At 36.8% G+C, this 72,089-nt stretch overlaps 1 protein-coding gene across 1 annotated transcript; it reads right to left on the bottom strand.

Moving 5' to 3' along the window:
- Positions 1–30,981: 30,981 nt before the first annotated feature.
- Positions 30,982–65,401, bottom strand: PWWP3B (PWWP domain containing 3B). Its single transcript, XM_066356555.1, has 4 exons — positions 65,278–65,401; positions 37,025–37,130; positions 34,746–34,820; positions 30,982–33,300 (listed from the first exon to the last, which is right to left on the bottom strand). The coding sequence occupies exon 4, from the start codon at positions 33,080–33,082 to the stop codon at positions 31,007–31,009; it is 2,076 nt and encodes a 691-aa protein (XP_066212652.1). The 5' UTR covers positions 33,083–33,300; positions 34,746–34,820; positions 37,025–37,130; positions 65,278–65,401; the 3' UTR covers positions 30,982–31,006.
- Between the last annotated feature and the right edge of the window lie 6,688 nt (positions 65,402–72,089).

Genomic DNA, 72,089 nt, shown 5'->3' with positions numbered 1-72,089 from the left:
ACTGTGCAAAGCATTTAAAAGTCATGCACAATAGACAAAAATCATTCAGACAAATGTATGCAGTATTCAATGCAGTGTGCATCAGGAGTTTGGAGATCAAAGACCAGCTTGTACCGTGTTGCACTGTTATGCGTGGTAAGATAAAACTTTATTTATTGCATGTTTCTGTTCTCAGCTAGCTAGGTCACTGGTTCCCAAGTATTAAACGGTTGAAAACCACTGGTATAAATATGGAGCCAAGAGCCTTTTATATCCTTTACTTAGCACCTGCTTCTTCTTAAAGTACATATCCTAACAAAGAATGCAACAACTCTTTTAGATGTTATGCATTTCATTTGAAACATAAGAAATAAAGAAATAACTACAATTTAAACAAAATTAATTTTCTAAAATTCAAGCCCATAATGAACACAATATCATAAGTGCCGCTTGCTGACCATAGTGGTGGGTTTTAATATTCATGCAGAGAAATAAAAAGAGGAAAAACAGTTCTGGTGATAAATTCTCTTAAAATGTGAATACTTCTCTAGCCTGACCTGTGGTGGCACAGTGAATAGAGTGTTGATTTGGAATGCTGAGGTCACTGGTTTGAAACCCGGGGCTTGCCCAGTCAAGCTGCATATGAAAAGCAATCAATCAATGAACAACTAAAATGAAGCAACCATAGATTGATACTTCTCAATTCCTGTCCCTCTCTCTCTGTAAAACCAATAAATAAAATCTTGAAAAAAGAAATCAAGCCTGACCTGTGTTGATGTAGTGGATAGAAAGTTGGGCTGGAATGCTGAGGTTGCTGATTCGAAATCCTGGGTTTGCCGGGTCAAGGCATATATGAAGCATAAGCATTGGTGGTGCAGTGGATAGAGCGTCGATCTGAGACATTGAGGCTCCAGGTTCAAAATCCTGAGGTTGCTAGCTTGAGTGTGGGATCATTAGCATGATCTTATGGTCTCTGGCTTGAGACCAAATGGTCTCTGGCTTGAGCTCAAAGGTCACTAGCTTGAGCAAGAAGGGCTCACTAGTTCAGATGGAGCTCCCCTGTCAAGGCACATATGAGAAGCAATCAATGAACAACTGAAGTGTGGCAACTAAAAGTTGATGCTGCTCATCTCTCTTCCTTCCTGTCCCTGTCTCTTTCTTTTTCTTGCAAAATAAATAAATAAATAAATAAATAAATAAATAAATAAATAAATAAATAAAATGTGGACACTTCTCTTATTATCACCCTACCTAGGCTAAAAAATAAGCCCACAAAATTACTGGTGCTTTACAGTGGAACTTTGGGCATTGGTTAATGGACCCTCCAGGGAATAGCTCATTCTACAGAGTTATAGCTTTTTCACTGTCTTTGATGGCTGATTAGACTACTTTACCAACCTTTAGGCAATAGTAGCTAGCATGTAGAAAAGTGACAATAATGTGGTTCTTTCCTGGGCATTGGTTAATGGACCCTCCAGGGAATAGCTAATTCTATAGATTTATGGCTTTTTCACTTTCTTTGATGACTGATTAGACTACTTTACCAATCTTTAAGCAATAGTAGCTGGCATGTAGAAAAGTGACAATAATGTGGTTCTTTTCTCTTCATAGCAATGCAAATGATTCTTATTCCTGGCAATGCATATATAAATTGTCTTATGAAAATATTAAGACCTAAAATTCTTATTTAAAATGTATGTCCAGTAGTTTATTGGTTCCCTTATTAATTATTAAGATAAATAATAACTTGGATAAGAGTTCATTTAATGATAGCATGAGAATCTCAGCATTTCAAAGCTATATATAAGATTTGGTACCAAGAGAGAGAGATTTAGATATGCTTTACCTTGTATCTACTTCTTTCTATAACACATGGGCTGATGACAAATGCAACACTAAGTTTTTTAAATGCTATGACTTTATTTTGAAACCTAATAAATACAGAAATAATATAATAGCAAGAACACCTATTTTCTAAACCACAGAAACAAGAATCTGAACCTTTGTTAAGGAGCTCATACCTTAATCTTATATGCTAAATGGGCAGCCATTTACAATTTTTTTTCATTTACAAATTTTAATAATGGTGTAATAACAGTAAATTTGTCTTTTAAAGAGATCTTCCTTAATACATATGTCAGCTACTCAAAGTGAGCACCATATCAACCCCAAGCTCACAAAAAACACATTAGAGCTTCCATTCTTACTCATTTTATTTCATGTTAACTTCAAATTTTCTCTCCCATATTGTACACATTGTAATTTCTTACTAGAAGTAGACATAAAATAAGTCAAGTACATTTTTAGCATAGAACCAAAAATATTTTTTTAAACAGAAGTGTAAGGTCAGAAATATTTGGAGACTTCTGCTTTAAATAACTCAGAACACAATGCCCCACAGGACAGGTGTCATTTTAGAACACAGAAACACAGAAATGTGAATCATTACTATGGAGTCTCTTCAGAAAGAACTTGCAGCTTCTCCAATGAAACAGGAGGGTTTATAATCCCTAATCTCCTACTAAATACTTCACCTTTCTAAAACACACATATAGAAACACACACACATAGAGCATCTCACAGTGATGGCAGACACCTACTAGGCTGCATATTTTGTCTGCAGCTCCATCCTTACAGCCTGGAAATATCCTTGTTAAATGTTAAGCCCTCTGGACAAAATGACACATCTCAGTTGCCATAGAAACCAGAATGTCATCAAAACATTCTTATTAATGTTAGCTTTCTAAGGAAACCAAGAAATGTACATATATCCTCAGAAGGCAAATGTTTTTATCTCAGTCACTTATACCATGCCCAATCTAAAGAATGAATGGAAGAAATATTAGAATTATTGGAGAGAATCACTTTGTAAATTATATAAATATCTAACCACTATGCTGTACACCTGAATCTAATAAAAACTAATATTGAAAGTCAACTGTAATTGAAAAATTTAAAAAAAAATTAAAGACAATACCTGAAGTTCTCCACATAATATGTATGTATTTATTTATTTATTTATTTATTTATTTTTAATTTATTTATTTTTATTTAGACAAATTTAACAGGGTGACATTGGTCAACTAGAGTACATAGGTTCAGAGAAAACATCTCCACATCGTTTGGACAGTCAATAATGTTGTATACCTATCACCCAGAGTCAAATCATCCTTTGTCAAGTTATATTTATTTCTCTTTATGCTCCTACCTCTACCCTTACCCTCATCCCTTTCTTCTCTTTCCTCCCTCTTAACAGGCATTTAGAAAAAGGGAGCTTTTTCATCTAGCCAGGTGGTGGCACAGTGGCTAGAGTATTGACCTGGGATGCTGAGGACCCAGGTTTGAAACCCTGACATTCATCCAGCTTGAATGCAGGTTTAGGAGCTTGAGCACTGGGTTATTGGGCTTGAGTGTGGGATCAGAGCAAGGGGTCACTGGCTCTCTGAAGCCCTCCCCCCACCTCATCAAGGCAGATATAGAAGCAATCAGTGAACAACTAATAGTGCTGCAACTATGAGATGATGTTTCTCATTTTTGTCCCTTCTTATCTGTCTGTCTCTCTCTCTCACACACACACACACACACAAGCGAGCTTTTTACATAACAGGTTAAACAGGGAGTAAGCAAGGTGGTTCCCCTCTCAGAGACACAGGTCATATTCCTGTTTCCATGACAAACTACCTTTCAACCTGCAGTAACATGTAAAGCAGGTGCATTTGTGCAAGTGGAAGCCCGTTGACTGCTGGTCACTTTAAAATGACCTGCAAATGATAAAGCATCTGTGTATCATAGGAAAGCAAACTAGAAAATCAGGTTTTTCCAGGATCAAAGAAAAGTGGGCCTACATTTAGACAAATGTGCATTATTAAAATTGTAAGGAGAAAATGGTTCCTGAGTAGAGAAACAATTCCTACAAAGTATCCCGTGGCAACAGGGCAATAAAGCTATGTATTTCACATATGGGAATCTGCTCTACCCAGGTAATGCTGAAGCCACACTGCCACTGAATATTATGCTAAAGAGTAGATTGCTTACAATCATATTAAGATTTTAAAAAAAATTCAATGAGGTTAATAAGTAGTGCCCAAAGTTATCATCAGGGTCACATAAGCATACACAAGTTCTATCACATACTGTCATTCACATTAGAGAGATGGAGCTGCACTGTGATGCAGCACTTTGTCCTATAATAAGTTTAGAGGTGATGCCTGTGCGGTCAGTTTGAGGTAGTAACATGCATGAAATAAGCTATCAGGTAAGGATGCTTGCAATTTTGCTTTCCAGTGTTTCCAGATCCCTTGGTTTAACTACACACCACACCATGGCCTACATTTTTAGCTATCAAGATGGTATACATGAACGCTGAATTGGCAAATGATGCAGAGAATCAAGCTTTCATATTCTGTCCAAGCTAAGTTTGACACATCGCTGTATCTGTGCACTCTAGAGCAAAGCAAAGCCACCTCACTCTAAGTGGGATCCACAAGAGAAACACCATGTTGGATTAGAGATAACACCAGTGTGCAAAATATATGAAAAATCTCAACAGACTCTTAAGGCACAGGAAATGGAGATAGTTGTGAAAACCTACAATCTAGCTTATCTAGTTTCTCAGGGAAGGCAAATATTGGGGTGTTTTCATAGTCACCAGTTTTAAATAAGAGACTTTCAGAAAGATGGATGAGGGTTTGAGTCTTAGCTTTGTCACTCATCAACCATGTGACTTCCAGCATGCTACTTAAGTATTCTAACGTCTAAGATCCATTGTGAAATAAAGTAATGTCTCTACCTTCAAAAAGTTGATCAAAGGTCACTAAAGAAAATGGAAGCTTTTGTTTTCAAAATATAGTTATTTTTCATAAAACGTGTCTTTTTATTTAAGCATGAAATAGGTTTAACATTGTTATTTAAATGAATAAATAAACACATTTAAAAGTGCATAGCATTATTTTTTAATTTTCAAATACTGATAGACATAAAACTTTTAAAGAAAAGCTTTTGGGAGGTCTTCAGAACAAAGTGTATGAGAACAACTGTTATTATAAAATTCAGGAATATGGACATAATTCTGCTTCATACAGCCTCATGAGCTGACTTTCAAAACATAAGCTCTCTCTCACCATTTATCTCCAAAGGGTCCTGCCTAGTAATGGGTCAGAATGCAAAATTTCACCTGCAATGCAAGGTGGTGAGAAATCAGAAGGTTCAGAACGTCTACTACATTCTTATATCTTATGTCTCTGTTCAACCTACATGAATGATTAGAGGATCCATCCTCCTCAATTAATGAGGAGGTGTGTGTGTGTATGTATCCTATTTCAGTGGTATTCCCCTCCAATTTTGTCATTCAATGCATGTCATTTTAGAATTTGTTTTCACACAACTTAACATTATCCATATCATCATCCCATAGCGTTCTTTCTCACTTTGTATAAAGTGTGTGATAATTCCATTGTGTTTATGAATTTGTGTATGTTTGTGCTGTATTGTATCATAAGCATACTTTTCAAAAACTAATTTTAATATCTTTCTGCTCTGATGAATCATAGGAACACAGATAAGTGTCACCTGCTGACCAGAACCAGTATTCTGCACCTGAAGAGGGGACAAAAGGGAAACACACCCAAGACACTAGGGTAACCTAGAGACAAGTTTTACAAGCAAGACTCTCCAGCCCATGGGATATTATTCTACCATTACCTAATGACAAGGCTAGCCTGTATTTCTGTGTATCTTCTACTCAAAAGGGTGTGCTGTGTAACACAATGGCATATATTATTTCCACCTTTTATTCTTCATCATAAGAATGTTCATTGAAGATTTTAATAATTGGTTAAATGATTCAGTGTAAACGTGTGTTTATTCCTCCAGTCTTTATTATTCTAATTGCACATACATTTTTATAAACTCCCTGAATAGCATGTTAAAATAATTCTATAGCATATTTTCACATTCCTCAGAACTCTCACTGGTTTACTTCGTAAAATGAATCACTTTGATAGGTTATGTTCTATCGATCTTAGAGATATTTTGAGTTATTTTTTCTACTAAAAAAGAAATATATTATTAGATAAACAGAAAAATTTCTTTCTTTTTTTTAATAATTTTATTTTTAATGGGGTGACACCAATAAATCAGGATACATATATTCAAAGATAACAACTCCAGGTTATCTTGTCGTTCACTTATGTTGCATACCCATCACCCAGAGTCAGATTGTCCTCTGTCACCTTCTATCTAGTTTTCTTTGTGCCCCTCCCCCTCCCCCTTTCCTCTCCCCCCTCCCCCCCATAACGACCACACTCTTATCAATGTCTCTTAGTTTCACTTTTATGTCCCACCTACGTATGGAATAATGCAGTTCCTGGTTTTTTCTGATTTACTTATTTCGCTTCGTATCATGTTATCAAGATCCCACCATTTTGCTGTAAATGATCCGATGTCATCATTTCTTATGGCTGAGTAGTATTCCATAGTGTATATGTGCCATATCTTCTTTATCCAGTCATCTATTGATGGGCTTTTTGGTTGTTTCCATGTCCTGGCCACTGTGAACAATGCTGCAATGAACATGGGGCTGCATGTGTCTTTACGTATCAATGTTTCTGAGGTTTGGGGGTATATACCCAGTAGAGGGATTGCTGGGTCATAAGGTAATTCTATTTTCAGTTTTTTGAGGAACCATCATACTTTCTTCCATAATGGTTGTACTACTTTACATTCCCACCAACAGTGTATGAGGGTTCCTTTTTCTCCACAGCCTCTCCAACATTTGTTATTACCTGTCTTGTTAATAATAGCTAATCTAACAGGTGTGAGGTGGTATCTCATTGCAGTTTTGATTTGCATTTCTCTAATAACTAACGAAGATGAGCATCTTTTCATATATCTGTTGGCCATTTGTATTTCTTCCTGGGAGAAGTGTCTGTTCATGTCCTCTTCCCATTTTTTTATTGGATTGTTTGTTTGTTGTTGAGTCTTATGAGTTCTTTGTATATTTTGGATATTAGGCCCTTATCTGAGGTGTTGTTTGAAAATATCATTTCCCATTTACTTGGCTCTCTGTTTATTTTGTTATCAGTTTCTCTTGCTGAGCAAAAACTTCTTAGTCTGATGTAGTCCCATTCATTAATTTTTGCCTTCACTTCTCTTGCCATTGGAGTCAAATTCATAAAATGCTCTTTAAAACCCAGGTCCATGAGTTTAGTACCTATGTCTTCTTCTATGCACTTAATTGCTTCAGGTCTTATGTTTAGATCTTTGATCCATTTTGAGTTAATTTTAGTACAGGGGGACAGACTGTAGTCCAGTTTCATTCTTTTCCATGTGGCTTTCCAGTTTTCCCAGCACCAGGAAAATTTCTTAAGTAAACCAATGTCACCTCAATAAATTCAATAATTAAGAAAATAAAACAATTAAACTGCCTTGTCATCTCATTCTTTGTGTCTATCCCAATATATCCTCTATTGGTAGATTCATACACCTTTAGAACAATGTGATCATTTCAGCATACTGAACATTACCCAACTAGTTTCAATGTATCCTCAATTTATCCTGGAATAAAATATGTAAGCCTACCAGGTGAGAATTTATAATTAAATCAACTTAAGGGGCAAATATTACTACTAGAAATCCACTATTCACTAACTTAACAATCTGTTGAGGATGTTTAAGCAATAAGGTTCCCAAATGTGTACTTTATATTTTCTAATGTATTTTATAACATTAAATTTTGCTATCCTGCTTTTTGGTTGAAAATTAAATTTTTATATAATAAATTAGGCTTTCATCTATGCAAGCATCTGTACCTTATCAGTATATTAATTTGGAAATTAGATTATGATAACCCTTTTCTTAAGCACTGGCTTTGTATATTTATACAGTGGACGGGGGGAAATCTAGGTCAGATCACTAGGTCTTAACTAATGGCAAGTCTGTTTACATAAGCATGTCTATAAAACATGCCAAAGAGTAGTAATGGGCTCAAGATTCCTTGGGGCACTTTCCATGGAATGCTGACCATTGGATAGTGGCCAGTACAGGGATTATCTCATCATATATAGGTAAGTCTATTTCACTTTCTTTGATTGATTAGGCTACTTTATCACTCCATAAGAAACAATTTAAATTGTAAAAAACTGATAATAATGTAGTTTCCTGTCTATTCCAATATAAATTATTCTTATTCTTAACAATACACATATATTTTGTCCTACAGAAAATAATGTCAGTAACTCAAATTCTGATTTGAAAAGTTTTTCATAGTTTATTATTAATTATTGAATTAAAGAAGTGGAACAAACATATATCCTTGTAATTTTTTTTGAACTTAGGAGGAAAGTTTTCAGTGTGTCACTATTAAGTCTAGTAATAGCTGTGGACTTGTCTTAGATGCTTCTATTACATTGAGAAATTTTCCTTTTATTCTTAGGTTTCTTTTTCTTTTTATCATAAAATGGCACTGAATTTTGTCAAATACTTTTTCTGCATCAACTGAGACAATCATGTGGCTTTTCCTTTATTTTATTAATAAATTATATTGATTATCATTTGTTATGTCATTCTTGCATTCCTGGGGAAAATTATAACTTAAAATGGTGTATAATCCTTTTACTAACCCCTGGATTGGCTTTCCTAGTATTTTGTAGAGTGTTTTTGCATCTACATTCTTGTAGGTTTTTGGTCTGGAGTTTTTTCTTTTTTTCTTGTGATATCTTTGTCAGGCTTTGATATGAGGGTAATTACAGTATGAATTAGGAAGTGTTTTTTCCTCTTCTTATTTTTAGAGGTGTTTGAGAAAAACTGGTGTTAATTTTTCAGATATGTTCAATGGAACTCACCAGCTAGTCCTCCGATTTGAGCTTTCTGTTGGAATTTTTTAAATTACTAATTAAATCCCCTTACACTTTAGTACTATTCAGATTTTCTGTTTGTTCTTAAATCAGTTTTATTTGTTTGTGAGTTTCTAGGAATGTTTCTATTTCATAGGTTATCTAATTTGTTGGAATACAGTTGTTCATAGTATTCACCAATAGACTGGGGAACAATTTTTTTTTATTTTCTGTTGCATGAGGTTTTAGGACTTTTTCTATGTATTTCTGCATTGCTGATTCCAAATCTAAAATCCATTTTATGGTGCATGCTCTAGTTTTTATGCAATTTTAATTTCTTTTTGTTATAGTTAATTACATTCATTGGTTTTTAAATTGGAGTTAAAGGGCAATGACTCTTGGATTGAACATAACCACAAGGCAATTAATGTTTTACAAACATTACTTTTACATCATTTTAGTTGTTTTTAAATGTAAAGAATTATTATCTGATAAAAACACCCTCTTATTTTGTTTTAAGATTGAATCATGGCTCCTTCAAATAGGCATAAATATAAGAATAGTCCTGACACCTTCTGTTATATATGTGGCTATTACACACTTCAACATCAAAGGCACAATATTTCATCATTTGTGACACAAGCATATATTGCCTATTTCAAGTTCCCCTTGGCGATCAAGACAAGAATTGGGATCCTCATATTGTGTGTCATAATTGTGAGGAAATGCTTCATGACTGGACAAAAGGAAAACGCAAAGGAATACCTTTTGGTATTCCCATGGTTTGGCGTGAATCTAAGGACCACAACAGTGACTGTTATTTCTGTCTGATTCATACAAAGAGCATCGGCAAGAAAAAACGGCATATGATCACATATCCTAATAATCCTTCTGCAATACGACCTATCGCACATTCTGAGACACTCCTGGTTCCAGTTTTCAATGGTTTTATTTCTTCTAAGGACGAAGAAAGTGAACATGGTGGTCAAGTGTATTTTGATAAGATGCATGAGGAAATGATTGTAGAATCTGAAGGGTCTTCTTCTGATGCCAAGCAGTCATTAACCCCTCAGCAGTTTAGCCAACCCAAATTGAATGACTTAGTAAGAGATTTGGGCCTATCAAAGAAAGCAGCTGAGTTATTGGCCTCCAGGCTTCAAGAAAAGAATCCACTTCACCAGTCAGCTAAAGTATCCCATTTAAGAAAGCGTGAACAAATTTTTCTGGACTTTTTTTCTGAAGACAAACACTTTGTTTACTGTCATGATATCAGTAGTCTTCTCAGCCAGCTAGGTGTTACCACTTACAGTCTATCAGAATGGCGGCTATTTCTTGAAAGCTCTAAATAGAGTCTGAAATGTGTTCTCCTACACAACAACGGTAATGTTTATGCAGCTGTTCCAACTGGTTATTCAATCACATGTGAGAAGATTATAATGACATAAAAATTGTCTTCGACTTACTGAAGTATGAGGAGCATAACTGAACCATTTGTGTGGATCTTAAAATGGTAAATTTCCTGCTAGGACAACAGAGAGGTTTCACAAAGTATCCTTGCTTTCTGTGTTTGTGGGACAGCTGAATTCGGGAGAAACACTGGACACAGAAGGAGTGGCTGAAACATGAAGCTCTGCAAGTAGGGATGCACAATATTGTGAATGAAACTGTAGTTAATCGAGACAGGATCATTTTTCTCCCACTTCACATCAAACTTGGCTTAATGAAGCAGTTTGTTCAGGCTTTGAATAGAGAAAGTGAATGCTTTCAATATATTATTTCTGCTTTTTTGACTTGTCTTTTAAGAAGATAAAAGCAGGTGTATTCCATGGACCTCAAATTCAAACCCTCATACGTGACGAAGAATTTGCCAGGAAGATGAATAAGGAGGAGAAAGCAGCATGGCAGTCTTTTGTGGCAGTTACAAAGAACTTTCTTGGCAACAAAAAAGCAGAAAACTATGAACTTCTGGTTCAGAGGATGCTGTTGGCTTTCCGTGACATTGGATGTAACATGAGCATTAAGATTCACTTCCTGAACAGTCACCTTGATAAGTTTCCCGAAAATCTTGGAATTGTTAGTGATGAGCAGGAAGAACACTTTCATCAAGATCTGAAGACGATGGAAGAGTGTTATCAGGGGCGATTGGACAAAAATATGAAGGCAGACTACTGCTGGAGCATCAAACGAGATTGTCCTCAACAAGTACACAAACGCAAGAGCTACAAACGCAAATTTTTGCCTGAATAGAATTTAAAGAAGTTTTGTGCAAATTTTATGATTAAAATAAGTGTTTTAAAATGTTCTATTTCAAAATTGTAGACAGATTCTGATGCAATCATATATTTTAGTTTATTAGTGTATTTACTGCATTATATAAATTATTATATTTTCACAAAGATGATGCCCAAGAACACATTCTACTTCATTATGTTAAACTAAATTTTGAAAATTTTACAATAAAATGAAGGCGTAAAATCTTGAATTGCAAAAAAACTGTAGCTTACAGAGAAAAACTAATGTCATATTTGAGATCATCACACTCAAGTTAGGTAAGAACAAGTGTTTTTGTGGATGCAACAAAAATTTTGTTCCTCAGTGTAATCCTTTTTCTTTTCTGTTAGGTTGGTGACAATGCTACATTTTCACTCCTAAATTTATTATTTTCAATCTAATCTCTTCTGTAAACATTAAAGTTAACAGTTTGTTAATATTTTAAAAGTACAATATTGGTTGTATTGATTCTATTTTTTTCTCTACTCTATTTTATAAAATTCCATTTAAATTTTTACTGTTTGTTTACTTTTGCTTGGTTTCAGTTTAATTTTCCTTTCTCTTTCTAGTTCTTTAATGTTGAAATTCAGGATAACTATTTGAGTTCTTTCTATTTTGTTTTTGTTTTTAGTATATGTACTTATGGGTATTATTATCTCCCTAAGCACTGCTTTAATTGCATCCCATGTTTTCATTTTCACTTGTCTCAAAGTATTTTCTAATATCCCTTTGATTTCTTTTTGATTCATTATTTTTAAGAGTGTGTTCTGTAAATCCTGCATATTTTTGAATTAACATGATTTCTTTCTGTTATTAATTTTCAATTTCCCCTTTGTGGTCAGAGTATATACACTGAATGATTTTAATCTTTCTAAATGTATTGAAAGTTATTTTATGGCCTAACATATAGTATATTCTGAAGACTGTTTTGTAAGATCGGGGGATAATGGGGGATGGTCATGTGGGGAACCCAGGCCCGGGAACTTTGGCTAGGACCGCCCACAATCAAGCCCGCCAAAGGAAGCTTCCCAGGAACCATTTGGAAGGAAGTGATCATTTGCCAGCCAGTGAAATTTCACCACGTCATAGTAGCTCCACTTCCCTAGAGGGACCCTTTAAATATCTCCCACGTGGCTTAATCTTTGCAATTTCCCTGGCCTCCATCTTTCTTTCCTCGGGGCCAGGGAACCTTGCTGGGCGGGATGCGCGCTCTGTACCGAATAAAGCCTTTTGGTTATTCCACACTTGGTGGCTCCAAGCCCCGTTCCTTCCTTCTTGGTGGGGAAAAATACCTTACATTTTGGTGCCGAAAACCCGGAAGGAGTTAGAAGTCTGTAAGGACCGCTCCTTTCCCCTCCCCTCCGAGAAAGAACCAGGATCTCCGACTTCCACCCACTTCGGCGCACGGTGCGGTAAGTCCCCTGCCTCCAGCCTTCCTCTCAGTTCTTTCCTCCAAGACTCCCTGTCCTAAACCGTAGCTACATCAAGGAAGTCTTTTCCATCTGTCCGAGTGCATGTGCTTGTGGAGACCTCCCCAAGCACATCCACTTTCATCCGTGGCTGGACCTTGAGTTTTTAGGATGCTAATACTCAAGTCTGACCACTCTGAGAACTGAGGGCAGCTGTTGGGGCACAGGAATCTCCCTCCCTAAAGAAGAAGAAACTGTTCTTCTCCACTGTGGCCAGGCCACAGAACCCACTGAATTAGCCTCTTGAAGGGACTTTCGGTGTTAACACCCTCACCAATTTAACTATCACCAAAAAAGCTGGGAACTGAATGGAGATCTCTTATATTCAGGCTTCTAATTATTTGCGCATCTGTCCTTAATCTCTGTGCCGCCTGTTCCACCGCGCAGGCCTTTTTCTGGCCAGAGAAACCTCACCTAAAACCTCCACTCCTAATCTTTCCTTCTCTGCGGACCTCTTTTGTGCTCGGGTTCTCTTCCTCTGAGAGTCCTCCCCTCCCTTTTCAAAAACCTGTTCCCTATTCACTACTACCATCTCTCTTTCTACTCCCCTGCTGGCCAGGGGCCCCTCCCTTCACTGTGTTCTCTAGTCCCTCCTCTGTCAGGCCTTTCTCAGCCTGGCATTGGCTCTTACACTGGTTTTCGGGACGTTCAAACCCAATTTTCTTACAGGAAGTTCTGGCCCTGTCTTGCCTTTGGCTACAGCGTTTCCTGCAAGATCTGGATGCCGGGCTCCCCACGAGCCCCCCTCCTCTTATTCCCAATCCCCCAAACCCTTATCTGGAACCTGTGAACATGCAATTTAAAGTTTTTAACGGTCCCAACTAATACAGGCTAAGGCCGTTCCGCCAGGCCCCGCATGCAGCGGATAGTAACGCTCCAAACCCCGACTCTTGTGGCAACCCTGAGACCAGCAGAGCCACCAGCAGCTTGCTTTAAGTGTGGCAAGCAGGACCACTGGTCCCGACAGGGCCCCTGCCCGCGGCTGCCCACTGAGCCCTGCCCTGACTGCAAGCAGCCCAGTCACTGGCAAAGTGATTGCCCCTTTGGGCAACAGGTTTTTCCTCAGCGCCTCTACATGGAGGACAAGCCGCCCGAATAGGAGGCCAATCCAGCCAGGTGGGTGCACCACTCGAACTCCTAGGACACGGCCTGGACACAGAGAACCCAGGGTATGCTACAACTAGTGAGTAAGTCTATCTCATTTCTTGTGGACATGGGGGCAGCCTTCTCTGTTTTTGGCCTTCATACTCTGGACCTCTAGTTCCCTCACAGGTTTAGGTTATGGGAATGGATGGGATCCTCTTCCTTTCCCCTTTTTACGCCACTCCTGACATGCAGTTCTGCCTCAAGCTTGCCTCCTTACAGGACCACTGGCAGTCGGAACCACTGGATTCCATCCATCTCCAGCTTACCAAAAGGCTGGACCCTGCAAATTCCCCTATTACTCCTCTTTTTTTTTTAACCCTTACAGGACTGCATCTGCGAAGTTTCTCAACTCACAGACACACAGATGATCCTCCTGACACCCCTCAAAGCCACCATCTTCTGATCTCCCCTCCCCACAACGCCCCTATTCAGCAGGAAGTAGCCAGACGAATAAACGGCGCCCCTTTTTCTATTTAACACAAAAGGTCAGAATGTAAGGTCGGTGGATATAGGGGATGGTCACGTGGGGAACCCAGGCCCGGGAACTTTGGCTAGGACCACCCACAATCAAGCCCGCCAAAGGAAGCTTCCCAGGAACCATTTGGAAGGAAGCGATCGTCTGCCAGCCAGTGAGATTTCATCATGTCATAGTAGCTCCACTTCCCTAGAGGGACCCTTTAAATATCTCCCACGTGGATTAATCTTTGCAACTTCCCTGACCTCTATCTGGCCTCCATCTTTCTTTCTTCGGGGCCAGGGAACCTTTCCGGGCGGGATGCACGCTCTGTACCCAATAAAGCCGTTTATTATTCCACACTTGGTGGCTCCAAGCCCCGTTCCTTCCTTCTCGGCGGGGAAAAATACCTTACATGTTTCATGCTCACTTGAGAAGAATGTGTACTCTGTTTTTGGTAGGTGAAATGTTGTACATATGTTTCTTGGTCTGGTGGTTTATAGAGCTGTTTGTCTTCTATCTCATTATTTATCTTCCATCAAGTGGTTCTATCCATTACCAATAATGGGATGTTAATGTTTAATATTATAAAAATGTTTCTTCAATTTTGTCATTTTTTTCTTCACATATGCTTGAGCTCACTGGTTAGGTTAAAATACATTTATAATTTTTACATCTTTTGATGAATTAATATTTTTATCATTATATGATATCTATCTTTGCCTCTAGTAAGGCTTTTTGTTTTAAAATGTATTTTTATGATATTATTATAGTAAATTATACTTTTCTTTGGTTGTTATTTTAATGAAGTATCTTTTTCTATCAGTTCACTTTCAACTATTTGTCTTGGATCCTTAGTAGGTTACATGTAGACAGCATACAGTTAGATCATAGCTTTTCAAAACAAAATCCATTTTTACATTTTTTCCTTTTACTTAGAGTTCAATCAATTTATATTTAATATATTTGTTGATACTGGAGGACACCTCCTATGTTGTTATTTGTTTTCTTTATGTTTTCATTTGTTCTTCAATTCTCCTATTACTATTTTTCTTTGTTTTTGATAGATATATTGTAGAATATTTATTTGATTCTTTCTCATTTAATATACATATATATTTTAGTTAATTTCTTAGGGATTATAGGTAACAATTTATAACAATCTAGTTCAATTAATACCCATGTAGTTTCAGTAGTATACAAGATAATTTGCTCCCATATACCTCTGCCAATATACAATTTATGCTGTAATTATCACAAATATTAAGATTATAGATTCTTAGAAGGATAGTCTATTAGAAAAAAAAATTTCCTCCATTTTTACCTGAAAATATCTTATTTTCTGCTTTGTTTTTGAAGGACAATTTTGACAGATATAGAAATACTGAATGACAACATTTTTCCATTTAGTATTTTAAATATCTAATCTCATTGCTTTATGGCCTTTATGATTGCTGATGAGAAATTAATTTTATATCTTATTGAGAATTTCTTGCACTAGAAAAGTCACTTCTCATTTACTGCTTTCAGTATTCTATCTTTGTTTTCAAATTTCAATGGTTTGATTATAATATATGTTTATGTGGATCTCTTTGAATTTATCTTAAGTGGGTTCATTAAGCTTCTTGGATGTGTAGATTTTATGTCTTCCCATAAACTGAAGTTTCTTTACTGAAATTTTCAGTCATATTTTTATTTCTTTATTTTATTTTATTTTATTTCATTTTTTACTGAGACAGAGAGAGAATCAGAGAGAGGAATATATAGGGACAGACAGACAGGAATGGAGAGAGACGAGAAGCATCAATCATCAATTTTTCTTTGTGACACCTTAGTTGTTCATGGATTGCTTTCTCATGTGTACCTTGGCCGTGGGGCTACAGCAGACCATGTAACCCCTTGCTTGAGCCAGCGACCTTGGGTCCAAGCTGGTGAGCTTTGCTCAAACCAGATGAGTCCACACTCAAGCTGGCGACCTTGCGGTCTCAAACCTGGGTCCTCCACATCCCAGTCCAATGCTCTATCCACTGAGCCACCACCTGATCAGGCCATATTTTTTATTTCCATTCCTTGAATTTTCTCCTCTCGTTCTGAGTTTTTCATTATAAATGTTGATTTGCTTGATGGTATCTTACAGATCTCTTAGGCTCTGTTAATATTTCTTCTTTCTTTCATCTTTCTCCTCATATTGGATAATTCAATATACCTATCTTTTAATCTTTATTCTGCCTACTAAAATTTGCTGTTTAACTATGCTAGCACATTTTTATTTCAGTCCTTATACCTTTCAACTTTAAAGTTTCCATTTGGATCCTTTCTATATTTTTTTATCTGTATATTGACATTTACTATTTGCTGAGACATCATTATTAAGATTTCTGTCAGTTGATTGCACATGGTTTGTTTGAGTTCTGAGACTATATTAAAGAAACATGACTTCACAAATTTTTTTTTATTATATCCAAACTTTGGACTTCTTCAGGAAGCTTATAATAATAAGGCCATGGTAAGTTAAAATGCTATAAGGATATCTCACTGATTTTGTTTTTATCAAGAGAGACAGAGAGAGGCAGAGAGAGGGAAAGGCAAGAAAAGGCAAGGATAGACAGGTAGGAAGGGAGAAAATGATACACTTTAGTTGTTCATTGATTGCTTTCTCATATGTGACAAAACTAGGGAGCTACAGAAGGGCTAGTGACCCCTTGCTCAAGGCAGCAACCACTGGATTCAATCCAGTGACCATGGGGTCATATCTATGATCCCACACTCAAGCCAGCAACCCTGCCCTCAAGCTGGTGAGCCTGCACTCAAGCCAGATGAGCCCACACTCAAGCTAACAACCTTGGAGTTTTGAACCTGGGTCCTCTGCATCCCAGTCTGATGCTCTATTCACTGCGCCACCATCTGGTCAGGATCTTACTGATATTTTATTGTTTTTTTCCCCCCTAGGTTAAATATTTCCCTGCTTTCTGGAAGCTATTTTGACTTTCCAGAACTCCCATAAGGGTAATTGATTTTTTTCACTGATTCATTGCTTTTCTGGATCTATGAGCTTTGACGATTCTCACTTTGTCATTTTCACTAACATAATGTCCCTCCATTTGCTTTTTAGTTTCATCTTGAATTCTGCTGCTTTCATTGTCTACTCCTTAAGAAAAATTGTCTTGCTTCTGCTTTTGAAGGCCAATAACATTTTAAAGAAGCTATTTTGCCTTATATATCTTGTGAACAAATCAATGGTGAGATTTCCAAATTCTTCACTCTTATAAATAAATTATTCATTAAGTTTGGGTTACAAAACCAATCCTAACTTCCTCTATTTTTAAAGCTAAGAACTCCAAAATTTCAAAATTTCAAGAAAGACCTTTACTTAGATAATTCAATATTTCTGTTGCACTAATTGGTAAGTAAATAGTGACCATTTTCAAAGTATTATTAATTGACTATTATTCTGTCATAAAACCATGATAAAAAGAGCAAGGTGTGATGAGATATGTTTTTATTTCTTCTTATTGTATCAGAATAAATTAGAAAATTGTGTAGCTATTTAAAAAGTTAGACAAATTAAAAATATTAATATAGAAAGTATTAAGAAAAAATCAAGTTGCAGACCAATATACCCAATATTGTATAATTTAGTAAATCACACCATATGCTTAGAATACCATTCTACATAGTTTTTCCTGGAACAAAAAACTATGTGAGCTATTAGGAAAAAATGTCTTAGATACTATTTTGAAAACTGGTAATGTGAACTTTATTTGAAAAGAGGAAACAGGAACATCACTCTAGAAAATGATGATTTTCAAATTTAGTATTCCAATACAGTGGTACCTTGATATGTGAACAAACCAACATACAAAAAAAAATTTTTTTGAGATATGAGCTGTGACTTGGTCTGTATTTTTTGTTCAAGATCCGAGCCAAATTCTGAGATAAGAGTTGTGATTCAGAAAGCTGCCACTAGTTGGCACGTTGGCACATGGGTCCAGTATCAGCAGTTTGATATATTGAGTTGACTGACTTACGAGCTCAGTTACAGAATGAATTAAATTTGTATCTCAAGGTAGCACTCTACTTTATATTGTTCATTATATTTTCATAAGAAAGTACAACTATGTTCCTAAATATTACTTTTCAAAAACATGATGTGATATATAAAAATAATAATTAGTCCTAATTAAAAGCAAAAACAAACAATATAAGTGGAGCTACAATAATAGCAGACAAGTTAAAAATCAAGGGAAAGCTTTGGAAAGCATTTGTAGAGGTATTTCATATGGGTCAAAATTTGTGTTCTTCATAAAAATTTATATGAAAATTCACCAAAGATATTTTAAAAACTCAAAATGAAAAATTTGAAAGTCCAAGTTCCTCTTGAAAATTGCTGAAATTGGAGGTCAGAATAATGGTGACATGAGAGATACCCTTGAGCTCTCCCTTTGAAATTTCAACAAATATTACACCTATAATGTAGATTAACAACTCCACTGTCTCACAGGCTTGCTTAAAAGAACCATGCACTGAATGGTCTAAAACTACTTTTTTGTTAGAGTTTTTAACAATATCACTCTCAAATGGCATCAAGAAATTGAATACCATGGCTACAGAAGACAGAGATGTAGTTCAGAAAGAAAATGAAAAATCTCCAGAAAGCAATCTCAAACACATGGAAACCTTGGAGTTTAACCATAAAGAATTCAAAATTGATGTTCTGAAAGTACTCAATAAGATATGAGAAAACACTGATAGGCAATTTAATGAACTCTAAAACCAAATTAATGAACAAAAAGAATACCTTACCAAAAAGATTAAAACTTTACAAAAGAACCAAAAAGAAATGAAGAACTCAATACATGAACTGAAAAATGAGGTAGCAAGTTTAGCTAATAGAACAAGGCTGATAGAAGAGAGAATCAGTGACATTGGGGACAGGTAACTGATGACTTTACAAAGAGAAGATAGAGACTTAGGAATTTAAAAAAATGAGAGAGTTCTGCAAGAATTGTCTAACTCCATCAGAAAAAAAAGCAATTTAAGAATAATGTGTATAACAGAAGAATAAGAGAGAGAGAAAGGAAGGGAGAGGTTATTCAAAAATAATTGATGAGAACTTCCCAAGTTATGAAAAGAGTTAGACACTTGAATCCAAGAGGCAAACAGAATGTTGAATTACCTCAGCCCAAACAGACCTTATGCAAGGCACATCATAATAAAATTTTCAAAAATCAATGACAGAGAAAAAATCCTCAAGATAAGTATAGAAAAGGAGACCATAACATATAAAGAAAGGCCCATTAGTAATCATAAGACTTCTGAGTGGAAACTTTACAAGCCAGAAGAGAGTGAACCCAAACATTCAAAGCACTGAAAGAAAGAAATTACCAGCCAAAAATTCTCCATCCATCAGTTTCATTTCAGATATGAAGTGGAAATAACAAATTCTGTAGACATATAGAAGCTGAGGGAATTTATCATCAGAAAACCCACAATGCAGGAAATACTCAAGGGGATTATTCAACCAGATACATAAAACAAAACAATTAAAAATTGCAGCCTGATCAAGCAGTGGCACAGTGGACAGAACATTGACCTGGGATGCTGAGGACTCAGGTTCAAAACCCTAAGGTCACTGGCTTGAGCTGGTCACTCATCCAGCTTGAACATGGGCTCACCAGCTTGAGTGCTGGGTCACCAGCTTAAGTGTGGGATCATAGACATGATATCATGGTTGCTGGCTTTAGCCCAAAGGTAGCTGGCTTGAAACCCAAGGTCACTGGTTTAAACTCAAAGGTTGGTGGTTTAAACAAAGGGTCACTGTCTCAGCTGGAGTCCTCTGGTCAAGTCACATATGAAAAGCAATCAGTGAGCAACTAAGGTGCCACAACAACAAAAGTTGATGCTTCTTATCTCTCTCCCTTCCTATCTGTTTCTGTCTTTCCTTCTCTTCTTCACACACATTCTCTCCTCTCACAAAAAGAAACAAACAAAATGAAACAAGAAACCCCCCAAAATTACAAGTAAAATCTTCAACAAAGATATAGTGAAAACAAGGATAATCTATAACAACAATAACATAAAAGGGAGGAGGATAAATATCTACAGTATCAATGGAGGATGGAGTGCAGAAGCGTTCATAAGACAGAGGACTATTGTACATATAAAAATTTTTCTCTTAATAACCTAATGATAACCACCCACAAAAAAGCCACAACTGAAATACATAGCTTAAAAAAAAGAAGAAACAGGGCTACCATTAAACAAAACATAAAATTGCTATAGAAAATCCTCAAGAGTCAATAATTACTCTAAATATAAATGAACTGAACTCATTAATAAAGAGGCACAGAGTAGCAGGTGGATCAAAAAGCAAAACCCAACTGTATACTGTCTTTGGGAAATGCGCCTAAGCTGCAAGGACAAAAGTAGTTTAAGGGAAAGGTTGGAAAACAATTCTCCAAACAAATAATACCCAAAGAAAAGCAAGTGTAGCCATAGTCATATCTGACAAAGCTGACATCAAGACAACAAAGGTAAGAAAAGACAAAGATGGACATTTCATAATGATAAAGGGGACATTGTGTTAAGAAGATATAATACTTTTTAATATATATGCACCAAATCAAGGAACACCAAAATATATAAGATATCTGCTATAGGATCTTAAAATACAAGCCAACAAAAACACAACCATACTTGGGGATCTCAACACACCACTGACGGGTGTAGACAGATCATCCAAACAGAAAATCAATAAAGACATATCAGTTTTAAATGACACAGTAGATCAAATGGCCATAATAAACATATATAGGACATTTTACCATTAGAACATCAGATTACATATTCTTTTTCAGGGTGCATAAAACATTCTCAAGAATAGACCATATGTTGGGCTACAAAAATAATATCAACAAATTCAAGATTGACATTATATCAAGCATATTTTCTGACCATAAATCTTAGAAATTAAAATTAAACTTCAAATAAAAGTAAAGAAACCCACAAAAATGTGGAAATTGCACAACCCACTTCTAATAAATGACTGGATCAAAGAACAAATAAAAGTAGAGGTCAAAAGATATATACAGATAAATGAGAATGACAACATGACATATCAAAATTTCTTGGATGGAGTGAAGACAGTAATAAGTGGAGAGTTTATAAAATTATAGGCTTATATCACCAAACAAGAGATATCCCAAGTAAACAACCTAACATCACATCTAAAAAACTGAAAAAAGAAGAACAAAGGCAACCTGAAGTCAGCAGAGGAAAAAAAATGGTAAAAATTAGAGCATAACAACATGAAATAGAGAAAAACAACACAACAACAACAAAAACTATAGAAAAAATTAAAACAACAAAGAGCTGGTTCTTTCAAAAGATCAATAAAATTGACAAACCCCTGACTAGACTCACTAAGGAAAATAAAGAAAAGTGTCATATAAACAAAATCCAAAACAAAAAAGGAGAAATTACCACAGACATGGATATATCATACAAAGGATCATACTGGAATACCATGAAAGAATATATGATATCAAATTCAACAATCCAGAAAGGAACAAAGTGACACATGCTACAACATGTTTAAACCTTAAAAAACCTATTTAATGTATAGTGTTTAACTGCATTTGACTTTCTAATATCTTTTTTATCTAAGTTTTAAATAATTGCGCTACCTGTGGTGACACTTTGGATAAAGCATTGATCTGGAATGCTGAGGTCGCTGCTTCAAGACTTCTGGCTTGCCCGGTCAAGGCACAGATGAGTTGATGCTTCCCGCTCCCCCTTCACTTGAATTCCTCTCTCTCTTTCTCTTTTTCTCTCTCTCCTTCTTCCTATCTCCCTAGAAATTACTACGATCTAAAAAATGAAAAGTAATGTACCAAAACAATAACAACAACAAAAAAGAAAAATTGTTGCGCTGACTATTGGCTCACCCGACCTGCTGAAACTGCGCAGGGATCACAGGTCGTCAACCACAGACCCCGCTGTAGAGTACGGGCAGTGGCAACTGGACACCAACTACCAGGCCACTCTCCTGAGCATGCTCAGTGTGCCCTAGGCGCACAACAACCTACTTCTCTGCAGAGCATGTGCAACAACCACTGGACCCCGACCACCCAAACCCAGCGAACAAGCTCAGTGGCCAGCGGACACCGAACAACCCGTCCTGCTTACAGAGCAGACGCAGTGTCCTCCGTCGGCCAACCTGCTGGCCACGCAATGGAGCATGCTCAATGTGCTATAGCCGTGAATCACCCGACCCGGCATTCGAACATGTGCCTTGACCACAGGCTGGCACTGTCTGGCCCCGCTGCTTAGCACGCACAGTGTGCCAGAGCTAAAGACCGCCGCACCCCCTGATGAGCATGAAGGAATAAACAAAAGGTCATATAGCTGTACAATAAAAAAAAAAATCTACACATATAAAGGAACAAACTGATACATGCTACAACATGGTAAGACCTTAAAAATGTCTTCATTTAATGTATATTTTTCAGGTACAGTTGAGATTTAACATTATATCAGTTAGAGGTGTGTAGCATAAAAGTTAAGTTTTATATAAGATTTAAATCATTTTCCTACCTGTGGTGGTGCAGTCCATAAAGCATCAACTAGGAACACTGAGATTGCCCTTTCAAATCTTCTGGCTTGCCGGGTCAAGGCACATATGGGAGTTGATGCTTCCTGCTCCTCCATCCCTTCTCTTTCTCTTTCTCTCTCTCGTCTTCTCTCTTCCCCCTTCCTATGTCTCCAGAAATAAATAAGTTCTAAAACATGAATATTAATACAAAAAACCCCAATAATATATAATTTCTTGTGCTGACCATTGACCTACCCGACCTCGCCAATGAGCATGAGCAGAAGCAACGCGGCCATCGACCACTTACCTTACTGTTGACCATGCGCTGTGTTTAGGAGCTAACAATGAGCTGGCCAGGCTTCTGTGTATGAGCACTTGTCAAGGAGCTCCCACCAGGAGGCCACTTTCTTGATCATGCTCAGAGTGCTCTAGCCGCGGATCAAGGTACCCTGCAGTTGAATAAGTTCATCCACCAGTGGCGGGCCATCACTTTGTCCTGCTGCTGAGCATGCTCACTGTGCCCCAGCCGAGGACCACCTTACCCCCTGATGAGCAGGGACTAATAAACAATATGTGATATATCTGCACAATAAAATAACATTTTGACATATAAAGCAGGGGTAGTCAACCTTTTTATACCTGTTAGTATAAAATTTTCTAACCACCCACCGGTTCCACAATAATGGTGATTTATAAAGTAGGGAAGTAACTTTACTTTGTAAAATTTATAAAGCAGAGTTACTGCAATTTCAAGCATATGATAATAATTACCAAGTACTTTATGTCGGATTTTTGCTAATTTTGGCAGAATAAATTTTTATAAGACAACTTACTATAGTTTAATTTATCTTTTTAATTATATATTGTTTACTCTGCTACCACCCACCATGAAAGCTGGAATGCCCACTAGTGGGCGGTAGGGACCATGTTGACTACCACTGACCTAGAAGAAATAGATAAGTTCCTAGAAATATACAATCTTTCTAGACTGAGTCACAAAGAAGAGGAAAATCTAAATAGTCCCATAAGCAGAAAAGAAATAAAAACAACTATTAAAAAACCTTCTTGAAAATAAAAGTCTAGGACCAGGTGGCTACATTAGCAAATTCTACCAAACATTCAAAGAAGATTTGGTACCTATCCTTCTCAAAGTCTTCCAAAAAGTAAAAGAAGAAACAATACTCCCTAACACATTTTATGAAGCCAACATAACCTTCATATGAAAACATGCGAAGAACAACACAAAAAACAAAAACTACAGACCAATGTCTCTAATGAATACAGATTCAAAAATTGTGAACAAAATACTAGTAAATCATATACAACAATACATTAAAAAATAATACATCATGATCAAGTGGGATTCATTCTAGGAGCAGAAGGGTTGTTCAACATATCTAAATTGAACAACATAATACACACAACAACAAAACAAAGAACAAAAATTATATGATCTTACCAATAGATGCAGAAAAAGCATTGATAAGATACAACATCCATTTATGTTTAAAACACTCAATTAAATGGTTATACAACAATAATACCTCAACATAATACAGGTCGTATATGACAAACCATCAGCTAATATACCAAGAGGAGAAAAAATGAAGGTTTTTCCTCTAAAATGAGGAAAAAGACAAGGCTGTCCACTCTTTCCACTCTTATTCAACATAATACTGGAAGTTTCAGCCAAAGCAATCAGGCAAGAAAAATAAATAAAAGGCATTTATATCAGGAAAGAGGTAAAGGTACCATTTTTTGCAGAAGACATGAGCCTGTGTTTAGAAAACCCCAAATACTTCCTCGAAAAACTATTAGAAACAATAAACAAATAACCACTCTCAAGATAATAGAATTTCAGTTGTTCTTAAAAACTTCCTTTTTTTCCCCTTGAAATCACTCTCTGTTTCCACTCCTTGAAATGCCTCTCTTGGACCAAAGGCATCCATAAGCTTTACATTTCTTATGATTTCATATTAATATAATGAAGCAATATATATTTTCTTTGCTTGGGTTCTTCTTCTCCTATAATTATTTTGATATTTATCTATTTTGTTCCATGTATAAAAATTCATTTTCATCAATAAAGTATATCTATAAATAGGTAAGTATACAAACAGATGTAGATGAAGGTGTAGGTATTGGTATAGATGTAAATATATCACAGTTTGTGGTTTATCCATTTACTTCTTCATAGACATTTGGATTGCTCACATTTACAGTTTGTCCTAAATTTAAATACAATTTCTGTAAACATTTGTGTACAAATCTTTCTATGGACATATGTTTCATTCCTCTTGGGTAAATATCTAATAGTGGAATGTCTAGATCGTATGGTAGGTATGTGTTTAACTTTTAAAGATACAGTCAAACTTTATTTCAATGTGTCTCTACCATGTTATATTCCTATCAGAAGTTTGTGACAGTTCCAGTTTCTACATATTCTCACTAGTATATGATATGATTAATATTTTTAATTTTAGCCATTCTGATAGGTATGTGGTGGTAAGTTATTGTTTTATGTTTTTCTAATTAATGATGTTAAACATGTTTTTTATGCACAGATTTGCTAGTTGTATATCTTCTTTAAGAAAATGTCTACTGAAATATTTTTCCTATCTTATGTTGTTTTTTATATTATTATTGAGTTTTGTGATTTCATTTTATGTTGAATAGTTTATTTTCTTATTGTGTTCAAAGATTTTTGTATAATTTTATTTATTTATTTATTTATTTATTTATTTATTTATTTATTTATTTATTTATAGGGTGACACTAGTTAATGTAATTATACAGGTTTCATGATTGTTGCATTAGGGCAGCTGAGGCTGTGAATTTAACGTTAGTGGGAGCCCCAACTTCAGGTGTCTCTTGGTTAGGAACTCAGTCTGGGGAATGTGGTCCCAACTCTAGAGTTTAATCCCTCAACCCCTGCTAGATAATCAAATTTTTATTATCCCCAACAAGGTTAGTATCAGGTTCAGACCGAGTGTGGCCAACAGTTCCCTTTTCAGAAGTTCTTACAGCTGCTGAGACCTTGGTCTCAGGGAGGAAGACTGTGCCCCCATGAAGGTGGCTAAGCCCCTCGGCAAGATCCAATAATAGACTCACAGGGTCCCACATGTTAAATGTCCATGCTGCAAGCATCCCTCCCTTCCCCCTGTGGAATCTAACCCAGCAGGGCAGGATGTCCAGCACCCAGGCTGGCTGACTGTGAAGCTCCACCCTCTCCAATGCACATGAGCTGCTGTTCTGTTGCTGATTACAGAGAGTGGACTTGCTTCGGCTAGGCCAGGTGTAAGGAGCCTTTCCTTAGGACACAACTCTAACAAGGATTATTAGGTCCTGAACCGGTCTTTCTGCGTCTGATACCTGGATGTGCCAGCCCTGGGCCTCCCTGGAAGGAACCTGGTGCAGAACAGTGGGAGACACTGCCTGTGACTGGCACTCAGCAACCCTCTTGGAATTACAAGCAATCCAGAGTTCGTGGCTGCCTCTGCTGGGCTCAGATGCACATGGAAATACCAGCTGTACACTTAGGCTGGCTTTTACCCACTCTGGACCTGGGAAAATGTGTGATTAAAAGGCCAAGGTTCCCTGAGTCCCACCTCCTGCAGCTTCTGTCTGCTGGCTGCTTGTTGGACTCAGCCACTGAATAAACCTCTAGTAAAGTCTAAAGTCTGTGGCAATTCAGGTATTAGGAAGGGTGGTGGGTATGGCTCCGCCCTTTGGTCCCAGGTTTCAGTTAGTCCAGACTTTTTTCACAGACTTCAGTAAGATGTGGCCCTATGATTCTGGTGTGTGTGGCCTCTGAGACCAAGAGATGTGGTCTGCCTGCAGTCTGGACAGTTTCTACTGAGTCTCCCATGAGATGGAAGCGGCAATCTTAGAGTCAGAAGCTTGTGGTGGAAAACTTTGGCCTCAACACCAGAAAACTGAGTCACTGATGTGCTCCCTTCTTCATGGCCTCCCAGAATGACCCATCACTATGACTGAGGTAGGAGAGACTCCTGAGAGAGGAGCAGTTGCTTTTCCCTTGCTGATGCCACTCAGAGGGGACTGCTCTACCCAAGAAAGATGGCCACTGCAGTATTAAAGAATGACTCAGCACAGTTCTGGTGGCCATCCTCCACAGTGGGCCTCCAACTTTATTCTCTTATCATGTAACTCTATTCCTCTCAGCTCTCCCTCCACTGGAGCCCCAGGTAAGTGGCTATGAATAAGATATTTTGCCTTGGCCCTTTTAGATGGAGCTTGCATCCCCAAGAGCTTTCTCTCAGAAAGAAACCCGGCTCTTTTCACTGCCAAATGCTGTGTGGGCACCTCTTCTAAGCTCTGGGGCTCTAGACTGTGGCTCCTGGCCTGGGGCTTAGGACCCACACCTCTCAAGGCGACCTTCCCAATACTGAGTGTACCTCCGGACCCTAAGCTGCCACTTGCTCCTGGGAGCGAGGCAGCCCTGTCTGCATCTCTGCCCTTCCTACCAGTCTTGGTGTGGCTTCTTCTGTGATCCTTGATTCTAGACTCCTCTTCGTTCAGTCCAAAGTCGGTTTTTCAAAATTATTTTTCTCAAATTAAGTTGTGATCTAATTTTGTCCTGGGAAGTGGCAGTTGTAACATCCACCACCTACTCTGTCACCATCTTGGAATCCTCTGAATGATCTTTTTAAAATTCAGATTGCATCATTACCATACTGGAATCCCTCTAATAGCACAGTGTATGCAGTAGCTAAGAGCATGGAATCTAAACAACTTTGGCTCAAATCCCAGCTCCTCTACTGTGCTACCACTCCACTACTCAGGAGTCTCACCCCTGACATCCAACACCTCACTAAGTCCTTTCCTTTCCAATTTGACCCTGTGGTTTTGTGTTGCCACTTGGGCCCTGCCATTCTGGAATCTTATCATTTTTTTCTATTAAACAGTTTATTTCCTATTATGGTTTGTAAAATAGGAGAGATAACACTGAGCTTCTCAAAAGCTCACTATTATAGTAGTATTTTCTCTGCCTCCTAAGAGAAAGTAGTTTAGAGATAGGTTCTCTTGTCTCATGCAATAAATCATTTCTAATATCTTCATTCATTTGACTTCCTCACCAATTCCTAAGTACTCTGGCAAAGATGTTCCAGCGTCTTCATCTCATTTACTATAGGCTGTTGTTCAAGCTTAAAGATGCCACCTAACAGAATATTAAGGTAGCCCCAGGTCATGGAACCCTCAGTTATAGGTATGTACACCCATGTAACTTCTTCCCTATGTTCACTTATAATCTGTCCCCTTCTTTTGTTAATTTCACATCCTCAAAATATATTCCAAAATATATTATCCCAGTTCATGCTAGTACATTTTACCTAGTTCTTATAGTTCCTTCTGGATTTTCCACCTAAACAGAGAATATATTTTGTTTTTTGGGATGTGATGATACTTTATCCTTCTCATGAGTTGAGATCAATGAAAAATGTGTTAGATGTTGAGTATGACAATGTCCTTTGAAGTAGTAGCTGCCTTAGATGAATTCATTACCTGATATATAGGAACAAGGAGATTGCTCTCCAAGAGCAAGGGTTAGGTGAGTGCTTTTGGCTGGTTGATGAGTCAGAGGATTGTAGGCATTCAAGATTTTCACACTCATCATTATTATAGGTCTCAGAGTTCTACTATTTCCTTATTAGGTCACGTATCTTGATATAGATGACTCTAAATGTGGTAAATAGTTTCCATGCATTTCTGCCAACCTTACATTTAGAATTTGACCCTGCTATCTAGCAGTCTGCCTTATGATTGGAAAAGATGATCTCTTTAGTTCAGTGAGCTAGGCGGGCATTTCCATCAGACACACAAACTTAGGTTAGAGATCCAGATTAAGGCAGTCTTAGAGCCAGCCTCAGCTGCTCAGGATGAAAGGTATTTCAGAATCCATACTGAGTTGGAAGCCAAACTCATCCACTCCTACACCAGAAGTGCAAAGTCATGAAAAGTGGAGAATAGATGCACGTCTGAGACATATCCCCTCATTTCAATATATGCCATGATATAAATGACAACCCAGGAGAAATTAAGTGTCCTCTTTTACCCCAAACCAGACACCTGATAACTCACAAATATGGGAAAGCCTGGTGTTCTGGTTTTAAAATATAAGCAGTTAGTCCATGGGATTAATAACTATTTCTCACTATTATGATAAAGTAGTATACCCTAGTCTTTTCAGAAATTAAGATTGTCATCTGGTTCACTTTAAATCTGACCATGTCATTTGACTCGTCTTAAATCTGGCATATTAAATTTCAGAGCTTTAAACCACACACATTTCTTGTTCTCCTGACTAACAAATGTATGAATGAGTGAATATACAAATAAGGTAGTAAAAAAAAAAAATGAGAACCAAGGACAGAAATGGCTCCACTGAGAAAGCTGAAGGTGGGCAATATATTACTATCAAGGGGACACAAAGTTATTGAGTAAATGCAGTTTTTTGCCCAGGGTATGAGTTCCACATATAGTGGGGTGACGTTCTGTTGTCAGTACCGCACAGGATCATGAGGAAGCTCTGTGGATTAATATAGGATGTATGCAAAAGGAGTCTTGATCTTTGTCAGGCAGACCAAGAGAAAGTTCTGTGGAATCTAAAGCTTATACAATTTGGAAGCCTTTTTAAAAAAAAATACAAAATCAACCATGAAAGTGAATATTTATTTAGAATAATCAGATAACGTATAACAAGCATTAAAATGATGACAAGTACAAGCAAAATTTCCAATCAGAGAAACGCCAGTTATGTTACAAATAGTCACACTGGTCCGCAGCAAACATCCAAAATGAAAGATATAATCATTTTGTTACAAATCAAAACATCAAACTTACAAATTTTACACAAACATGTGGCCATGTGAACATATAACAAAAGCGCTAGAGTAACAGGTGTCTCACTCTAAGTGTAAAGATGCAGGCAGGTTCATGTTAAAGCCTTTACTGTTTATTTTTATATCAAGTTTCTAAAATAAAGTAGCCCTTATAACACATATTTTCCTTAAAGTCTTGTTTCAAGTTAGAATAAACTTTCATTGGTTTCAGACTTTAATTTTTAACTATGTACTTTTAAACATATCTGAATAATTGTCATATTCAGCCAAATGGTGGCTTTTTCGATGACTCATTTCCAAATTCACAAATTCTGGTCCATTTATTTTTTGTTTTAGCCTGGAATGACACCAGTAAGCATTTATATTATTGGAACCAACTGGAACTATTCTACTAATAAGCCATATGAGACAGACTGCTTGGTTTGAAACAAATGACTGTATTTAAAGATACAATACTCAGAACAAAGTGCTTGCATTTTATACAGTTTATATCAAACTAGATGGACTCTTAAGCAGTCAGCCTGGATTCATACTCTAGAGTAGCCAGGCTATGAATACAATGACTCTAGCTGCCTTCCACATGTGGTCAGACAGCTATATTAAGATACAGTTACTGTTAGTTATGAAGACAGTCAAAACCTGGTCTGTTTGAGAAAGTGTTCAGTTATTGAATAATAGACACTCCATAAATGGAATTTCAGGGAAGTGCACAATGAACAATCCTGTTCCAGACTGCTAAAATTATTCTCTGCATGCTGAGATGTTATTCTCACACATATAGACTGCATGCAGGTAACCCATTTACTTTATTTTTGAATTCCAGATTGTTTTATTGCAAAAGCAATTAATGTTAATTATAATATATAGCAAAGCATCTCTATCTTTGGTTCTATATCTCAGAAATATTTTTTCCAAAAATAAATAGGCGTGGCAGGAAAAATAATCCAATTATCTTAAAAGAAACTCAATACTTTATAAAAACTAAGCAAAAATATATAATCAACATTTCTTAGACTTTTTTTCTAATCATCTTGCTTCATATCTAATACTAGTGCAATTTTAATATATAAATGATTGTGCACACTGTATTTAACTATACAGCATAGAAACAAAATTATGTCATAAAACAAAATAATACTTTCCCTTATTTAGGAATTATGCATTCTAGAAATGTACGAGAAAGTAAAACTGCTAAAATATGTTAATAAAATTGACTTTGAAGAAGCATAAGAGAGAAAACGTGGATGTAATAATATTCACAGATCATAGAGATTGCAAAAAGAAAATAGAAAAAGTGAACATATTACTTAAAAGTATCCCATTTCTGGAAAATATGTTAGATTTTTTTTTAAACTAAAATCTATGAAAGTTCCCTGTATGGTTTGGACACTTGGGTGATTTAGTTAGTGTTCTTCGTTTGTTAATGGTCTCCGTCTCTTCTCATATAAGATTTTTGCATCAAATAACTCTCTTTCCCTGTATCCTAAAGATGGTCCTTTTAGGTACTTTGCTTCCGCTGCCTTGTAATCTAATCCATCAACAGCAGAAATTGAACAAATGATTGCTTCTGGCAGAAGAACTTCTAGGATAAATTTAATTTTATCATGATTTACCAGAGACAACATTTTTGCATCTGTTTGTTTATAAATTTCTTGTAAATATTTCACCACCTCATCCAACTGATCTTCATCCTCAAGGTATGTTTCAATACAGGGACTGAACCATTTTGCTTTCAAATATGATTTCAGCCACTTGGACCGTTTTGTGCCATTTAAAATGGAGAGAAGATGGCTCTCCGTTCCTTTTGCATTCACAATGAAGTCCACTAGGTTCTTGTTGGCTCGGTCCCGAGCTGCCTTCATTCGGTCAGGGAGAAAGTTTTGGAAGGACATTCTCTTGGTCTGGGAAGTCATGGCCAAAGGTACCATAGAATCTTCATTCTCCAACTTTGGAAATAAGTTCCTGAAGGTATCCTTTCTGATTACTTTCCTGACTGGATAACTAATGTCAGCAGCATAGTACTCAAGGAAAGACCCTGTAAAAGAACCACAACCTATTCTAACTCTGTAATCACAAATCAGTGAAATGCACCAGTCGATACCCTCACTGTAATCCTCTCTGGCTTTATCCACTAGTGCTTGTTTCTCTTTACAATCATATTTCTTTAATCTTCTCAAAGGCACTCTAATGCCTTTCTTTTCAGAATTCATGTTTGCCTCAACAAAAAGCACACTTGCTTTTTTCTCTTTTCGCCTAATACTTTTCACCACTGCTGGCCAAAATGGATATTTTTTATATTTAAACCAGACTATCATTCCTGTTTCAAATGGTGGTGGCTCAAAATGGAAAAGAATGCGTGGGAGTACTTCATCTTCCTCATCGTCATCTAATGCTGAAATATCAATAGAATTTAGAGGCACAGACTTGTCAGAAGCTTGAAGTTCTTCATATTCTTCAAAATCCAGATCCTGAAGGCTTCTTTCATTATTTGCAAGAAGTGAATTGTCCATGACATGGTTAGAAGCATTAAATGAAACTTGACTTTCCCATGAACAGAGCCTGGAGGATGTTGTAGTACCCATCTCTGATTCTACATGTTGATTCTGGTTGGAATATAAGCATGAATTTGAGGGACCCTCTCCAGGATCCTCAATATTCTCTGCAAAAGTAGAGCATGCAGAGGAAATAGCCAAGGTCTCTGGGTAGGTGTCCTCTGCTTCCTCTTTCAAAGTTTTGAGCACAAGTAAGTTAGCTGATGTCCAAGTTGCAGTGAACTTCTCTTCTTTAACATCAACATCTTCCTCTTTGATTGTGGAATGCAAAGGCATAATTGTTGAGATTTCAATCTTTATCTTGCTATCTTTTATATCTTCGTCTGAAAGTGAAGGGGAAGTTTGGCCCCAGCTGGAGTTTTGTGATGACTTTGTTTCCATCTCACTTGGAATAGTATCAGTGGTTGCTGCAAGCACCTGTGACTTATCATCATACAGGGAATCATCACTGTCTGAAGATATTAACATGAATGTTGGATTTTCATTTTCGTCAGGACACTCTGATAAGTCTTTTTCATGCTCCCGATACCTTTTATGAGGAGGTGAATCAGAAAACTTTTGTGGTATATTTTGAGACAGTGTAGTGGTCTCTTCTTCATCTGAAATGCTTGCTTGAATCAAATATGATCTCTCATTCAGAATATCCAGTGCCACTTTTAGTGACCTTTCATAGGCTGTTTCCTCTCTTGGAGGATAACTGCCCTCTTTCTGTGCTGCTATTGAGGAGGCAATGGCTTCAATTTGAGATTTATTTAGGATCTTTGTTTCCGTGCTTTCCACTTTAATTTTTTCATCTAGTGAGAGTATTTGAACTTCTAGGGAAAATGTCTTTTTTCTCTTATTATTTGATGAAGTGTCAGATCTGGACAAAACTTTTGCTGGCCATAACTGGTCTTTCCAATTGCATAAGACATATTCGGCATCCATTATGATTTAGATTTGTGTGCTAAAAGGTTATTATCAGAGACTGAGGTGTATGGCTATTCTTTTCACTGCCAAGGCAGTTCCTACCAAAATAAACACTCTTACCAAAATCTTTGTCTTAGAACTACAAAGTGTTTACAGCTTGTGTGGCCTGTTCTCCTCCAGCAGACTTTCCCAAGGATACTTGAACCCGTTGTTTAAATGGAACAGTATGGAAGATACTAGAATAAGGAAAAGAAAAAGAAAATTATTTTGCTATAGTAGAAGGTAAGCAATTACAAATAGAGAAGAGATAAAAGAAATAACAATGCTTAATGGAGCATGAGATGAAGGGGATAATGTAACACAATATAAGAGTAAAAATTGAACAAGTGGTTTATAATATCTCAAATTCAAAAACTTGTCCTTACTACTTACTGCACATGATTATTAAGGATTAAATTGGTATACATGCTGGCAGATGTGGGAAAGAGTGCAATGGTGTGCCAGGGACTCTATTTTATTAGATTCTTTGGGACATTTGTGTCCCTAATATACCTAGAGCTGTGGGACTCTAAACTTGGCATGCATTAGAATCATCTAGACTAGAGCTCTTCATGAAACTAGATTTCTAGGTCCTAATCTCAGAGTTTTATTCAAAAGGTCTTGATAGCCATAAGAAACGATGACATCAGATCATTTACAGCAAAATGGTGGGATCTTGATAACATTATAAGGAGTGAAATAAGTAAATCAGAAAAAAACAAGAACTACATGATTCCATACATTGGTGGAACATAAAAATGAGACTAAGAGACATGGACAAGAGTGTGGTGGTTACCAGGGGTGGGGGGAGGGAGGACAGGGGGAGAGTTAGGGGGAGGGGGAGGGGCACAGAGAACTAGATAGAGGGTGGCGAAGGACAATCTGACTTTGGGCGAGGGGTATGCAACATAATTTAATGACAAAATAACCTAGACATGTTTTCTTTGAATATATGTACCCTGATTTATTAATGTCATCCCATTACCATTAATAAAAATTTATTTAAAAAAAAAAACAACAAAAAAAAAAACAAAAGGTCTTGATAGAGTCCAGCATTTTGTATTTTTGAGTACCCAAGTAATTCTACTATAACTTGTCCAAGAATTTGAAAAGCACTGTTCTAGCTGAATGCACAGCTTTATAATTTTAAGCTATAATTCTTTCTTGTTTACCCAAAACAGGCAGACAGAGATAATACAATATGCATCTCCTGGACCCAGACAATAACAAAATGACGTAATAAAAGCATGAGCTTAGAAAGTAGAGATTCAGAATCACTGTTATGCTTACTCAGTGGATAGGATAATTAGCAAAGTTTTCTTGATAGTTATCAGAAAGACTCTGGTTCAGAACTCAAGTAGAAATATTAATGAGCTCTTGTACAATTTCTTCTTTGTGGTTTAACATATGAGATTCTTTCCCCATACTAGAAGTTACGACTTTTAATTACAAAATGTTGTGGTTGCAGAACAGAGAACAATATGAATTATATTTCACATTTTAAAATAACATGGTTTTAGTACAAAATATAGCTTCTAATTTAAAGTGCTATAGCTGCAAAGAAGGAAGCAAAATAAAGTATACTTCAAGTTATCAACAAGTTTTTAACGTGAAACATTTTGTGAAATGGAAACAGCCTTACCCAGTGTCAAGTGGATTGCAGAGTACTTGGTCTTGTGATCCGGTTCTCTTGAGTCTTACTTCAAAAGAAGAAAGGCTATATAAAATGAGAAAGAATTCAAACCAAATAAATGGAAGAAGCATAAAGAAATTTCTCTACCAAAACTTTAGAAGGCATGTCATTCTGAAACAGAGGGGTGAGATGAAATGTCACCTGTGATATAGATGTCATGTTTATTTTCCTTCTTGTTTTTTTTTAACTTCTCTCTGTGGCACAGTTATGCTATTTGGTTCTTGTTAAGATAATCTCTCTGACTGGAAAAGTGTGAGGTGGGGACAAGAAATAAAGGAAGTAACAAATTGTGCAGGGTCTGTGATGAGCCAGGCTGTAAATTTTGCTTGAATCCTCACATCAATCACCATTGGATTTTTCCTTCTTTGCATGCAATTCTTTTCATTGGGCATATAATTTTTTAACTGGGATTTTAATAATACTCTACATGCTGCCTCTTAGTCACTAATGCAAAAATATATTTCATTGCATTGTTTGCCATTTTCATACAAATGGCTGCCTGAAGAAAATTTAGTAAACCTGGCAAGCCCCATCTTGTGACCAGAATCAGAACTGCAGCCTCCCCAGGAGGTATAAGCAGGGCCTCAAACAAGATCAGATCCTTATGAGCTACATAAGGATCCTAGGAACTACATTTAGCCAGCCAGAAGCCTTCCCAGGCTTCTAGAATTTTCTATTCTTAGCTCAAGGGTTTTGTTTTGTCAGATTATAACAGGATCATAACATTTTCAATTACAATGTCTCTGAGTATAAAAATATTCAATGTTAAAAATTGAAAAAAATGCAGAGGTATATGCAAAATAAAGCACAACTTTGCAAATAACCACTATGAATATTTTCTCTATTTCCAGAATTTTTTACATGTAGAGATAAAATTTTTTAAACCAACAGCAGATCTGAATTAAGAACATATTTTGAACATCATTCTAAATAAATACTTTCCACATGATTTTTATGAATTACTTTAAATGTGCTTTCTCACATTTGCAACATTTTATCTCAATATTTTCCCTGCTGATGTCAACCAAGTAAATAAGTATATATTAATACTATTTTAAATAGACACCAGTAAAGCTAGCCCTGTCTCTCCAACTACACAAATGTTAGTGTTAATAGTGTGGTAGATATATTTTCCCAGATTTGGTAGCATACACATATTTTTAAGTGAGATCACATGATAAAAGCTGTGCTATAATTTGTTTTTTTCACTTTGTACTACTTATCAGACGTTTCAAATTATTACATACATTTATTCTCCAGATTCATAAAATTCCACTGTATGGTTACACCATTCCATATATTTTTAAAGCTGCTTATAGAAAAAAGCCAAATCCTTTCTCCATCTCACCCTTAAAAGAAATGGAAAAAATGGTTCTTGCTGAGTATAGCCATACCTGTGGTCTATAAGAATGAGTTCCAAATAGGACACATGCAAAGCTGTAGCCAACACAGCAACTAAGCTACACGCTTGATCAGGTCCAGGAAAATGTCCACTATCAGCAAAAAACAAAGAGGATGTCTGCACATCTGCATATGTCTATGAATGCTTACGTGTTTTAAATAAAATGGGTATATTGTTTCAGCTTCATTTTTCTTTCATGATTATAAAAATCCTGGAGAAATCTGCTCTAAAGATGCTGAAGAAAAAAATATTATAGTACTAGTAACCTGACCACTCAGAAATGCTGACTAACATGGGAGTTTATTTTCTCCCAGGTTTTTTTTTCTAATCACACACATATATGCATATTTATGTACAAGTGTCTTCAGGGAACTACATATCAGTTCTCTTTTTTTATGTTCATATACAAGTGACACATAGTTTTTCTATGTGTCAAACAACTCACAAGGGTATTCGTCCTCATGCTGTCAAATATTTTATCCATCATTTTCTATGTAAATGAATAAGTGCTTAAAAATTCAAACAGAAACATAATGCCAGCAACATAAACATGAAATGCCAAGTCAATAAATTAGCATGAACAGCTATACTGCACTGAAATCTTAATATAGAGGCTGTAATCTGATCACGCTTCTCCCACTGTGGACTTTTAAAGCATTGGGAGTTACAGAAATTCTAAAGTATTAATTCCTTCAAAATGCCAACAGTTCTTTCAAAACCACACAACCTTTTCTACCCACTGCAAGACCACCATTCCCATTTTTTTCATCTTTCTTTAGGGCCCTGAGAAGTCCCTAAAAAATACTGTATTTAAAATAGCCATTACCTTGAAGCTTTTTGTCAGCAGCAGCCTTGTAAAATGCAGTCCCTCCACCAAGACTGGCCAGGCACAGATTGCTTCCAAGCTTTGTAGAGAATGCTCCGCCCCCTCCCTGTGATGGGGAAGACAGAAGGCCTCTCACTGAATTAAAGGAGGGACAACAGCCAACTTAAATTGCTGAAGTGTAAAAGAGTAGAAAATGTTCTTTAAGGAACTTAAAAGTGAAATGACAAGAAATGCCTTTTAATTTCCATTCAAACCTTTAGAGTGTGTAACTTGTTAATAAAAGGTGGTAGCAAATCACTTTATTAAAAGTAAAAATCTAGTTTAAAATATTCCTTACATATTTTTCCTTGCCTTATCTGGCACCTTACCTCTGCAGGTAAATTTGAAACCCATCTGGTCAAGCTGCATTAAAATAGCTAAGAATCTTGAGTAAGATTACAACTGTACATTATTTTATGGAGAATGGCTTCTTTATTGTGTGTGTGTGTGTGTCTGTGTGTGCACGCGCGTGCGCGCACATGTGCGCATTTTTCTGTTTCCAGGACATGGCATTCTGTACTTTTATTTTGTTCTCTCAAACACTTCAGGATAGATTCAGAGATTTCTTCACAAACTTGGATGTTTCCAACTTAAGGCTTGAAATCACTGATTTGTAGGTATACATTTCACATACACTCATCAATAATTAGGAATACCTTCTTCTTATATTTTGTTGGTATTTTTCACTCAGGCAATTCAATATGGGAAAATTAACTTTTTTAAATTTACATGTCTTGGTTTATATGTATGTCTGAAATTTTGCAAATTTTGTTCATTGAAATTCTCCTGTTAAATTTAAACTTAGATTTTTGACTTAACTTAGAAAACCAATTTTAAATATCATTAGTGATAATTTGGGGAATGAAAATATTTGCAGATGAAGTGTCTGTGTATAATGTAATATGTAATATGTATCTGCATATTTTTGTACAAGTGTCTTTCTAAAGGTTGATATTTTAAAAATCCACCTTTATGAACATTAATATTGGAACAATAAATACCAATAAATAATGAAGATTATCTCTAGGCTACTGTATTAGTAAATGCTTTGTGCTAGAAATAACCCCTAAATCTCAGAGGTTCGGCCACAAATATTTATTTTGCTGATGTCAAAGTTCAATGTACTTCATCCAGTGGTCAGAAAGTCAGTCGGCTCTCTGTTTAAGCAATCATTAAGGGACTCAAACTTTTTCCATTCTATCGCTCTACCATCTTTCTGGGCTTTAAAGTCCTCCACTGTATTCTTTGCACCTGGCTAGCAACCTTATAAAGAGGGGTGTTGGAGAATCCTATAGAAAGTTTCAGGGGCCAGGTCTGGCAAATTTTAGTGCTGGTCAGTCAACTAGCTAAAACTACCAGAGGGTCTGGGAAAGGTAGTCTCCCTGAGACTCAGAAGGAGACTGAAACAGGGATTTGTGAATACTGTGCCACAGGAAGTTTTTTCTTCTGATCTTTTATAGACTTCTGTTATATTATTAATGAGTTTTTTTACAGCCATGAACCATAATTATGATGACAAAAACAGGAGAAACTTTTAGTTGCTGATCCTAAATCTATTTTTTGCATTCTTCCTCATTAGCAGAACCTCTGTTGCACTCAGGGTAACAATGTAAACTTTTAAAATATTATTTTCCCAGAGTCCCTTACTGTAAGTTATGACTACGTGATGGCATTTCTTGCCAAAAAATATAATCAGAAATTTTGAAGATTCTAGAGGCAGTACCTCAGAAAGGGTCAACAGCCAGCTTGGGCTTTTTTTCCATTTTCCCTCTTTCTCTTCATTCTCTCCAAGAATTTGATTATGATAGAATTTAGATAGCCATTCTGGACCAAGAAGTGACTTAGATAAAGAATGTAACTCACTAGGGATGGAAGTATCTAAACCCCTGAATAATGAAACCACCTTATTCCAAGTACTTTACTTAGTGAAACAGTAAACTTCTATCTTACCTCAGTCACTGTGCCTTCCAGTTTCTCTCTAGTAGAATAAAATAGTTGATCTTATAATCACCAACAGAAATATCCTTATTACAGAATTAATCTTTTCAAAGCTTTCAATAATTTCAAGAGGATTATTAGGTCAGTGCAAACTATGACTTCAACTAAATAAAGAGATATATTCAATTATATATTTTATACTGTAACATTTCTCATTCTATCTTCTCATTTCACATGTTTGGGAAAACAAACAAACAGACCTAAAGTATGGTCATTACATTAAAACTACACTCTCTTATATTTATTTTATTTATTTTCTATATTGTACATAAATAAAAAAATGTTAAACCACCTCACTATTTTCCAAGAAAAATGCAGAGAAAAAATTAATTCTTTATATAATATTTTATATTTTACTGTTTTGTAAGTGGATAAAAATAATAACCAATAATAAATGCTAACATTACTATTACTATTATAAAGAATGTAGATAATAATTATAGATATAGTTATATCTAATACCTGTAAAAGTTTTCCAGGTGCTGTGCCCTAGTGCTAGCACTTGACATATTATCTCATTCAGATGGTTATTTTAAGGAGAGCTCCCATAACTGACTCATTCTGTCTAACAACATTATTAATAATAATGGCAGTGATAGAAGCCAAAGTGTTCTGCACTGTGTGCCAGACATTGTGCCAAGTGCTTTGTATACACCATCTCCTTTAATACTCATAAGATCTTGTTAGGTAGGTATTATGAATATTCCCGTTTTTTAGATGAGACATCAGAAAGGTTAATAAACTTTCATAGGTATTTGATTTCAGACTCCATATACTCATAATCATTAAGATACAATGTAACGATCTCATTGTAAATGAAAAATGCTCTCTAAATGTGTGTTGGATGAATGGTTGAATTAATTAATTTTCAAGTTATATATTAAGAGCCACTGGAACTTAGAGACTTCTATATCTGATTCTGCATCTAATTTAATGTAAATTATATACTTTTACATAACATAATGCAATTATGACAGTGAGTGACATCCCATCATTTTAACCGAATTCTACTAATTAGAAACAGGTCACAGGTCCTGCCTACTCTTAAAGAAAGAATTCGAGATCTTCTGAGCATGGCTTTTAAGATACCTAGAGGCAGAAAAAGCCCAATAGAGATCAGGGGAACTACCAGCTTTTAGGATACACCCATAAAGGCTCCAATGCCCCAAAGGGGTCTCATAGGATGCCATCTGGGTCCTGCTTCAATAGTGGAAAGGAAGGTCATTGAGCTAAAGCCTGCCAGACTTACATGCATCTGCTGTGAGGAAACAGGGACACTGGAAGGTAGGCTTCCCCCTTGCTCCTCTAAGGGAGGGTTCAGTCTCTTCCAGCCCTGCTCCAGCCACCTATGACATAACCTTGCCCAGAATGCTGGGGTTTGCCACTGAAGGCTGAAGGTGCCCAGGGCCGTCGGCCCCATCTACAACACTGTGGACGAGCCTAGGGTATTTCTTCCAAGAAGCAGGTAAACTGATCTCATTTGCACAAGGGCCACTTAACTATGTTTTGCCTGAATAGTCAGGTTTTTTATTCTTCCCTCAAAGATCTCTGTTGTGGGTGTTGATAGTCCTATTTTCTGCTGCTTTGCTTAATATATAGTGTTTCCTTTATCCCTCCTACCTCAATGTCCCACTCATTTTTCAGGCTGGGACCTACTCCTAATTTAGAGCTCTCTTTCCCCCTTTTGCCAACTTGTATTATGAATTTACCTTTGCCACCCAGCTTAGTGTATCCCAAGGTTCTCTTTACCATGCCACAGTTGCAGAGCTCCAGGGGAAAGCAACCTGGTCTCAACTCTCCAGGCAGAGGAGAACAGAAGCTCCATATCCACGCATGCTGCAAATGGCTTTTCCAGTCTACCTGAATCATTACCAGCTAGAAGCAGTGGTCATTGGGACTTGGATATGAGCTGTAAAATATAGAATGGTGACAACAATTCCAGTGCCATGCGGACTTTTCCTGTGTGGACTTTTCCTGGACTCTTGCTCCCTGTGACAGCTCCTAACAGACTGAACTGTGGTTGGGGTGCATTTTTCAGGGATTTGGCATGGTGATGGGGCCAATTTGGACTTGGTGAACAGGTTAAGGACACTACTCTTTTATGGATTCTTGCTGTATTGGCCAAAAGCTTGCTTAAAGGCTTTTAATCACTGTAAAAAAAAAATAGAAGACTGGATAAAGAAGATGGGGCACATATACACCATGGTATACTATTCAGCTAGAAGAAACGATGACATCGGACCACTTACAGCAGAATGGTGGGGCCTTGATAACATTATGCGCAGTGAAATAAGCGAATCAGAAAAAAACAAGAACTGCAGGAGTCCATACATTGGTGGGACATAAAAACTAGACTAAGAGACATGGACAGGAGTGTGGTGGTTATGGGGGGTGGGGAGAAGGAAGGGGGGAGAGGGGAAGGAGAGGGGGAGGGGTACAAAGAAAACTGGATAGAGGGTGACGAAGGACGATCTCTCTTTGGGTGATGGGTATGCAACAGAACTAAATGACAAGATAACCTGGAAATGTTTTCTTTGAATATATGTACCCTGATTTATTGATGTCACCCCATTAAAATAAAAATTTATTTATAAAAAAAAAGAAAGAATTATACAAGGGGGTGGGTCACCTACGGTATGTCCACCACAATACCGTATGACTCCATTTATAAGACATTCTCAATAAAAGGGAAAAGTATAGTGATAATGACATGATCATGGTGACTGCCAGGAGTTATAGGTAAGGGGAGGGTGTTACTGTATAATGATAGCACAGGAAACTGTGGGAGTAATGGAACTCTGGTGTATTCTGACTGTGGTAATGATCATATGAATCTGTTTTATTTTTTTATTTTATATTTTTTTAGGTAAGCAAAGGGGAGATAGTGAGACAAATGCCTACATGCGCTCCAACTAGGATCCACCTGGCAACCCAGTCTGGGGCCAACATTGGAATGTTGAGCTGTTTTTTGCACCTGTGGCAGATAGCTCAGACCAACCAAACTATCCTCAGTGCTTGTGGCCACTGTTCAACCAATTGAACTGTGGCTGCAGGAAGAAAAGAGAGAGAAAGAAAGGAAAAAAGGAGGGGGGGAAAAGCAGATAGTCACTTCTTTTGTGTGCCCTGACTGGGAATGGAAGCCAGGAGATCAATATGCTAGGTCTATGCTCTACCCACTGAGCAACCGGCCAGGGCCTGATCACATGAATCTATACATGTGCAAAATACAAAGAAGTATATAAAGAACAAGTTATGTATTATGTATAATATAGTATAATTTTAATGGAGAATTTGAAAAATAAAATTTAAATAAAAAATTTTAATAACTATTATATAAAAATAAACAGATATACTTTAAAAAACCATCTGCTTTTTCCTAAAACATATTTAATAACAAAGAAAACAAAAATAATATCCATATATACATCACTAAAAGGACTAGTTCCACATTCACTTAATGTCATAAAAGAATATCACCTATAACTTAACAATGATAAGAATTTCATAATAAGCAAAAGTATACCATTCCTTGAGCCCAACAAAAAAGTGAGGTAAACTGAATTTCAAAGTGTGACTAACCTCTTAAAGAGGGACATGTGCACTGTATCACCTTTGGTAAAGTATGGAGACAGAAGTGGCTGTCAGCAAACGAGTAAAAAGAAATCAACTGAAATTTTAATGAATTTTTTAATTCTTAAAGGGCTAGGGTATTAGTAGTTTGGAATTCTGGCATTCCAGGCACTAATTCACTCAAAATCAAGTTCTTTTACACAGTCTTTAACCAGAAGCACACAAACATGACTTGAGACAATACAGGAGAACAAAAAGAGCTTTTTTCAGTGGTTCAGGTATGCATGAAACAATCAAGTGTTGACGGCAGACAGAAACACAGCCCCATACACTACCCAAACCCTATGGGGATCAAAAGCCCTAACCCATTAATTAGGGTAGAAACAAAAACCCTTTCCTCCTGAACCTAGGTAAAAAACAAACAAACAAACAAACAAATAACATTGTTTCTGGAAGAGAAGCAAGAAACCATAGGCCCAGAATCCTACAGGAATAAAAAGCAGTTCTCAGTTACTGATGAGGATGGAGCAAGCTCTATCTCTTCCCAAAGACCACCCTGGATTCAAATCAGAAGGTAACTGTCATGTTAAAAGGAAAGAATGCTGTGGAAACTGAGGAACCCTCAAGATCCAGTTGCATAAGGTCTCCTGAAGTTTAAGGCAAAACAGGACAAAAGAGTACTACTTGACTCACTATGAGCTTAGTTTTTAATAATTAGAGTCTACTGTTATGAAATAGGCAAGAGCACAAAGACAGACAATCCTCTATGTCAGTGGTCCCCAACCTTTTTGGGGCCACGGACTGGTTTAATGTCAGAAAATATTTTCACGGATTGGCCTTTAGGGTGGGACGGATAAATGTATCACGTGACCGAGACAAGTGTCAAGAGTGAGTCTTAGACGGATGTAACAGAGGGAATCTGGTCATTTTTTAAAAATAAAACATCATTCAGACTCAAATATAAATAAAACGGAAATAATATAAGTTATTTATTCTTTCTCTGCGGACCAGTACCAAATGGCCCACAGACTGGTACCGGTCCGCCCGGGGGTTGGAGACCACTGCTCTAGAGGCACAGGTATGAAGGCATTTTTGAATATTTAGGGTAGAGAAAGATCATTGAGAACAATCCTATCAAACTCTAGGCTACACTCTAAACCAAGGGTTCCCAAACTACGGCCCGCAGGCTGCATGTGGCCCCCTGAGGCCATTTATCTGGCCCTCGCCACACTTCCAGAAGGGGCACCTCTTTCGTTGGTGGTCAGTGAGAGGAGTACATTGACCATCTCATTAGCCAAAAGCAGGCCCATAGTTCCCATTGAAATTACTGGTCAGTTTGTTGATTTAAATTTACTTGTTCTTTATTTTAAATATTGTATTTGTTCCCGTTTTGTTTTGTTTTGTTTTTACTCTAAAATAAGATATGTGCAGTGTGCATAGGGATTCGTTCATAGTTTGTTTTTTTTATAGCCCGGCCCTCCAACGGTCTGAGGGACAGTAAACTGGCCCCCTTTGTAAAAAGTTTGTGGACCCCTGCTCTAAACAAAGCAATATATGTTATACAAGCCTGATGAGAATAAAATGAGCAAAGCAGGACATAACCTTCAACATATTTTATGATACTAGAATTATCCTGATACCAAAACTAGAAAAAAAAAGTAAACTACAAATCGATGTCTCTCATAAACAAAGACAGATGCAATGATATAGCAATATAGAAATGATACAGAAAATAATTTACAATAACGTAGAAAATAAAATGATATAGAAAAAAATCAAATGATCTAGAAAAAGTAATACATCATGACCAAATGGAGTTTATCATGGCAATGTAAGGATAATACATTTGCAAATCAATCAATATAAATATCAACAGACTGAAAGGAAAAAAAAGAGAAGATAATTTCAATTAATGCAGAAAACGCATCAGACATAATTCCAGAGACATTCATGATAAAAATACTTAGCAAATTAAGAATTCAACGGATCTTCCTCAACCTCATCATGGACATCTACAAAAATCTAAAAGTTAACATCATACTTATTGGTGAAACATGGAATGCTTTGCCCCTACAATCAGGAACATGTCAAGGAAGTCTGTTCTTACCACTTCTATTTAACGTTATTTTAGAGTTCTTAGCCAATACAATAATGCTAAAAAATAAATTAAAGGCATACAGATGGGAAAGGAATAAATAAAACATTTTATATTCAGACATGATGATCTATGTAGAAAACCCCAATGAATTTACGCCCTCCAAAAGTTACTAGACTTAAGAATTTTATTATCACTACATACAAGGCCAATATAAAACAATTTATTTCTATACAAGTTGGCAGCTAAAGTTTAAAATATAAGCATTTATAATACTATTCAAAACAATAAATACTAAGGTAGAACAAATGTTAACAAATTTGTCTTTTTTTATCATTTTAATTTGTGTTTACATAGATTCAAGTGTCCCACCGAATATGTATCTGCCTCCACCCCTTTATTTCCCCTCGGCCCCCCATGCCCCCTCCCCTCAATGTTTTCCCCCTTTCCCTCCAGAATTTGCTGTGTGTGATTTTTATGCTAAAGACTTTAAAACACAGATGAGATAAATTAAGGAAGACCTAATTGGAGAAATAGACCATGTTCATTGACTGAAAGGTAACTATTTTTAAGATGTAACTCTGTCTGAACATACTTATAGAATCATTAAAATCTCAATCAAAATCCCATTAAGCTTTTAGTAGAAATTGAGAATATATCTCTAAAATGTTTATGGAAAAGCAAAAGAACCAGAATAGTCAGAATAATTTTGAGAAGGAAATACAAAGTTTGAAAATTCACACTTACCTGATTTCAAGACTATAGAAATCAAAACAGTGTATTATTGGCATAAGATAGGCATACAGGCCATGGCCGGTTGGCTCAGCGGTAGAGCGTTGGCCTGGCGTGAGGGGGACCCGGGTTCGATTCCCGGCCAGGGCACATAGGAGAAGCGCCCATTTGCTTCTCCACCCCCTCCCCCTCCTTCCTCTCTGTCTCTCTCTTCCCCTCCCGCAGCCAAGGCTCCATTGGAGCAAAGATGGCCCGGGCGCTGGGCATGGCTCCTTGGCCTCTGCCCCAGGCGCTAGAGTGGCTCTGGTCACGGCAGAGCGACGCCCCGGAGGGGCAGAGCATTGCCCCCTGGTGGGCAGAGCCTTGCCCCTGGTGGGCGTGCCGGGTGGATCCCGGTCGGGCGCATGCGGGAGTCTGTCTGACTGTCTCTCTCCGTTTCCAGCTTCAGAAAAATACAAAAAAAAAAAAAAAAAAAAAAAAAAAGATAGGCATATAAACACAATACAGACTAACAAATATTATTTTTCTTTAAAAAACACATCAATTTTATAAAATCCTTTTCTCGTATCTGTCTGTGCCACCCCAATGTCATGATCCCTGGTCCATCCAAAGCCTCAGGTTCCCATCCTCCAGCACCCTGTCTTACTGGTGCCGTCCTTCTCCCACTCAAGTGAGAATTCTAGCAGCTCTACTGTCTTGCCACCTGCAGATGTCAAAACCTGTTAAATCCAACTAACTTTTATTAAATGCCTGTTGTGTGAAAAGCTCTGAACTCTATGTTGGGCTCAATAATCATCAGTACGTTCTGGTTCTGGTCTCTGTGCCCTATGAAAAAGGATCTTAGTCCATTCTATATCCCAGGTCTGCCTTCTCTCTAACTTCTACCCAAGCTCTTTGCTGGTCCAAGAACCCATTCACAGCCTTAGCTCAGCAGGAGGTCCACCAGGAAAAGGCCTCAGCATGCACTACCACACATCCACTAGGCAGGTCACACCCACTAGTAACCTGGTAGCCAATTAGGGTCTCTTACCCATTAGGTCCCTGCTTCCAAACAAAGGTGACTCCCAGGAACCATGTTTCCCAAACTGAAAAGGTAGCGGACCTGAGAAAACTTGATCTTCCCACGTGGCTGGTCTGGCCCACATTCACTGTGTGTAGGGGTCTTTGTACTCATTAGTGGTTGTCTCCAAGCTACCAGCATGGGCCACAGTCACAAAGAAGGTCTGCAAACTCAGGTTTTTGCCTACCACCAACACAAAATCGTCAACAGCTCAGGAGTGAGCCCAACAAAACAGGACACAAACCTTGGCGGTGTTGGCAAACAGCAGGCAGGGGAATCAAGTTTGTAGGGGAAACGTAAGTGGGCATGCAAGCACCTAGGACCATGGAAAAGGCTGCATAAGACTTGGCTGCAGCACAGGGTGTTGCTCAGGCTTAATAGTTTTTTATCTTTTTAATTGAGAAGCAAGGAGTCAGGGAGGCAGAGAGTGAGACTCCCACTGCGCCCGATCAGGATCCACCAGGCAAGCCCCCTACAGGGCTATGCTCTATGCATCTGGAGACGCTGCTCCACTGCTAAGAAACAGAGCTATTTTAGCACCTGAGGCGAGGCCATGGAGCCATCCTCAGCACTGGGGGCCAAATTGTTAGAACCATTCAAGCCATGGCTGAGGGAAGGGAGAAGAGAGAGAGATAGAAAGAGAGAAAGAAAGGGAAGGGGGGAGGGGTGGAGAAGCAGATGGTCATTTTTCCTGTATGCCCTGACCAGGAATAGAACCCGGGACTTCCACATGCTTGGCCGGCGCTCTATTGCTGAGCCAATCAGCCAGGCCCAAAAGTAGATTTTTGACTATGGTAATTAAATGGAGAAATTTCAACAAACAGTGCTGGAAAAATTGGAAAACATACGTAAAAATATTACTCTTGATCCCTTAGCTAAGACCATATACAAAAATTAATTCAAAATGAATTGTTGACCTAATTGTAAGAGCAAAAATTGTAAAACATCTGGAAGAAAATAAAGTAGAAAATATTTGAGACATTCATTTAGGCAATGATTTATGAAAACACAAAGGCATGGACCAGAAAAAAATGATAAATTGGACTTTGAAAAATTCTACTTTTCAAAAAATAAAATGAAAATCCAGAGTGAGAGAATATATTTGCAAAACATGTTTCATAAGAACTTTTCTCCAGAATATATGAAGAAAATACTTACAATTCACTAATGTTATTAACAACTCAATAAAAAATAAACAAGAAACTTAGACCCTCATCAACAAAGATACAAGTATCCCTCAATTTTATCTCATTTGGTATTTTTTCCTTTTAATTGGATTTTTGAGGTGAAACTGCTTAACAAAATTATACAGGTTTAAGGTGCACAATTCTACAACACATTGTCCATACACTGTATTGTGTTCACCATCACAGGTCTTTCATAACTATCTATCCCCCCATACGTTTAACTCCCCTACCTGCAAGAAATCACCACATTGTTGTCTGTGTCTGTGAGTTTTATTTGTCTCCTTTATTTTATGCTCAATCCCTCTACTCTTGCCCCACTGCCCAACATACCTCCCTGGCAGCTATGAGCCTGCTATCTATCTGAGTCTGTCCTTACATTGCTTGTTAGTTCATATTGTTAATTAGGTCCCACATATGAGTGAAATCATAATTCACTTGTTTTTCTCTGACCGGTTTATTTCACTTAGCATTATGGTCTCCAGATCCATCCATGCCATGGCAAAACAAAAATGTCCTTTTTTTACAGTCAAGTAGTATTCCACTGAGTAAATGTACTACAACTTTTCATCCACTCATGTACTGATGTGCACTTGGGGTGCTTCCAAATCTTGGCTATTATAAATGTTCTAGAATAGACATAGGGGTGCATATATTGTTTTGAACAGTGTTTTGGGTTTTTTGGATAAATTCTCAGAAGTGAAATCTCTGCGTCATAAGAGAGCTCCATTTTTTTATTTTTTGAGGTAACTCCATACTGCTTTCCACCATGATTGCACCAACCTGCATTCCTACCAACAATGAATGAGGAGGCCTCCCTTTTTCTCCACATCCTCTCCAATATTTATTTGTGGATTTACTGATGCTAGCCATTCTGACAGATGTGAGGTGATATTTCATTGCGGTTTTATTTGTATTTCTCTTATGATTAGTGACATTGAATATCTTTTCACATATCTATTGGCTACCTGCATGTCCTTTTTGGAGAAATGTCTGTTCAAGTCCTTTGCCCACTTTTTTCTTTGGCTTGTTTGGGATTTTTGGTTTATTTTTTGGTGTTGAGATTTACAAGTTCTTTATAAATTCTGGATATTCACCCCTTATCAGACGTATCGGTGAATATCTTTCCCCCTCTTAGTGAGTTTTTTCATTTTGTTGATGGCTTCTTTTATTGTACAAAAACTTTTCAGTTTGATATAGTCAGATCTATTTTTCCTTTTGTTGTTCTACCACTGAGCAAACCAGCCAGGGCTGTGTGTGTGTGTGTGTGTGTGTGTGTGTGTGTGTGTTCATTCCAGTACCATGATGTTTTAATTACTATAGTGGACTTTCATATCAGGTAATATGATCCTTCCAACTTTGTTTTTCTTTCTCAAAATCACTGTTGCTATTCGGGGTCTTTTGTGGTTCCATATAAAATTTTAGAATATTTGTTCTAGTTCCCTATTTTTCCAAAATTTACATTATTCCAGTTTGCTTTTATACAAGACCTTTGTTTTGCAGCATAGCCCCCTCAGAGAGAATAGCGTGCCCAGTTCCTTCTCTGGGAACTACACTCAGCATCTCAGCTTCAATCTCCTATGACTTTGAACTGTATCTGTGAACAAATGTTCTTTATCTAGACTTACTATGTGCATCCATTTGCAAGATGTGTCCTTAGGTTTCAGGAAAGCCTAATAGAGTTCATAAAAGTATTATGCTTACTACAAAACTGGATGTAATTAAGTATTTCAATTGTGATGAACGAAATAAAGACATTGCGAATGCTTTGAACTTGCTGATGTCGACCATTCATACTACTTATAAGCAAAGGAAAGAATTTTGAAAGCTGTAGAAGTTACTAATTAGTTCTGCTAGCAGCAAAGTGATTTTAGTTGGCATCCAGAAATGAATAAAGCAGATGGTCTACTGCTTCAGTAGATTGATGGGGTACAAACTGTGGTGTTCTATTATCTTATACTTACAGAGAAATAAGTCAGTATTTTTAATAAGTGAAACTACACTGTACATATATTATATTGTATAATTCTTGATTTTAGTATATGTTAGTATTATTTTAGGTTATATGTATTATTTGACATGACTTGGTAGGTTATTTTGGGTCTTGAAATGCTTGACATCTTTTCCATATATATTAATAGTAATTTCTTCTTTATGACATCTTGGTTTATGAAAGGTATCATGGAAATACTCTACTTCTAGATAGAGAGAAAAAATGCACATGAATGTCACATGAACACTTTGAAAATGTTCTAATGGTATTAGAAATTAATGATATGCAAGTAAAACCACAATGAGACACCACTAACATCTTTATAAGAATGACTGATATTTAAAAAAAACTGACGGTGTAAGTTGCTGACAATGATGCAGCTACTGGAACTTAATATTTTGCTGATGAGAATACAATAGTCATAAGAAATGATAAAATATTGTCATTTGTGATAATATGTATGGATCTTGAAAATATTAGGTTAAACAAAATAAGAAAAAAGCTAAGAACTGTATGATTTCATACATAGGTGGGATATAACATTGAGACTCATGGACATAGACAAAAGTGGAGTGGTTACCAGAAGAAGGTGTTGGGGGAGGAAGGAAGTAAAGAGGGCTGAATAGACACTGGTGGATAATGATTTGGCTTTGGGTGATTGGCACACAATGCAATTAATAGTTCAAATGCTACAGAGATATATACCTGAAACCTATGTGTTCTTATGGATGAAGACACCCCACTAAATTTAATTTCTAAAAAAAAATACAAACTGTAATAGCTATTTTAGGATTCAATTTGGCAGTTTCTAACATAGCTAGACATACACTTACCATATAACCTTGAAATCATAACCACCATATAAACCTATTGATGAGTTGATACACAAATCGTAGAATAGAATATCTCTAAGTAATACTAAAGAATAAACTATGGGTACATGCAACAACATGGGTAAATTTGATTATGTTAGAGTAATGGCAGCATGAGAGATACTCCTGATGTCTCCCCATGAAATTCCAACAGACTGAACAAAGCAAAGGAACGCCAGATGGGCTTGCAGTCGCGCCTGAAAGATCCAAGCACTGAATGAACTAAAGTTTTTGTGGTTGTTGTTTTTTGTTTGTTTGTTTTTTTGTTCAGTTTCTTAGCAATGCCACTATCAAATGCCACCAAGAAAGAAGAAATCGAATACCTTGCCTACACAAGACAGAGATGTAATTTAGAAAAAAATGGAAATTCTCCAGAATAAAATCTCAATTACATGGAAACCTTGGAGTTAAATGATAAAAAATTCAAAACTGAAGTTCTGAAAATACTCAGCTACGTGTGAGAAAACACCAATAGGCAACTTAATAAGCTCAGAAAACAAATTAATAAACAAAATGAATACCTCATCAAGGAGATTGAAACATTAAAAACAGACATGAAGAACTCAATACATAAATTGATGACTGAGGTAGCAAAGTTAGCTAACAGAACAAGCCTGATAGAGGAAAGAATCATTGAATTTGAAGACACACAACTAGAGATGCTACACAGAGAAGAGGAGAAAGACTCCCAAATTAAAAACAAAACAAAACAAAACCGAGAGAGCTCTACAAGAATTGTCTGACTCCATCAGAAAGATAAATATAAGAATAATGGGTGTGTAAGAAGAAGAAGAAGAAGAAGAGAGGGACAGGGGAATGGACAGCTAATTTAAACAAATAATTGATGAATATTTCTCAAGCTTATGGAAAGAGTTAGAATATTGAAACCAAGAGACAAACAGAATGCCGAGTTACCACAACCCTAATAGACCTACTCCAAGGCACATTGTAATAAAATTTTCAAAAATCAATGACAAAGAAAAAATCCTCAAGACAGCCAGGGAAAAAAAGAACATAACATAAAAAGGAAAGCCCATTAGGTTATCATTAGACTTCTCAGCAGAAACTCTACAAGCCAGAAGAGAGTGGACCCAAATATTCGAAGTACTAAAAGAAAGAAATTACCAGCCAAGAATACTATATCCATCAAAGTTATCCTTCATATATGAAGAAAAAATAAAAACTTTGACATACAGAAGCTTAGAGAATTCATCAACATAAAACGCTTTCTGTAAGAAATACTCAAGATTATTCCACCAGACAGAAAGAATAAAAAAAAGCAAAACAACAAGTAAATGCTCCAACAAGGCCACAATAAAAACAAGATAATCTTAGACAACAATGACATAAAAAAGGGAGAGAATAAAGACCTGCAGTAGCAAAGGAGGATGGAATGCAGAAGCACCCATAAGACAAAGGACTCTTGTACATATGAACATTTTTTTCTTAACCTAATGGTAACTACCCATGAAAAAGTAACCACTGTATAACACAGCTTAAAAAAGAAGAAATAGGGAAAAAAGTAAGGAACACTGCCAAACAAAAACAACTGAAAGAAACAAAAAAGAAAAGAACCAAGCAAGACACAGAGCAACCAGAAAACAAAACATAAAATGGCTATAGGAAATCCTCAAGTGTCAATAATTACCCAAAGTGTAAATAGACTAAACTCACCAAAAAAGAGGCACAGAGTAGCAGAGTAGATCTAAAAGCAAAACCAAATATATGCTGCCTTGAAGAGATAACATCTGCCTGACTAGGCTGTGGAGCAGAGGACAAGCGTGTTGAACTGGGGTGCAGAGGACCCAGGTTCAAAACCCTGAGGTCATTAGATTGAGTGTGGGCTCATCCAACTTATGTGAAGGTGCATCATCTTGAGTGTGGGGTTGCTGGCTTGAGTGTGGGATCATAGACATGACTCTATGGTCACTGGCTTGAAGCTCAAGGTTACTGGCTTGAGCCCAAGGATGTTGGCTTGAGCAAGGGGTCACTTACTATAACAGGCTAGTCAAGTTACATGTGAGAAAGCAATCAATGAACAAGCAGTCAATGAACAACTAAGATGCTGCAATGAAGAACTGATGCTTCTCATTTCTTTCCATTCCTGTCTGTCTGTCCTTATCTGTCCCTCTGTCTCTGTCACAACAACAACAAAAAGAGACATATCTAAACTGCAAGTACAAATGTAGATTCAAAATGAAAGGCTGGAAAATGATTCTCTAAGAAAATAATATCCAAAGAAAAGCAGGTATAGCCATACTCGTATCTGACAATGCTGACTTCAAGACAACAAAGGTAACCACAGACAAAGATGAACATTTCATAATGATAAAGGGGACATGGTATCAAGAAGACATAACATGTCTTAATATATATACACCAAACCATGAAGCACCAAAATATATAAAACATATTTTAACTGATCTAAAAATAGAAGCAGACAAAAACACAATCATACTTGGAGATTGTAACACACCATTGATGACTTTAGACAGAATATGCAAACAAAAAAATCAATAAAGAAATATCGGCCTTAAATGACATAATAGACATTTATAGGACATTTCATCCCAAAATGTCAGATTATACATTCTCAAGGATAGACCATACACTGGGTCACAAAACTAATAACAAATTCAGCAAGATTGAAATTATGCCAAGCATATTTTCTGATCATAAAGCTTTGAAATTAGAATTGAACTGTAAAAAAGAAGCAAAAAAACTCCTACAAAAACATGAAAATTTAACAACATACTTCTAAAAAAGGACAGGGTCAAAGAAGAAATAAAAGCAGGGAACCAAAGATACAGACAAATGAAAATGAGAACACGACATTTCAAAATTTCTGAGATGCAGCAAAAGCAGTAATAAGAAGGAAGTTTAAACTTCATTACAGACTTATATTAAGAAACAAGAGAAATCTGAAATAAACAACCTAACATCACACCTTAAGGAACTAGAAAAAGAAGAACATAGGCAATCCAAAGTCAGAAGAAAAAAAATAATAAAAATTAGAGTAGAACTAAATGACATAGAGCAGTGGTCCCCAATCCCCAGGCCATGGACCAGTACCAGTCCATGGGCCATTTGGTACCAGTCTGCAGAGAAAGAATAAATAACTTACATTATTTCTGTTTTCTTTATATTTAAGTCTGAACGATGTTTTATTTTCAAAAAATGACCAGATTCCTTCTGTTACATCCATCTAAAACTCACTCTTTTTTTTTTTTAAATAAAGTTTTATTAATGGTAATGGGATGACATTAATAAATCAGGGTACATATATTCAAAGAAAACATGTCTAGGTTACCTTGTCATTAAATTATGTTGCATACCCCTCGCCCAAAGTCAGATTGTCCTTCGCCACCCTCTATCTAGTTCTCTGTGCCCCTCCCCCTCCCCCTAACTCTCCCCCTGTCCTCCCTCCCCCCACCCCTGGTAACCACCACACACTTGTCCATGTCTCTTAGTCTCATTTTTATGTTCCACCAATGTATGGAATCATGTAGTTCTTGTTTTTTTCTGATTTACTTATTTCACTCCTTATAATGTTATCAAGATCCCACCATTTTGCTGTAAATGATCTGATGTCATCATTTCTTATGGCTGAGTAGTATTCCATAGTGTATATGTGCCACATCTTCTTTATCCAGTCTTCTATTGAAGGGCTTTTTGGTTGTTTCCATGTCTTGGCCACTGTGAACAGTGCTGCAATGAACATGGGGCTACATGTGTCTTCACGTATCAATGTTTCTGAGGTTTTGGGGTATATACCCAGTAGAGGGATTGCTGGGTCATAAGGTAGTTCTATTTGCAGTTTTTTGAGGAACCACCATACTTTCCTCCATAATGGTTGTACTACTTTACAGTCCCACCAACAGTGAATGAGGGTTCCTTTTTCTCCACAGCCTCTCCAACATTTGCTATTACCCGTCTTGTTGATAATAGCTAATCTAACAGGGGTGAGGTGGTATCTCATTGTAGTTTTGATTTGCATTTCCCTAATAACTAATGAAGCTGAGCATCTTTTCATATATCTGTTGGCCATTTGTATCTCTTCCTGGGAGAAGTGTCTATTCATGTCTTCTTCCCATTTTTTTATTGGATTGTTTGTTTGTTTGTTGTTGAGTTTTATGAGTTCTTTGTAAATTTTGGAAATTAGGCCCTTATCTGAGCTGTTGTTTGAAAATATCATTTCCCATTTAGTTGGCTGTCTGTTTATTTTTATATCAGTTTCTCTTGCTGAGCAAAAACTTTTTATTCTGATGTAGTCCCATTCATTTATCTTTGCCTTCACTTCTCTTGCCATTGGAGTCAAGTTCATAAAATGTTCTTTAAAACCCAGGTCCATGAGTTTAGTACCTATGTCTTCTTCTATGTACTTTATTGTTTCAGGTCTTATATTTAGGTCTTTGATCCATTTTGAATTAATTTTAGTACACGGGGACAGGCTGTAGTCGAGTTTCATTCTTTTGCATATGGCTTTCCAGTTTTCCCAACACCATTTGTTGAAGAGGCTTTCTTTTCTCCATTGTGTGTTGTTGGCCCCTTTATCAAAGATTATTTGACCATATATATGTGGTTTTATTTCTGGGCTTTCTATTCTGTTCCATTGGTCTGAGTGTCTATTTTTCTGCCAATACCATGCTGTTTTGATTATTGTGGCCCTATAATATAGTTTAAAGTCAGGTATTGTAATGCCCCCAGCTTCATTCTTTTTCCTTAGGATTGTTTTGGCTATTCGGGGTTTTTTATAGTTCCATATAAATCTGATGATTTTTTGTTCCATTTCTTTAAAAAATCTCATAGGGATTTTGATGGGAATTGCATTAAATTTGTATATTGCTTTGGGTAATATGGCCATTTTGATTATATTTATTCTTCCTATCCAAGAACAAGGAATATTTTTCCATCTCATTGTATCTTTTTTGATTTCCCTTAACAATGCTTTGTAATTTTCATTATATAGGTCCTTTACATTCTTTGTTATGTTTATTCCTAGGTATTTTATTTTTTTTTGTTGCAATCGTGAAGGGGATTATTTTTTTGAGTTCGTTTTCTAATATTTCATTGTTGGCATAGAGAAAGGCTATGGACTTCTGTATGTTAATTTTGTATCCTGCGACCTTACTGTATTGGTTTATTGTTTCTAATAATCTTTTTGTGGAGTCCTTCGGGTTTTCGATGTATAGGATCATATCATCTGCAAAAAGTGATACCTTTACTTCTTCTTTTCCAATATGGATGCCTTTTATTTCTTTGTCTTGTCTGATTGCTCTGGCCAGAACTTCTAGCACCACGTTAAATAAGAGTGGAGAGAGTGGACAACCCTGTCTTGTTCCTGATTTAAGGTAGAAAATCCTCAGTTTTATGCCGTTTAAAATGATGTTGGCTGATGGTTTATCATATATGGCCTTTATCATGTTGAGATATTTTCCTTCTATACCCATTTTGTTGAGAGTCTTAAACATAAAATTGTGTTGTATTTTATCAAAAGCCTTTTCTGCATCTATTGATAAGATCATGTGGTTTTTGTTCTTTGTTTTGTTGATATGGTGTATTACATTAACCGTTTTGCGTATGTTGAACCATCCTTGAGATTCTGGGATGAATCCCACTTGATCATGATGTATTATTTTTTTAATATGTTGTTGTATTCGGTTTGCCAGTATTTTGTTTAGAATTTTAGCATCTGTATTCATTAGAGATATTGGTCTGTAGTTTTCTTTCTTTGTGCCATCCTTGCCAGGTTTTGGTATGAGGGTTATGTTGGCCTCATAAAATGTGTTTGGAAGTATTGCTTCTTCTTCAATTTTTTGGAAGACTTTGAGTAGAATAGGAACCAAGTCTTCTTTGAATGTTTGATAGAATTCACTAGTATAACCGTCTGGGCCTGGACTTTTATTTTTGGGGAGGTTTTTAATAGTTTTTTCTATTTCCTCCCTGCTGATTGGTCTGTTTAGGCTTTCTGCTTCTTCATGACTCAGTCTAGGAAGGTTGTATTGTTCTAGGAATTTATCCATTTCTTCTAGATTGTTGTATTTGGTGGCATATAATTTTTCATAGTATTCTACAATAATTCTTTGTATATCTATGATGTCTGTGGTGATCTCTCCTCTTTCATTTTGGATTTTATTTATTTGAGTCCTGTGCCTTTTTTCCTTGGTGAGTCTTGCCAAGGGTTTGTCAATTTTTTTGATCTTTTCAAAGAACCAGCTCCTTGTTTTATTGATTTTTTCTATAGTTTTTCTGTAAAACTCACTCTTGATGCTTGTCTTGGTCACATGATACATTTATCCATCTCACCCTAAAGGCTGGTCCGTGAAAATATTTTCTGGGCCCTGGCCCGGTTTGCTCAGCGGTAAAGCGTTGGCCTGGCATGCAGGAGTCCCGGGTTCAATTCCCGGCCAGGGCACACAGGAGAAGCACCCATCTGCTTCTCCACCCCTCCCCCTCTCCTTCCTCTCTGTCTCTCTCTTCCCCTCCCGCAGCCAAGGCTCCATTGGAGCAAAGATGGCCCGGGCACTGGGGATGGTTCTGTGGCCTCTGCCTCAGGCACTAAAATGGCTCTGGATGCAACAGAGCGATGCCCCAGAGGGGCAGAACATCGACCCCTTGTGGGCATGCCGGGTGGATCCCGGTCGGGCACATGCGGGAGTCTGTCTGACCGCCTCCCCATTTCCAGCTTCGGAAAAATGAAAAAAAAATTTTTTCTGACATTAAACCGGTCCGTGGCCCAAAAAAGATTGGGGACCACTGACATAGAGAACAAAAAATCAATAGAAAAAATTAATATAACAAGGACCTGTTATTTGAGAAGATCAATGAAAGCAACAAACCATTGGCTAGACTCACTACGGAAAAAAGAGAAAGTACTTATATAAACAAAATCTGAAATGAAAGAGGAGAAACTACCACAGACAGACATCTAAGATATACAAAAGATCATAGTAGAATATTATAAAAGATTATATGTCATCAAATTCAACAACCAAGGGGAAATGGATAAATTCCTAGAACTATACAATCTTCCTAGATTGAATCATGAAGTGGAAAACCTGAATACACCTCTAACCAGGGAAGAAATAGAAACAATTATCAAAAACCTCCCCCAAAATAAAAGTCCAGTACCAGATGGCTACACTAGTGAATTTTAAGAAACATTCAAAGAAGATTTGGAACCTGTCCTTCACAAATTCTTCCATAAAATAAAAGAAGCAGCAATACTCTGGAATACATTTTATGAGGGCAACATCACCCTCATACCAAAATCTAGCAAGGACATTACAAAAACAAAACTACAAACCAATATGTCTAATGAATACAGATGCAAAATTCTCAACAAAATACTAGCAAATTGAGTACAACAACACATTAAAAAACAATACATTATAATGAAGTGAGATTCATTCCTGGAGCAAAAGGATGGTTCAACATAAGAAAATCAATCAATGGAATACATCACATCAACAAGACAAAGAACAAAAATCATATGATCTTATGAATAGATGCAGAAAAGGCATTCAATAAGACATACCCTTTCTTTATGTTTAAAAACACTCAATAATATTGGAATAGAAGGACAGTACCTCAATATAATAAAGGCCATATATGACAAACCATCAGCTAATATCATACTAAATAGTGAAAAATGAAGGCTTTTCCTCTAAAATCAGTAACAAGACAATGTTGCCCACCCTCTCCGCTCTTATTCAACATAATTCTGGAAGTTTTAGCCAAAGCAATCAGGCAAAAGATAGAAATAAAAGGCATTCAAATTGGGAAAGAAGAGATAAAGGTATCATTTTTTGCAGACGACATGATCCTGTATGTAAAACCCCCCCAAGAATTCATCAAAATACTATTAGAAACAATAAACCAATACAATCAAGTTGCAGGAAGCAAAATCAATATACAAAAGTCTACTGTTTTTCTATATGCCAACAATGAAACTTCTGGAAACTGAACTGAAAAAAAAAATTTCTTTTACAATTGCAATGAAAAAAAATAACATACCAACATATCTAGGAATAAACTAAACTAAGAATGTAAAAGACCTATATATTGAATAGTATAAAACATTACTGAAAGAAGTTGAAAAAGACACAATAAAATAGAAAAATAGTCTATGTTCATGGATTGGAATAATCAACATAGTTAAAATGGCCATTTCACACAAAGTAATATACAAATTTAATTCAATCCCTATCAAAATCCCCATGTCATTTTTTAAAGAAATAAAACAAATAATCACTAGGTTTGTATGGAACCATAAGAAACCCATAATAGCCAAAGCAATCCTGAGGAAAAAGAATGAAGCTGGAGGTATCACACTACTTGACTTTACATTATACTATAGAGCCACGATAATCAAAACAGCATGGTATTGGCAGTATACCAGACATACATACCAATGGAACAGAACTGAGAGCCCAGAAATAAAACCACATATATATGGAGAAATCATCTTTGATAAAGGAGCCAAAAACACACAATGAAGAAAAGAAAGCCTCTTCAGTAAATGGTGCTGGGAAAATTGGAAAACCACATGTGAAAGAATGAAATTTGACTACAGTTTAGCTCCTTGCACAAAAATTAATTCTAAATGGATCAAAGACCTAAATACAGTTTGTCCGCAAAGTCATGATGCACTTTTGACCGGTCACAGGAAAGCAACAAAAGACGATAGAAATATGAAATCTGCACCAAATAAAAGGAAAACCCTCCCAGTTTCTGTAGGATGATGTGGTAGCATGTGCGCATGTGCAGATGTTGATGTAACACTGTGTATACAGTGGAGCAGCCCAAGGCCATGCCAATCGAGATGTGGAAGGTACAGAGGAAAGTTCAGTGTGTTCTGTCTCGCTAAATTCGAATCCGTGACCAAAGTGCAATGTGAATATCGGCGCGTTTATAACAAAGCACCACCACATAGGAATAACATGACTCGGTGGGATAAACAGTTGAATGAAACCGGCAGTTTGATGGAGAAACCCCGTTCTGGTAGGCCATCAGTCAGTGACAAGTCTGTAGAGGATATACGGGATAGCTACCTAAGGAGCCTTAAAAAATCTGTATGTGAGCCTACATCGAACTGCACTGAATAGATATGAAACTGGGAGAGTTTTCCTTTTATTTGGTGCAGATTTCACATTTCTATCGTCTTTTGTTGCTTTCCTGTGACCGGTCAAAGGTGCACCATGACTTTACGGACACACTGTATAATATCTGAAACTATAAATTACATAGAAGAAAAAATACGTACTAAGCTCATGGACCGCGGCTGCAGAGAACAATTTATGAATTTGACCTCAAAGGCAAGGGAAGTAAAGGCAAAAATAAATAAATGGGACTATATCAAACTAAAAATCTTCTGCACAGCAAAAGAATCTGACAAAAAAAGAAATAGGCAACTAACTAAATGAAAGATGATATTTTTAAACAACAACTCCAATAATGGGTTGATATCCAAAATACATAAAGAAGTTACAAAGCTCAGTGACAAACAAGCAAACAATCCATTTAAAAAATGGGGAGAGGACCTGAACAGACACTTCTCCCAAGAAGGCATACAAATGGCTAAAGATATATGAAAAGATGCTCATCTTCACTAGGTATTCGAGAAATGAAACTCAAAACTACAATGATATACCACCTCACATCTGTTAGATTGGCTGTTATCAACAAGATAGGTGATAAGTGTTGGAGAGGCTGTAGAAAAAAAGGAACACTCATTCACTTCTGGTGGGAATGCAAATTAGTACAATAATTATGGGAAAAAGTATAGTGGTTCCTCAAAAAATATTAATAGAATTACCATATGACTCAGCAATCCTTCTACTAGGTGTCTACCCCTAAAACTCCAAAACATTGGTACATGAAGACACATGCACCTCCATATTCATTTAAACATTATTCAGAGTGGACAAGACATAAAAATAAAGTGTCCCTTGATAAAGTTTGGATAAAGAAGATATTGTACACCTGACCAGGCCGTGGCAAAGTGGACAGAGCATTGGACCAGGACATGGAAGACACAAGTTCGAAATCTCGAGGTTGCTAGCTTGAGCGTGGGCTCATCTGGTTTGAACAAGAATCACCAGCTTGAGTCCAGGTTGCTGGCTTGAGCAAGGGGCCATACAGGCTGCATAGCCCGCAGGTCAAGGCACATATGAGAGAGCAATCAATGAATAGCTAAGGTGACGCAATGAATAACTGATGCTTCTTATCTCTCCCTTCCTGTTTGTCTGTCCCTATATGTCCCTCTCTGTGTGTATCTCTGTTTGTCACAATAAATAAATAAATAAATGAAAAAGAAGATGTGGTACATGTATACAATGGAATACTACTCAAGCATAAGAAATGATGACATAATGACATTATGACAACATGGATGAACCTTGAGAACATTATACTGAATGAAGTAAGTATATCAGAAAAAGTTAAGAACTGTATAATTGCACACAAAGGTCAGATATAAAACAGACTCATGGACATAGATAAAGGTGAAGCAGTTACCAGAAGGAAGAGTATGTGGGAGAAGGGGAAAGAGATGTGGGGGAATAAGGAGGGGAAGGGGGAAAAAGGTGTAAAGAGGGACAAATATAAGGTGACGGGAAATTATTTTGCTTTGGGTAATGGGCATACAACAAAACCAACAGTTCAAATGCTATAAAAATGTTGTTCACCTGCAGCCTATGTACTCTTATTGATCAATGTCACACTTAAAGTTAATTTTCTAAGTAAAATTTGAAAATTAAAGAAAAAATAGTATTTTACTGTGAGAATAGTGTAGTTACATATAAGAATGTTGATTTGTGCTTTGGATCAATAATTGCCAAAATAAGTTGTGGGTACTACAAGGTATGTGTGAAAATATTCTCTGGAATATATAAAGAATATATTTATAAATTCAACTTAATTTTTTTGTGACAAAGAGAGAGAGAAAAAAAAAAGAGAGAGAGAGACAGACAGATAGACAGATAAGGATAGACAGAGAGGAAGGGAGAGAGATGAGAAGCATCAATTCTTCATTGTGGCACCTTAGTTGTTCATTGATTGCTTTCTCATACATGCCTTGACCAGGCTACAGCAGACCAAGTGGTCGCTGGCTTGGGCTCAAGCTGGTGAGCCTTGTTCAAACCAGATGAGCCTGCACTCAAGCCGGCAACCTCAGGGTTTCAAACCTGGGTCTCTGTGTCCCAGTGTGACATTCTGTCCACTGCGCCACTGCCTGGTTAGGCTAAAAAATTTTTGGTTGAGGAGGTTAATATAAAAGACTTGGGAGTGTCTGCTGGCTGAGAGAAAGGACCCAATGAAAAAGGAGATTGCGATAACTGAAGATAATGAGAAATTAATGCATGAAAGTAGAGTTAAGTGCACAAAACAAGGATTTATATTTTAAAGGTAGTGAAACTGTTTTACTTGGAGTTTACTTTGGAAGAAGAAGCAAAATATAATAGGAGACAAGAAAAAGAAAAGCTGAATGAAGATACAGAAAGATTATGGTGGAAAGGAATAAGAACTGAAGATGTTAAGATTTTATAATTTGACATCTTGAGAAGCATGAAATGCATAAGAAAAACAGTATGAGAGAACAAATAAAAGGATTGGCCAGCAGTGATGCAGGTCCAACTGTATATATGAGTGTGTAATGGAGTCACTCAGCATGTTGAATTGCATGTGTGTGTGTGTGTTCACTAGGATCTTTATAGATGGGGAAATTTAAAACAATAGGTATGAATACACCTAGAATTGTGTTTAGAACAGTAGTCTCAGAAGAGGATGAAGTTAAGGGAAATACGTTATTGTTGAGTTTAGAGTAGAAATGGTTGACTTTGGTTTCCTAAAATTGATAAAAATAGAGGTGAAAACAAGTGGTATTAGGAGATAAGAATAGGGTAGGTACCCAAGGCATGGAAAATCAATTGGGGTGGGAGGGTATCGTTAGTGGGAATAGGGATAGCAGAGCTGGAAGTCTACTGGAGACTAAAGTAAGATAGATTTTAAGGTTGAAGATTTAAGGTTAGAACTGTTTCAGGTGATAACTAAGTCATGGTGTGGTCACTGAGTTGGTTGCTAAAGTAGAAAAGAGATAAAAGTTACTGAAATAAAGAAGGTCAAGGCCAGAGTCAGTAAGTAATGAGTCATCCACATGAAGGTTGAAGCTGTTCAAGAAGACAAGAAGGGATATGATGGAAAGAAAGATGATTATGTGGACTCCCGAATGTTCAGTGAATGCAAGGGAATAATGCTTGGGAGGGAGATCTGGAGATGACCACGAAGAGGAGGAAATTCAATTTTTTTGATCTTTTTAATTTTTATTAACATCATTTCTGAATTTCCTTTAAGATGTTGGGGTGTACCTAAGACACTTGACTTTTGATGCAATTATATAATTCTTTCTATAAATGTTTACCTTCAAAAAAGATTTATTTCATTGAAAATCAGCTAATATAGGACAAATGTCAAGAATCCAAATGATTTCAGCAGCTGTCATTTTCAAAAGATTGTCCCCATTGGCAGAGCCTTTAACTACAGTGAAGTTCTCACATGCCACTCAGCCATGTGAGCAGAAGGAAAGGAAGGAGTAAAAGCCGAAGTGCTTCATTATCACAGCACATAGCAAACAAAACTTGACTACATTCCGAGAGACACAGTGTTCTTCCCTTGATTAACATGCAGATACACCTCTATGGGACCTGCCTTTGGGGATTTAGAGAAAAAGAAACTTTTTTCTCCTCCTTTCCCCAACCCCTACAGTCACTCTCTGAGACACACATAAGAAAAGATCCAGCTGGACCAAAATTATTCCTGTCACCACTCTGAATAAAGGTACTGATCAGTTTTTTAGTGAGGAGACATGAGGAATTGTTAAAGATACAATGTCTAAACTTCAGAATAAGGTTTTGTATTAGAATTTTTCAAATAGGTAGATATAAAGACATGGGTTTGGGACTGAGTTCTAACTTTACTAGCTGACTGGAGGACAACTGGTACTACCAAATATCAAAATACATTACAAATTTAAAATAATTTCTAAAAGTTCAACAACGGTCTAAGTGTGTAGCAGGAGTAGGTAAGAACACAAAAAAGGAAGGGGAAGCCCTGTCAGGGTAAGTTAGTTGGTTAGAGCTGTGGTCCCCAACCCCCGGGCCACGGACCGGTACCAGTCCGTGGGCCATTTGGTACCAGTCCGCAGAGAAAGAATAAATAACTTACATTATTTCTGTTTTCTTTATATTTAAGTCTGAACGATGTTTTATTTTTAAAAAATGACCAGATTCCCTCTGTTACATCCGTCTAAGACTCACTCTTGACGCTTGTCTCGTAAGTTCGACAATTATATTTAAAACTACTACAGTTTTTACGCCGGTCGCATAATTTTATTTTGTGCATTTATCCGTCCCACCCTAAAGGCCAGTCCGTGAAAATATTTTCTTACATTAAACCAGTCCGTGGCCCAAAAAAAGTTGGGGACCACTGGGTTAGAGCATCCTCCCAACATGCAGAGGTTGTGAGTTTGATCTTCAGTCAGGACACATACAGGAGACAAAGAATGAAAGCATGGATAAGTGGAATTACAAGTCCAACAAGTTAATATTTCTCTCTCTCTGTCTCTCTACTTTCCCCTTACTCTAAAAATCAATTTAAAAATCTTAAAGAAAAAATAAGGGGGAAAGAAAAAGGAAATTCTAAATGAACCACTGAAGATCTGAAAGTATATGATTTAATGGTACATCTGGATATAGATGAGAAATCAATCTGTAAAATCTGAATCATCCAGAAAAATCCTTAGATCATTAGTCTTTGTTTAACTGCCTGGTTAATCACAGAAAATCTATGTTATAGGCCTCTATTGCATTTAGAGCTATTAATAGGTTTATTCATTTTTGTGCTTATTCTTCTGAAAACTTGCAAGGAAGCTATAAAATAACTTTAAATGGTTGACACCAGAGGATAATCAGCTCACTTAAAGAAATTGTGAAGAGCGTAAATAAAAGGATTTATTCTGTTAAAGAAGAAAGAAGATAAGACAATGAGAATGAAGATCATATAAAAAAAGATAAGTAAATACTGGGTGCCACAGAAATATTGTGGTAGGAAAACATTTTAAAATTCAAGAAATGAGAAGTAGTTATATAATGCCTTACTACAGAGGCCTTATTATAGCTATTACATATAATGAGTGAGTGTGTATGTGGTAGGAGATTGGGAGGGGAGAGATGTTAGTGAGTGCATAAGGGATATCATTTCTGTTATTGGGCATTTTTATACTTTAAGACCTCTCGAGAGATTTATTTTAGGGCAGTCTTTTAAGTTTTTAAAGATGCCCTATCTACCCAAAGCAGCCAGACACAGATATAGGGGTTGGTGTCTCCTGAACACAGACAGTAACACAATGACCTCATTAAAAGGATGAACTTAGAGATAAGGTATTTGGACACAATGGCTACTTATTGAATAGGGTAATTTTCAAGAATTTCTTGAGGGTTAGTCAGTTGGCTGGAACCTGTAAGTCTTCCATAAGTAGATATCTTTAAATTTTTTGTGTGTAATTTCTTTATAAGAGTTTAACATATTAAATTCTATCCTAACACTAGAAACCAAGGTTTCTAACTTAAAATGTTATGGCAAATGCACCAGAATCAAAATATATTGTACTCAATATTCTCAACCATATTTTAGCATGGAATGGAAAAAGCCTTACCAATGTCACATAGATTGTGAAGAGTCTGGCTTTGTGATCCTATTGTTTTGATTCCCACTCCAGCAGGGCCTTCTTCCTGTTCTGCGCTCTGTGGTCGCACTGCCTTTCTGGGGGCTCAACTGGCTTCACACGTAGATTTACCAGGTCATGTACCTCTTCGATATTAATCTAGGACATCCAAAAGGAGATAGGGAATCAAACCAATTAAATGGAAATGCTGTAAAGAAACTTCTCAACCAAAACTTTAGCAGGCATGTCATTCTGAAACAGGATGGAGATAAAATCTCATTTATGATGGAGATACCATGTTTATTTTCTTTTTTTTTTTTCCTTCAAATTTTTTCTTTCTGTTTAAAAAGCTGGAAACGGGGAGAGACCGTCAGACAGACGCCCGCATGCGCCCGACCGGGATCCACCCGGCACGCCCACCAGGGGGCGATGCTCTGCCCCTCCGGAGCGTCGCTCTGCCGCGACCAGAGCCACTCTAGTGCCTGGGGCAGAGGCCAAGGAGCCATCCCCAGCGCCCGGGGCCATCTTTGCTCCAATGGAGCCTTGGCTGCAGGAGGGGAAGAGTGAGACAGAGAGGAAGGAGGGGAGGGGGGTGGAGAAGCAAATGGGCGCTTCTCCTATGTGCCCTGGCCGGGAATCGAACCCGGGTCCCCCGCAGGCCAGGCCGACGCTCTACCGCTGAGCCAACCGGCCAGGGCCTATTCTCCTTTTTGTTTTTATTATTTTAAATTCTCTCTGTGACATCGTTGTTCTTTGTTGCATGCTGAAATCACTTCTCTTAGGAAAAGTGTGAAATGGGGAAAAAGAACAAAAAAATAACAATTGTCTTGGCAGGCGTCCCCAAACTGCAGCCTGTGGGCCGCATGTTATCCAGCCCCCTGCCGCACTTCCGGAAGGGGCACCTCTTTCATTGGTGGTCAGTGAGAGGAGCACTGTATGTGGCGGCCCTCCAACGGTCTGAGGGACAGTGAACTGGCCCCCTGTGTAAAATGTTTGGGGACCCCTGGTCTTGTGTCTTCTGCGGGACAAATTCAATATATATTTATTAATGCTTTCTTTTTGGGTTCTCCTATATGTCCCAATATGGAACTTCTTATTCTAGACACATATAAATTTGTAAACAGAATTACAATGACACTCTACATGCTATTTCATAGTCTGTTAATATTAAATATGTTTCACAGCTTTCTTTGCTCATTTTGTAATAATAGTTGTCTAGAGAAAATTAAAAAAAATCTGTTAAGCGCCATCTTGTGACTATCACCAGAACTGCATCTTGCTACTACCAGATCCTTCTTATGGGAGATTGGAAACTATATTGTCAAAGCAGCAGTTTCTCTGGCTTCTGAAATATACCACACTGAAATTTATAGTTTTGTTATGCATTGCACAAAAAAACGGAAGGCTAATGTTTTTACTTCCAATGAGACGATCAAAAAAACCCAAAACGGTATGCTTAGTGAAAACTGAAATTATAGATTTATAAAAAGAAAGTATAATTCGGGAAAAATCATTATTACCTGTTTCCTGAGTATCTTTCCATATTTTTATTTATATATACATAAATTCATATAGTTTAAGATTACCTTTTAACATTCATTTTGCTTTTTACCATGGTCAAGCCCATGGTTTGAAAGTTTTTCTTTATCAATAACTTATTCCCAATGTCTTTTTAAAAATAAATTGCTTCAAATAGAATTCCTCCCTAATTTGTAACATTTTATCTTATTTTTTCTGATATTATTTAAGCATAACTAAATATGAGTTAAGAATTATTTTTAAATAAATAGTGAAGTGTCCTCTCTCTTCAACCACACCATCTCATTAGTAGGTAGCCTTATAATTTTTCGGATTTTATTACACAAGTTGAACTAACACAGTACTTTATCTTTAAATGACATAATGTGGTGTTTGCCACTCTCTTATTTTCATTTTTTTACCTAATATTACTTCTCAGACATCGTTTTAAATTACCACAAGCTTATACTTCCATTTGTCAGCTATATAACATTCAAAAGTATATATTGCACCATGCCACATTATATTTTAAAAACTGCTAATAGAAATGAACCAGGTTCTCTCTCTGTCTTACTCTTAAAAGATAAAGATAGTTTTTGCTGATGATGGCCATACCTGTGGGGTCTGAAAGAATGAGTTGCAAGGAGAGCACACGCAGGGCTGTAACCAACACAGCAACCAGACTATGCGCTTGATCAGGTCCAGGAAAATTTCCACTACTGGTAAAAGACAAGGGGATATATTTGCATGTGTGTTTGTCTATGAATGTTTATGTGTCTGAAAGCAAATGGGTGCAGCTTCATTTTGCTCTTCTAATGGTAACAAAATAACCATGGATTAAAACAATTCTAAAAATGCTGAAATTTGTTAAAACATATTTTGAAACCCCCAGTAATCTGAGTGTTCCAGAGATGCTGACTGTTAAGAAGGGACTCTAGTTACATTCCTAAGGAAAATGCATGTATTTTCTACAAATGGTATCACAACAGCATATGTGGATCCTTCCATGTTAATGTACATTTATATTTCTGCTTGTATGTGCCAATCACTTTTTATGTTTATATTTTCCTATCAGTTATTTTTGTGTAGAATAATAAATGTTTAAATGAAAATATAATAAACTCTGTAATGAAGATAGAAACGTGGAATATCATGTAAAAAAATAAAGTGAACGGCATGCTTCACTTAAGTCTTAATTTAGAAGCTGTAATCTGATCACCCATTCCCACACTGTGGACTTTAAAAAATATCGGGAGAAACTAAATTTTGAGGGGGTTAACACTGTCACAGTAAATGCAATTTCCTCAAAACCCTATTTCATTCTCACTTCTCGCAGGGAACAATCTATTTTTTCCACCGTAATACCAAAGCCCGAAGAAATTCCCAGAAAATAACTAGCTTTAAGACAGCCATTACCTTGAAGCTTCTTGTCAGCTGCAGCCTGGTGAAATGCAGCCCCTCCCCCAAGACGGGCCAGGGACAGCTCACTTCCAAGCTTCTGAGAGAATGCTCCGCCCCCTCCCTGTGATGGGGAAAGCAGGGGGCCTTTCCCTAAAATTAGAGGGAGGAGAAATGTGGAATGAACTGAAATTCACTTAAAGGGGAAAAACGGTCATTTTTAAATTACTTCAAAGAGAAATCACAACATGTGTCTCTTTAATTTTCATTCAAAACACAAGGGTAGGTGTTTTCCTGAAAAGAGGTAACAAATCCCTTCAACATACCACAAGACCCAGTTAAAAATATATCTTACTTTTTTTTTTCCTTTCTGGTACTTTATTTATACAAAAGATGTTAAGATAAATTTGTTTAAGTATCAGGAGAACACTCTATAAAGTATATGATTGTATAACCATTATGCTGTACATTTGAAACTAATACAAAATAAAATTAAATTAAAAAAAATGATTAAAAAATGTAAAAAAAAAAAAAAAAAGCCCGCTATGTTCTCGTTTGTGATTGCAGTGAACTAATACATTATTTTGTGGAGAACAAAATTTCTATAATTTTAATTCTTCTAGCTCTTAGACATGATATGTCTCTGTTTTTACTCAAGTTATCTCATTCATCTTTCAGAATGTTTCACAGGTTTCATAGGTTTTATATTCAAGGAAAATAATATTTAAACCAAAAACATTAGCCAATATCCTTATAGAATACAGGTATCTGAATATAATAAAATTGAAAAAAAAAACAACTATGGCCTGACCTGGCAGTGGCACAGTGGATAGAGCCTTGTCCTGAGATGCAGAGGTCCCAGGTTTTAAAACCCTGAGGTCACCAGCTTGAGCCGCAGGCTCATCTGACTTAAGTACAGGTTTACCAGCTTGAGTGTGGGGTCGCTGGCTTGAGTATGGGATCATAGACATGATCCCATGGTCCCTGCCTTGAGACCAAAGGCCACTGGCTTGAAGTCCAAAGTTGCTGGCTTGAGCCTATGGTTGCTGGCTTGAGCAAAAGGCCACTCGCTCTGTTGTACCACCCCCACCCCCAGTCAAGGCACATATGAACAAGCAATCAATGAACAACTAAGGTGTTGCAATGAAAAGTTGATGATTGATGCTTCTCATCTCTCTCTGTTCCTGTCTGTCTGTCCCTATCTGTCCCTCTGTCTCTCTCTCTGTCTCTCTTGCCAAAAAAAAGAAAAAAAAGAAAACTATAGTAAAACAGTGTAAATAAACCAAAGTTAAAAACAAGAATTTCAAAAATCTTTTTAATTTTTAAAAAAACCTCTAAAATAGATCTTACAAATTAATAAGAAATAAACAGCAACATTAAAAAAAAAGAGCAAAAGACAACAATAATCAATCACAATGTTCTGAGGGCATAAGTTTTCCCCCTCTTAGTATTTACTTTTCTTTGAGCAAACTCATGTAGTACAATTACAGATCTCTCTGTTCTTCTGTTATTTGCAAGTCCCTAGGCTGTTTGGTAGATTTGTTTAAATTTGGCATTGTAAGACCCACTGGAATCTCATGATAGTCTTTGTTTTTCAACTCATCATCTCCTTGTACAAAAGCTGACATCTTGGCTTCCATCTACAACTTCATTTGTTTTATATCAATTTGTTCTTTGGAGGAAGGGAAGTGTTATTCATAGGGGACTTCTCAAAACCCAAACATTCAAATAAAGATGAAAACCTAACAATACATAAGAGATACTAACTTTCCCTTATAATCAAAGGAATGCAAATATAAGCTAGATTTTATTTTTCTACCTAATTTGACACACAATACAAAGAAGCAGTAAAATGATCCAATAGTGAGTTGGCAAAAGAGTGACCAAATGGACACCTTTGCTCTTGTGCAATGTCACAAAGATGGGAGGAGTGCAAGACGAAATCAAAGCCAAAGTCTATCTGACTCCCAAACAGAAAGATGTGATCTCTCTCTCTCTCTCTCTCTTTTTTGTGACAGAGAGAGGGACAGGTAGGGACAGACAGACAGGAAGGGAGAGAGATGATAAGCATTTATTCTTCGTTGTGACATCTTAGTTGTTCATATGTGCCTTGACGGGGCGGGGGGGCGGCTACAGCAGACTGAGTGACCCCTTGCTCAACCCAGGGACCTTAGGTTCAAGCTGGCGACCCGAGTGTTTCGAACCTGTGTCCTCCGTGTCCCAGTCCAATGTTCTATCCACTGCACCACTGCCTGGTCAGGCAGGATGTGTTCTCTTTCCACCAGTACTCACTGTCTCCTGAGTTTCAAATCCTGTCTTTTTTGGTAGAGCTAAAGATGATAACATTCAGAATGAGTACTGCTTAATCTCATGTCCCTGCTGGTGAATATACTGGTGAACTACAACCATCTTCAGTAAGCTACCATAGTTATTTGTGAACTCTCTATATTTTACATACATCCACGTGCTCACAAATAATGAAAAATATTTTTCTGCACGATTTCTTTGCACTGATCATATCTACAGGATAGCATTCACTTGACTACAGAGTAGTTATGACATGTGTCTTTGTGTTGCAGGGCTAGGCAGTATCTTCCCTTTCAGATATACAGTTACTGCTGGACAGGGGCCGAAAATCATTTGTTATACAGATTAATGCCCATTTCATTTCATGTCATTTAAAACTGGCAAATCCCTTTTTCTTGTGCTTTTGTTTTTTGTAATTGCTAAGTCAATGTGGAAAAATGTCTGTCATCTTTTATTGAGCTTTTCTGTTCACAAAATTATCAAGAAATTAAAATTAAGATTTAGATTTCTGTTGCCTTAAATTGCCAATGGATTATTATATGTATTAGTTATCTTAAAATAATGTTATGTTGAATTTTAAATATATACCAGTATGTATAATATAACTAAAGTTGATGAGGCCTTCAAAGCCCTAGGAATTATTTACAGTGAACTAGTAGACATGATTCCTATCTCCTGCCACCTGACTATTCAGGTCAGAGAAACAGATTTGCAGTATGACACAGTTCTTCCTATATTTAACAAAATAAGACAAACAAATCTGTCTGCACTGTGAACTCTAAAGAAAGAATCCAACATTTTCCCAGAAACACATAGCAGAAAGGTCAGGGTGCTTCAAAATCATCCCAATAACCAATCTGAATAAAAGATGCCTAAGGTTCTTTGATGAAGAGATATGGATTTCTGATGGCAGAACCCAATGTTAGCCTGTAAGAGTTTGTCATGGAGGCATGATGACAGAATTATGTTTCTGAACTGTTCAAATAGGCAGGCAGACTGATAGTTCTGGGTTTGAGAATTTTATTATCTCAGTGGACAGAAAATTCTCAAATCTCTGACAACGATGTTGAGTTGTCATCACACTATATATAATATATAGTTAAGAAAGATGCATGAGTCACTTGCATCTCTGACATTAACTTAGGTTGTCTAAATATTAAACCATATTTAATGGTACAATAATAAAAATGTTTAGTACATGTCTAAGTGTGTAGTAAGAAACAGATGTGATAGGAAGGATGGGAAAAGGGGAGAAGAAGTCCTTATTTAACCACAGAGATACCGAATTTGCACCTGCTTAATTAGAGCATATGGATATAGACAAGAAGTCAAACAAGATACCAAATATAGTGGAAAAATATTCATGTCACTGGCCTGGTTTTATTTGCTTGATTTTTTACAAATGCAGTGTTTTTGAAGAGCCAATAATTCTATTGCATTAGGGCTAGTAATTGGTTCTCACCTGCTGTAACCTGTTCTTCAGAAATTTCACAGAATAGCTTGAATAAAGTGTTTTCAATGGGTAATGATTAGATTAGATAAAAGTATGGCAAAAAAGAAAAGGGGTCAGATAAATTCAC

Source organism: Saccopteryx leptura, chromosome X (genome assembly GCF_036850995.1).
Source record: "Saccopteryx leptura isolate mSacLep1 chromosome X, mSacLep1_pri_phased_curated, whole genome shotgun sequence".
NCBI lineage: Eukaryota > Metazoa > Chordata > Mammalia > Chiroptera > Emballonuridae > Saccopteryx > Saccopteryx leptura.
This window is presented reverse-complemented; position numbering and strand designations above follow the sequence as displayed.

Bases quoted from the DNA above. Each gene is read 5' to 3' on its own strand.
- PWWP3B (XM_066356555.1), bottom strand. From the start codon at position 33,082: ATGGATGCCGAATATGTCTTATGCAATTGGAAAGACCAGTTATGGCCA.